This window comes from Mytilus californianus, unplaced genomic scaffold (genome assembly GCF_021869535.1).
Source record: "Mytilus californianus isolate M0D057914Y unplaced genomic scaffold, xbMytCali1.0.p SCAF_2, whole genome shotgun sequence".
In the NCBI taxonomy this organism is placed as follows: Eukaryota; Metazoa; Mollusca; class Bivalvia; order Mytilida; family Mytilidae; genus Mytilus; species Mytilus californianus.
This window is the reverse complement of record NW_026262668.1, coordinates 1,199,530-1,271,618: the sequence shown is the minus strand read 5'-3', so window position 1 is coordinate 1,271,618 and position 72,089 is coordinate 1,199,530. Positions and strand designations below refer to the sequence as shown.

The following is a 72,089-nucleotide window of genomic DNA, read 5'->3' as shown; positions in this document are numbered from 1 at the left end:
TTACTTTTATAAATTTTGACTTGGATGGAGAGTTGCCTCATTGGCACTCATACCACATCTTCTTATATCTATATAATAGGTAAAAATGTCAAAAATAGGGGTACAGCAGTCAACATTGAGTTATTATCTTAATCACTATAAAAACAAACAAATATGTAAACAAACATTTACCATGGCACAATAACACAATGACGGGATGTATAAGTACAGAGCCACGTCATATGTAACAAAGAAACACAAAAAGTCATATAGACAAAGCATATTAGCAAAATTAAAAGACAAGAATACAAAATTTATCATAGAACTATAGCACAATGACGGGATGTATAAGTACAGAGCCACGTCAAATGGATACCACCAAAAACAGACTAAACAGGAAAAGTAATATTCATATAAAGACAAATAAAAGAATACACGTTATTGAGATGATAAACAACGTCAGTTCCCAGAATCTATACTTCAAGACAATCGTGTATTATTTGTAAAGTTGATACGGAATATTTATCAACAAGGTATTGGTATCTTCCGATGAACTTTTTTCGAAAAAGGACGAGACGTTCTTTGACATACCTCTGGTTCATCAACTGTCTGCGCAGACACTTGTGACGTTTTACAAAGTCTGAGTAGTTGCTGCATGCTCTTGAATACCGAATAAGTTGGGAAATGTATATCCCATATGCAGGTGAAGTTGGTATATTGCTACTAAGTTGGGGGAAATTGATAATTTCAAAATTAAAATTGTCTCGTTTGTCAATGATTCTGGTACTGAGATGACCGTGTATGTCAAATTCGAGGTATAAGTCTAAAAATGAGGCGGAGGAAGCCGTGTCTGATGTTTCTTCAATTTCTAGTTCTGGTGGATATATTACTGGAACTCAATCAGAAAAGTTATGGAAAGAACATCATCAATATATCTGAATGTGAAATTAAATGACCTGGCTTTTTTTTTTTATCTTTTTGTTTTTGACAAGTGTCTAAAGGAACTCCGATTCATATGAAATTAAGACGAGGTCGGCAAGGAGAGGCGCACAGTTTGTTCCTATATGAATGCCGACAATTTGTTGAAAAAGTCTACCTTCAAATTCAACAAATATGTTGTCAATAAGTAACTCCAGCATAATGATCACTTGTTCCTCTGTGTAGCATGTTTTACCTTTCTGTTCACTATTAACAAAATATGCCACATGGTATCCAATTGCAATAAATTTATAGCGTATGCTACCATTTTTATGTTGAAAAGCATTGTGGATTATTTCTTTTATTCAATTTCACATGGGGAATGGTGGTATACAGGGTTGAAAAATCTAAAGTTTTGATAGAACTAATTCAAGTATCATCTTCGCTAGCCAAGAGTTACGACTCAGTCCCCTCCTCCCCACCCTTGGCGGATTAAGATAGAATTTCGGATCCACGAGATAATGATTTCCATTGGTCGCAGTTGTAACTGGCTGCATCCAATCAAAAAGTGCCTTTAAGATGATCACGTGTAAATGTAGAAAATGCAAATAAACAATTGCCACGTGCTGATTGTGCAACAAGTCTTTACTCCAAAACATATGCAAATATTTATTGTCAATTTTAGAGTTCATAAACAATAATGTATACAGGTTTAACGAAATAGACGCCAAACCAAAATCCGAAACGTACAAATCAACATAAATTAAAAATCGCACAAGACATACAAAGGCTAGAGGTTCCTGACTTGGGAAAGGCGCAAAAATGTGGCTGGTTAAACATGTTAAACAGATCCTGTTCCACTAGTGACCAGATGACTAACAAGATATTTTACCCGTGTCTATCAACACATACAACTTTAATTGAAACGACATATCTGAACTTGTGAGATTTATTCATATCATAATTCGACAATCTAATAATCATACTCTATCATTATAAAAATATAGCACCAAAGTATAAAGAAAATGCCGAACTCCAATCCAAATTTGAAAAGGGAAAGTCCATAAAAACTGATAAAATCAAACGTTATCAACAAACGCAACGAGTGGAAAATAACTGTAATAGCAGGGTATCGTTTTTTGCTTCAATTTTTTAATATATGCAATACTGTTGTCTATCTTGAATAAAACAAATAATTCTATCTTCTAATTACATGCATCGCAAGTGATCGTTTTTGCTTAAATCTTTTGATATATGCAATACTGTTGTCTATCTTGAAGTAAAGAAATATCTTAATTACATGCATATAGAAATTTCTACATAAGAAAATGCCAAGTCAGGAAAATGACAGTTGTTTTCCATTCGTTTGATGAGTTTGAGCGTTTGATTTTGCCATTTGATAAAGGACTTTCCGTTCTGAATTTTCCTTTGAGTTTGGTATTATTGTTATTTAACATTGTAGTAGTTTTTGAAGCTGCAGCGGATGAAAAGGTCTATAAGAAATAAATAAAGGTCTAAGCATACATGTCCATTCACATGCAAATAACAATTTTCCTTTCATATCATGACATAACAATGGTATCTTCATTTAAATGCACAATGAACGGAGACACTCAGGTAGGGGTGTACAAGTCTCTATCCTGATAACCTTTGTTTGTCAGTGCAATAATCAATACTAACGTGGAAATATCTCTGATTATCTGTCTAAAGAAAACGGAAAGAAATTATTAGAATAAGTACACAATGCTAGTTTGGTAGCGCAAAGAATATTTATTAGAATCAAATAAACAATGCTCTATTGCATAACAGTATAACAGAGATCCTGTTTTCATTTTCATCTAAATTTTTATTATTGCACCAAAACGCAAAATCCACTATAGGTCTGACAATACATTCGCAATCAAATCTCCCTCTCCTAATATCCCCCCCCCCCCCCACCGCACACACTAAAAAAACAACAAACAAAAAACAAAACAAAACAAGACAAATCAACAACAACAAAAACAATAACAAAAACAAAAACAAAACAAAAAACAACAAGTTCAAGCACAGCAATAATAAACACTACCATGTCAAAGTCAACATTTGATGTATTTAGTAGACTGAAATTCCACCATATTGTCGGTATTCTAAAAAATACTTAGAGACAGAAAACATCTACAAAAATCAATTAGGCCTGCTGACGATACCTCACTGTAGCTTAAGCTTTGAAACCCCATGGCTTCCCAATTTCAGTTGTAGAAAAGTTGAACAGAATCAGCCTAATATAAATAGTCTATTTATCAGCAGATAATAAAAACCAGATTAGACAATTAAAATAACTGACGAGATAACTGACTTTACAGCAAGATGTTACGGACTTAATCTAGCTTTGCTAATTCTAAACACCCATTCCATACAACACACAAACACATGTGTATGCCAGATAAACAACACAATTATGGTTTGAAAAACCGAATAGAAAAAAGAGTACTTATTCAATAGCGACATAATTACAGCATAAACAATATTATAAAAGAAATAATTAAATTAAACTCGTCACAGGATGCATGTCGGGACTTTTGAATGGTTTTACACTAGTCATTTTTAGGGCCCTTTATAGCTTTCTGTTTTTGTGTTAGCCAAGACTCCATGTTGAAGGCCGTACTTTGACCTATAATGGTTTACTTTTACAAATTGTGACTTGGATGGAGAGTTGTCTCATTGGCACTCATTCCATATCTTCTTATATCTATTAACTTAGAAAACAACAAAAAATAGGATCCATGGCAAACACTTAACATTTATTTAGGAATAAAACCGATACCTACATTAACGTCTTTCCGTGTCTTAGTAGATATATCGTGTCGACCGCAATCTGTTGGATGACATTTAAAAAACAAGTTAGTCTCATTGCTCAAAAACAACTACAGTTAAATGTGTTATGAAATAGAACCACATAATCAGCTCTCCACGGTTGTAACAATGAACTGGTTGATCGATAAGATGTTTATGTTTCTTGACAAATATTAATTTCTGTTTTTTTCTTGCATGTTATATTTGGTTATCGGAGTTCATTATAGATATTTCAGGTCGTTACTATTAGTACTTGGGTCAATATTGGCATCACATGATTAGCACATGGTTAACACACCCCTTATAGAAGAACAGGCCCAATAAAAGTATATATCAGAAAAAAGAAGTTGATCTCATTTAGATTCTTATTAATTTGATACTATTAACAGCTATTCTTTGCAACAGTGACCTTGTTTTTTGACCAACTAACCCTAATCCCAATAGGATTTTTTCCTTTTCTGATTTTAACCACGTGTTTAAGTTTGATAAGAGTCCGATAAGTGTACATCAAGAAATAACCATGAAACAACAACTGCAAATAATACTTTTATATTTCTAGTCTATTTCAGTTGGGATGACCTGGACGTCTGATCTTTTGACCTGAAATTCGATAGGATTCTTCCACTTCTCCATATCTTTCGTTTATACAAGTTTAATTCAAATCAACAAAGAAAAGTTAATATCCTCAAACCATTTTTTTCCAATACGTATTAATTTTAATCACAGTGACAATTAACTTTGTCCATTGAATCCAAAATCCAAAGCCAAAGTCCCCTTCCCTATATCTTCAATCTATATAAGTTTAGTTCCTTTAAAACAAGGGAAACTTAAGTAACATTCCGGAAAGCAATTTTCCAAAAATAATATAATACAGTGACTTTGAACTTTGGCCTCGTGACTCGTGATCAACGGGTTTTTTTTTTTTTTTGCCTTCTCTATGTAATCCATCTGTATAAGTTTCATTCCAATTAAGCAATGTAAATTTAAGATAGCTTGCGGTAATTTTTTGTTTCAGACACATAGACAGACAGGTGGACAAACAAAGCGACCACTATATTCTTCCGTTTTTTTCTAGATTATAATGATGATGGCAAATATTGAAATTCTTCTATTTTTTTTTGGCTATGTCTGTCTTGGATCATAATGTGATAAATGCACTATTGCACATCTTATCGTCGACGTCATTCATTTATGTTCTTTAGTCAAATGCGCATTACAATTATACCTTTCTTTTTTAAGCGCCAAAAATTCAAGAGGTCTTTAGTTGTGAAACAATATTTAATGGTTATAAAAATTGCTGTTGTTAAAATAACGAGAGCGGTTTTGATAACCATTTAATATATTTTTATGGTCCCGGTCAGACATAGCTTAATCAAATAGATTATTTTTTTTGTATTCTTGATTCTTCATTTTGTACTTGCGCTTGCGCTTGCCTTTACTTGTTTGGTTTAAAAAAATCGAATTCTGTACATGCACTTTGTAAACGCCTTTAGTTTATCCATTCATGCATCGTCATTTATCTATCTACGATGTTGTAAATATACCAAATATTAACTAAGGGGCGTGAACAAGGGAATAATGGTCAGATATTCCATTTGGGAGAGGTACATGTCGACTCGTACAATGGAAATAACTAAATGAGTAAGTTAAGTATTTATTTAGCTACTGTTACATTTTGATAATTGGAAAAAAGATATTTATCATTTTTTTTCAACATGAGAAGTACATGACTTGAATAAAACACGATGATCTGAGGTCATCACCTTAGCAGAGCATGTAAAGGATGAGTTTAATTTAATGACCTGAGGTCATTGCTGTTTGAAAATTATAAGTATAACAAGTCTAACATGCGATCATCCTCCTTTGTTTGGCATATATAGAACGAGTTATAAAAAACCAAGCTTCAGTCATTTCCCTTCGGTGTATAGACTGAGTATAACACAATAATCCGAGTTCATCCCTTTGCAAAACATTCATAGGAGTCTAATATGATGACGTGAAGACATTCCCATTTGTAATATAGGATGAGTAAAAAACAATGACCTGAGGTCTTCCTCCTTTGTCTATGATAATAACATGTATAAAACAAGATGACCTGATGGCACCCATCTTGTATATTAATATCCAAAATAATCACCTGAGGTGATCCCCTTTATAGGGCATTTACAGGATGAATACAAAATCTATCCTCGACAAAAGTAAATGACATAGGGGTATTGGGTTATACTTTAATATATAAAGGCGTTTATACATGTAATGTATCATGAACAAAAGAGGTTGACCAAGTGTCATTGGGTAATAGTAATCCTATTCAAAGGGGAATGACCTCAGATCATTTTGATATATTCATCCAATACAAAGGAGATGACCTCAGATCATTTCGTTATACGTTAATATAGTTTGATGCCCTCAGACAGTTGTGCATAAGTCATTTTATATAAAAGCGATTGACCTAAGTGCTTTTTGTTATAATCATCCTATATAAGAGGAACGACCTCATTACATTTGGATATACTAATCCCATACAAAGATACAAAGGGGTGTCTAAAGTCATTGTGTTGATGTACAAAGGTGGTTTATCCATGAACGTATTAGAGGCAAATAAGATGACCTCAGATCATTTTGTTATTTTCATTACATACAAAAGAGGGAAATGACAGTTCATGCTATTTTGTTACACTCATTCTATATATTGAAAGAAGGATTACTTTGAGCCATTGTATTCAACATTAACCAACAAATGGGACTGACATCAAGTTATTATGATTATCACGTTATTATGATACACTCATCCTAAACTACAAAGGGGAATGACCTTAAGTTATTCTGTCAAACTCGTCCTGCACATGCTAAACAATGCGGGCAACATTTGGTCAGGTTGTTATTCATTAATATACAAAAGGAGATGCCCTCATGTCATTGTGTTTTATACATGTACTTATGCCAGACCAAGCTCTACATTACCATTAGTAATCCTATCATGTTGGATACAGTAATTTATCATACAAATACCCTGCACGACTTGAATAGTAATTTTATTGGGTTCAGGTCAACTTGTAAATTTACCAAATGGTATGTTAATGGCAACAACAGCTTACTGATGCTCCACTCTCATAAAACGTTTAACATTAAGATGATACAAATCAAAGTAAAAAAAAACCGGAGGGATTCACATGGACTCCAAACCGGGCGCGTCGACAGGGTAAGCGTCTTATGCTATACATGCATTACCTACTATGGTAACCCACACAGTCAAAATGTCACAATCGGTAAATTTGTAGATCAGATGACTATAGAGGTATCTCAAGATCTTAAATATGCAAGTTTTTAATACTTATATCAATAGAAAAAAAAGAAAGAAGATTTGTAAAGAATCTTAAACATTTTCTGTTTGCAATGGTCTGTGATAACCTCTGGTCGATTATTATTGGACTTTAAGGGTATGCGTAAATGAATATAAGAATACAATTGCATTGGGATGATTTGCATAGATCTATAATGCCTATTAACATTAACATCATTTCTTTAATGAAAAAAAAAATGGACGATGAAAAACGTTGGATGTTTGGCTTAATACAATTTGATACCGATATGTTGTAACTTAGAAGGGAAAAATATAAGATTTGATTATATACAGACCGTATAACTGTTAGCTAGGTTACAATTCAGTGCATATTTTTTTCATTCACTGAAGATAAAACGTTTTAAAAAATAAATTATTCATTAATTAGAATCCATTGATTTCAATTCATTAAATTTTTGAAACAACATAGCATCTTTCAACCTGTTTTCACTTCATGACAGCGAAAATTTACACTGTTATTATAGTGTCAGTTTTTCAGTTGATAGGAAAGGTTAGGACCCTGTTTCATGTTTGAATTTATCTTTTATACAATATAAATTTATTTATAATGGTCTTGTTTAAAATATTTAAATGACTGGAAGCTACATCAAAAGAGATCCTTACCGAACAGGGTCCAGGTACAAGACTTAAGTCTATATAGGGAGGACAAATAAAGGGATAATATTTTTGATAAAAACCACACTGAAAAAAGAACATTTATTTGGTAATTGTTGAATAACATGTTTTAAGTGATAATGTAATTTTACGATTAGACACATCGTTCTCATTACAGACGATTAAAATTCCGGCGGACACTCCTTGCAAAAATTAAAAGGTTACAGTGCACTAAAAATAAATAATAAAGTAAAAAACCTGCACCAAAAATCGGAGTAAACTCGATTGTTTCAAAATGGTAACTATAGTTTCCTGCTTCACTAATGATACATACTGTGTTACACAAATATCAAGTAAAAATCCGGTGATCCCGCGTTGTCGTGCATATAATTTTATATTTATATGAGATTCTTATTAATCCCACTGAACAACAAAAAATGATACCACTATCAAAACAAAAACGTCTTACTTTGTTTTGATCAATCGGTAGTAACGGATAGTTGCACACATTCGACAAATGTGGTGATTTCAATTTCGATGAAACGTTTTTCTCAATACAAAGTTTTAAATTGCATACCTTCTAGCGTCACATTGAAAACATGTTACAAATTTGCAATACATTGACCTATTTCAAGTAGAGTAAAGTCTTGGAGAGAGAGAAGTCTCACTCCGTAAGAAGTTTATGCGATTTCGTTCTTTTTCAATTCTAAGCGTTTATAAATTGATAAATTATTCAGAAACTAAGGTTCTAACTCCCTAAGGCAAAGTTGATCTAAGATGGATTTGGCTATTATTTTTAGGTCCTTTTTTTGGTCATAAAGCTCTTCAACTGTTTCGGTTCGTATACATTCTTGGCTTTCAACATATTTTGCTTAGGCATTACTGATGAAGGTAAATCTAGAATAGCGCTTCGGACGCATCAAATTTATAGTGTTATTTTCATTTTTAGTTAGTTTCATACCTAGATCGACTAATGCGACATTGAACATCTGTACACTATTTCTATGAATAGCCGAAACTGTTTTTATCAGACTACGTTAGTATAATTATTTAAAGTTTTACGATCGACTGACAGAGTTTTTGTTTAATTAACGAAAGGTTTGCCTCATATCAAGTTTAAGGGTTAGAGAATGTCCATGTCCTATGGCTTCTGGTGATATCTAGTTAGACGAAACTTTTCACATTCCGCATTATTGTATAATACTAATCACTATATAAGATTCATCAACATATGATTAACACGGCGTATGTTACTATTTGGGCAGGAACTGATGGCACTTCCGGAGCTCACGAATTTACCCCCGGTTTGTGATGACGTTGGTTCTGCTTAATATGTAAATAGTGTTATGTTTTTTACTGTTTTAATCGGTTTTCTTTTAGCCATGGTGTTGTCAGTTTTATTTGGTATAAACAGTTTTAACTATCTCCTCGGCGTCTTCTCATTTCTTTCAGACACCGTTAGGATGATTAGAAATAAATCCGATTCAATATTCCACAAGTGAATTCTATTATGAATAATTGTTTTTAAAGTCTTCTGACTAAACAAGATAGACTGGCCTTTTGGTCATGCAAGCACAAAATAATCATACAGTTAGTTCACCATGACCTATGAAAAATTATTTCTATTTTTTTTACTCACTCAAGATAAAACGTTATAAATTATTCATCAAGTAGAATCCATTGATTTTAATTCATTAAATTATTGAAAGAAAAAGCTTCTTTTATCTTTGTTTCACTCCAGAACAGCGAAATTGTATACTGTTATTTTGAGTGTCAGTGTATGGTTGACAAGAAAGGTTTAAATCCTGTTTAACGTTTTTAATTGATCATTGATGCAAATGCTATATAGATTTATTTATCGTGGTCTTGTTGAAAATATTTTAATAGACTAGAAGCTATATCAAAAGAGATCCTTACCGAAAAGTGGGTTCAGGTATGACACTTAGGTCTATATAGGGTTTGCGCAAATGATGGGACAATATTTTTGATAAAAAAATATTGAAAAATGAACACTTATTTGGTAATTTTTAGAATAACCAGTTTTAACTGATAATGTAATTTTATGATTAGACACATCATTCTCATTACACATGTTGCAGATGTTTAAAATTCCGGCGGACACCCGTTGCAGAAAACACAATAATCAAAGTCAAAATACGAAAAAATTACAGTGCACTAAAAATAAATCTTAAACAACAAGAACTAAACCACAAATAGGAGGGAACTCGATTGTTTCTAGATGAAATGTAGTTTCTTGCTTCACTAAGGACACAAATTGTGTTACATAAATATCAAGTAAAAATCCGTTGATCCATCGTTGTTCGTGCATATAATTTTATATTATGAGATTCTTATTGATCCCACTGAACATAATACCACTATCAAACCAAAAACTTCATACTTTGTTTTGGTCAATTGGTAGCAGGGGACACGATTACTGGCAAATGTAATCGATTATTAATCGATTAATATTCGATTATTTGAAGATTTTTTGGTGTTATCGATTAATAATCGATTAAGACCACCCGTTGAGTCCTTCCAGATAGATAATCACAAAACCAATTTAGTATAATTTCCAGAAATTCCATATTGTTTAAGTTCTTTATGCCATATCCGGTCAAAAGCTTTGCTGATGTCACAAAAAACCTCTCTTATTTATTTTCCTTTATCTTAAGCCTTACCGAAATATAGCTCTAGATAAAGATAAATTAAATAGTTTACAAAGTGGGAATTTTCACTGTGATGAAGCCTCCTTTAATAATATTGGGTTTATTAAGTCTGGACCTGGGGCCTTATTAGGATTTGAAATGTGTCTGCATCGCAAAAAAATGTTAAATTCGTTTGCATTATCAATATCATTAAATATCAAATTATCATCCTTAAAAAGGGGAGGTATACCCAAGTGAACAGGTTTAATACCAGAAATTTGGTTACAGGTTTTCTGCCAAGTTCTCGTTGATAGGTTACTATTTGACAATTTTTGTCTAAGATTATTTTGATACTGTTTGCGAGCTTGTTTTATTGAATTGTTCACTTAATTTCTGTTTTGTCTAATATAAATGTGTTCCAATCTTAAATGGGAGCAATTCAACAAGGAGACAGATAAATGCAGATGTCCCGCAGGGCTCAATTTTAGGTCCTATCTTTTTCTTATCTTTATCAACCACATAGTAAATGATATTTGAGCAACTATAAATGTATTTCCAGACTACACTAGTATTTATTCAACAGTAGACACCCCTGAAAATGCTGCTGAAATTCTTAATAGAGATCTAAACAAAATTCACATGTGGTCCTCTAAGTGGCTTGTTAACTATAATTCACAAAAACAGAAACCATGATTATTTCAAGAAAATCATTAATACCTAGTCATCCGATCTTAAAAATGAACGACAATTATCTTCAAGAGGTTGCTACTCATAAACACTTAGGTAATATTTTTTCAAATAATGGGTTATGGAATAATCACATTGAATATATAGTTAAGGTGGTACCCAACACCTTGACTAATATTAATTTGGCTCGTTTAATTTTCATAAAATTTTGACAAAATGTTTACTTTGACCCTTTGACAAAAATATAAAAATTTCAAAAAATTTGAACCAACCACTTTATCAGAAAAATTTCGTTGGTTATATAGCAGTTTGACAAACACTAATGTTGATCATTGAGAAGCTTAATATTTCCTTAACAAAACGACGTGATTAAAACGTTTAGCTGATTTTTACAGAGTTATCTCCCTGTAGTGTTAGGTACCACCTTAAACGAGCATACAATAGAATAAACATCCTTAGGAAGATGCCTTTTATATTCAATAGGTTCACTTTAGAAAAAATGTATTTTTCATATATTCGACCAATTCTAGAGTACGGGGATGTCATTTGGGATAACCAAGCACATTATTTGATCAATAAAGTGGAAATGTGCATATTGAAGCAATGAGAATTTTAACGGGTGGGAATAAATTAACTTGGATACAGATGCTTTATGAGGAAAAAGGTTGGGAAACGCTTTCAAAAAGAAGGGGAAAAACACAAACTCACTATGTTTTAAAAAGGATGAATAAGGAAACTTCAGATTATTTACAATACTTGGTACCAAATCAAGTAGTAAATTTACATAAAACAAGGACAAGGATAATTTTGAAAAAGTACAAAAATTCTTACTAAAGTGCAAGAGATTAACAAGTTAAACTGTTATTCACTATTTTGACAAAGTTGCAATTCATCTGGACATTTGTGCAGTATTTAAGTGATTTTTTTTTAGTTTTTATTTGATTTTTCTTCTTTTGTTGAAATTTGTTTCTTTTCATTACTTATTCATTCGTGTTCCGTATCATTGTAACATTGCATGCTATGTTAATGAAATAGTTAATTGTAGTTGGTATTTCCAGGAAACGGATTTATATAAGCTATGTACAGCCTGTTTCCGAATCCTATTATTATAGTGTATGTTTGTATGATGATATATTTGTATTGATGCTGAATAAATATATTTTAACCAATAATCGATTACTCTAATTTTTGTATGTAATCGATTGCAATCGATTACTTTATCAAAAGTAATTACATTACTTTTCGATTACTGTCAATTACATGCTATAAAATAATGTTAAAAAATAATAAGGAAAGTTAAACACAATTATGTTGTTTAACGTAATTATAGTGGACATTTAGAATTTAACAGCTTTCCAAATGTTATGTTGACAATTGTTTTCTAGATGGAAGCTCTTACCGACGATCCGAAATATCTAAAAATTCTTAGGTGAGTGTAATAAACATGAGAACATTCTTGAAATGGCATCTTGAAATCTATATATTTGAATATAATTCATTACAATGTTGGAGGTTTCCTCTGAAAATATATATATATATAAAAGAAAAATCACTAGTATATGTAAGAGAATGATAATCCCTTTCTTCATGATTAAGTACGAGCGTTAGCGAGAACTTATCGTGAAGTAAGGGATTATCATTCTCTTGCAAACTTTGAATATTGTAAAGTGCTCAAGGCTCAAATGATCTCTTGATAGGTTGTATCCAAGAATTAGTTATCTTGTCAGTGTAAATTAAATGTTTATAATTGATGCATGACTTCATTTTTCAGTATTTCATTTATGGGTTAGTTTTAGTGATGTTAGGACTTTCTTATAGTTTGGGAAATATTTTTAACAATACGTTATAGACATTAGGTGACACAACAGAACAAAGAAAAGGTAGGAATTGTATATGTTTCTTGATTGTGAGTATGACTGTAAATCATGTAATATTTTAGTGAGGAATTGTCCTTTTTTATTTACAGTTAAAATCAATGAATACATTTGAGTTACAACTTATTTTATTTCACAGCCAATATTTTGGTCCGGCTTTTTAAATCAAATACTGTTTCATTATGTCAGAGAAATGTGTTAATAAAATGCCTTTAAAATTTTTTTAAATATTCAAAACTTAAATCAAATTCCTGGTTTTTTTTTACTTTATTTTATCGGAATATTGGAAATAACTATTCTTCCCAACCGCTGGTTCAAAAATCAGAATTTTGGAAAGCTAAAGATCTAGTTTATTTTTTATTTCAATCTGATAATGTGCCTCGGGGCAGTTGTAACTCATTTATAGAAACTCTTTGTTTTGAACTGTAAATAGACCCAAATAATAGGATAATCCCTTACTACGGACATGATTTACATTCGTTCTTCACAATTAAGAGACACCAAACCCTACAATTGCATTGGTCGAGAGCACTTTGCTATATTCTAAGTTCATATAATTTTAAAGATTGAAATTTATAATTTATAATTACATGAATGAATTTATTCCTTTGTTTGGATAACCTACCTAATCACAGGTTATAAAACAATTTATGACTTAAGGCAATATAATGTAAATCTCTCACTTAATTAGACATAACTGAAATCCAAACAAAGCTGCATTTCATTGATTGGAAGTCTATGATCATCTGATTAGTAAAAACAAGAAGGTTGTTGAGAATTCTTTATTCTCCATTCAAAATCATAAACAATAGATATTTTTAGTGTCAAAATGGGATAAAATTGAGAATGGAAATGGGGAATGTGTCAAAGAGACAACAACCCGACCATAGAGCAGACAACAGCCGAAGGCCACCAATGGGTCCTCAATGCAGCGAGAAACTCCCGCACCCGAAGGCGTCCTTCAGCTGGCCTCTAAACAAATATGTATACTAGTTCAGTGATAATGGACGTCATACTAAACTCCAAATTATACACAGGAAACTAAAATTAAAAATGATACAAGACTAACAAAGGTCAGAGACTCCTGACTTGGGACAGGCGCAAAAATGCGGCGGGGTTAAACATGTTTTTTGAGATCTCAACCCTCCCTCTATACCTCTAGCCAATGTAGAAAAAACAAACGCACAACAGTACGTACAGTAAAACTCAGTATAAGAGAAGTCTATGTATCTATTACCGAACAAGAATTTCAATACATTGGTTCATTGTGAAAAGGATTTTGTAAACTTTCTTCATTTTTATATCATCACATTATGACGAATCAACAGTGAAAAGTTTATCTATTCTAAGCTAAAATTCTACCTTTATTGAAAATTATGCTTAAAGGAATATTATTACAAATAAGCTTACTACTGCAATGTAGTACAGAACTTAACTTAGGATTATTTTCTTATTTTTATTCCATTTTCTTATTTTTAATATAAAAGGTCTTAATTTATTGACAAGCAATGAAAGTCATGAGTTTCAAAAGCTGGAAATACAGTTAAATTTGTTATATCTGTTAATCATAATGCAGCTTTGGACAACAGATCTGAATAAGATATTTGATAAACTCTCAAGTAATATTAATACAGTTTCTATTTTATCTGTACTATAAACTGATAAATGCATGCAGTTGTCTATTTTCATTTAAACTAGGTTACATTTCGGCAAACTATTTTTATAAAATAATTGAAATGTAATCGAAAAGTAATCGATGATTACATCATATTTTTTGCTGTAATCGATTAAATTACTATTACAAGTAATCGAAAATTATGTCGATTACAGATAACTGTCGATAACTTGAAAAAATGTAATCAATTACAATGGATTACGATAAAGATTACGATTACCCCATCCCTGATTTGTAGTAACGGACGATTGCACACATACGACAAATGAGGTGATTTCAATTTAAAATGATAAAATGTTTTTCTCTATACTTAGTTTTAAATTGCCTTTTTTTCTATCGTCTCATTAAAAACATGTTACAAATTTGCAATTCATGGACCTATTTCATATAGAGAGAATTCTTTGACAGATAAGTCTCACTCTGTAAGAAGCTTATGTGGTTCATTTCTTTTCAATTCACATAAGTATTAGGTAAACATGAAGTTAATGAGCCATGAATGTGAAAACGCATCACACAATATAGCATGCTAAAATGAAGCCTGATACCAAATTTCAAGAAGCTCCGATTTATAGTTCCACGGAATAGTGCAACAGAAATTTCAAGGGACGGACGGACATACTTGGGATTAAACAGTACTCACTCCACTTTGAAACTGTGGTATTTAAACTCTTCATATATTCCAGGATTAAACTTTTGTACGCCAGACGCGTATTTCGTCTACAAGAGACTCATCAGATAAAGCACTCATATCATATTTTACATTTCCATCATTTTTGACATAGATTCAAAAATATGTTAGCATAACAAAAAAAAGTTACATTATCAAAAAGTAACTACATATTTCCACATATAGATATGTCAGTTTGCTATGCACCAGAACGAAAAGAAAATATATCTGAATTGCTTAGATCATATCACTGGTGTTTAATATGAAAGATATGTACTTTTAACAATTATGAAGAGTTCAGTCACTTCATGCGTTCATTAAAAAACAAGTATGTTAACATAATATTAATGGTGTATCATAAATGTATTAACTACATTTAAGTGAATATTTATAAACACGTATACGTAAAAACTTCACATCAGAATAGAATAAAAGTAATTCAGGTCAATAGCATGAATAAAGAATTGGAACCACATACACTGTTTTGAACTCAAATATGAAATTATGTTAATTGAGCTGTTGAAATATCTATGGTCTAGTACTCATAAAATTTGGAACCATAAGTCGAATAATAACAGACAATAACATGGCCATATCGGCATTAGGAAAAACGACAAATAGACAAAAACAGTCAACAAAACACTGCACAGAAAACTAGACAGGGGCGGATCCAGCCATTTATAAAAGGGGGTTCCTAACCCAGGATAAAAGGGGGGGGGGTCCAACTATATGTCCCCATTCAAATGCATTGACCCCCGGAACCCCCCACCCCTGGATTCGCAACAGAAAGATTGAGTAACACGAAAATATTTGAATAAAAAGTACTAGTCAATGAAGCACATTAAGATCACATACCTAATTAAATGGGCATTTCAAAGTCTGAATGTGAATATAAATGTTCAAACTCTTTTATATAATTTTTTAGTAGCAACAAACACAAGGAATATGTCAATTGGACCTGATTTGATATGATAACTGCACTTGCATTTTTACGTGTTCGCTATAGAGATTCCGTATATTTGAATTTCAATCGGGACTTACTGTGCACCACTTATTGCGGACCTGTTTCTATATTGTTACGAATCACAATGTATGCCTAAAATCAGCGAAGACCCATGGAAACAACATCTGATACAGAAATGTAATAGCACTTTTATATATTTGGATGATATTTTAGCTCTCAATAATGACGACTTCAGAATGTGCACTAAAGACAATTATCCTTTTGAACTAAATTTAAATAAAGCTAATACTACAAAAGAACTGCACTTTCCTGAATCTTGATATCTGTATCTCTAACGGGAAAATTAATACTAAAAATAACAATAAAAGAGATGATTTTTCATTTACTATTGTTAATTATGTTTTTTGATGGTGACGTTCCCTTAGTACAACCGTATGTTTATACACCTCAACTTGTTCGATTCCCTCGTGTATGTAACAACGTATTTGATTTTAACTCAAGAAATCTTTGGATTGCTGAAAAATTATTACACAAGGTTTTCGATATCACAAACTTGTCAAAACTTTTACTAAGTTTATCATTCAACAAATGACCCAATACTGAGCACACCATATCGGTTACAAAGACAAGACTTTTGGATTAGAGAGTTGGGAACAGCCATTCTCTATGGATGCAATGACAAAATTGATGGTGTAGGTATATTGTCTAGTCTCAAGTGCAGTACTGTCAATACATTACAATTATTTAACACTTCTTCTCGGCGAAATAGAAGTCATGGTCACAGAAATTATACACCACCTGCTGTTCACACCGTGACAATTAATAGTCTGTTATCGTCTGTTCAAAAACCTTTAAGGAATTCACCATTGATATCAGAACTAAATTATACTCTATTCCATTATCTAAACTTTATTTACTATTTCAAGAGGCCCAAAATACTTCCGTTATTGATTCTTATTCTATTTTGTATAGATTACTTGCAATAATCGTTGGACATTGCTAACCATAGTCTATTCAAACCCGTATCCACTATTTCCAAAGATGAGGAAGAAAGTAGAATTCGCCAATAAAGGTTTAGATGCTATCAATAATAGCAATATTTTCCATCAGAAATCTATACAAAAAACTATACCTGATTACTTCAAAAATAAAGCTACACCTGTAATTTCATATACTTACACAAGGCTATTGCATCCAAGATTTTCAACCACAAGAGGGTTTTAGAGGCCTTTAACCTCAAAGATGTGAAATTCAAACCTCCGGATTGCTCATGAGCATCGTCAAAATACATTTAGAGTCCAACTGGTCATGTTATTACTGGCGAGCTTGGCACCGTAACAAATGAACAACTATGAGAGTTGTTAATTAGCCAAGGAAACAAAATATAGAATTCCCAAGCCCATCAACTGGAAAAAGAACTTCAGGTTACAGATGGATGCAGTTGAAGAATATGCCAGATATACTGTTGTCAAGTCATTAAAGATGGCGTTTTTGGAAATAATATTGATTTTCATATGACGAAGACATAATCTTTCAAGCAGTTTAATTGAAGTCTGAAGGTGTCGTGTCAGTTTTCTTAATTTATGTCATTTTGCTTAGTTTCTACTGTTACCTATTTTTACATCGGATTCGGACTTCTTTTAAACTGAGTTTTACTATGCGTTTTGGTGTGTGTTTGTTTATTCCACATTGGCTAGAGGTATAGAAGAGGGTTGAGATCTCACAAAATATGTTAAACCCCGCCGCATTTTTGCGCCTGTCCCAAGTCAGGAACCTTTAGCCTTTGTTAGTCTTGTGTTGTTTTTTTTTTCATTTTTGGTTCATTTGTATGTTTTGGAGTTTAGTGTGGCGTACATTTGGCTAATCTACTATACATAATTGTTTAAGGGCCAGCTAAAGCCCGCCTTCGGGTGCAGGATTTTCTCAATGCGTTGAAAACCCGTTGGTGGCCTTAGGCTGTTTTCTGTTCTTTGGTGGGGTTGTCTTCTTTGACACATTCCCTTTTTCCGTTCTCTTTCCTATTACAGAGGATTTGAAAAATAAAATGCTTCGCTGAGCGCAGCCTGATACGACCGCAGAGGTCGCACCCTGAACAGTTGGGACAAATTTGGACACAATATTCAAGCTTGATACTGTCTGAATTTGGATTGTGATCAATTTTTGGATAATTTAGGTTTCTGACAAAAAATTAATGTGGTCAAAGATCTTATAAATCCATTGCGCAATACTGTGCAATTGAAGATTTCTTCTTGAAACTTTTCAAAAATTTGAAATTTTAAAAATTTTGAAAAAAAAATATGAATCCCTTAAAAAAATTCCCACCCCCCCACCACAACTTTTTGAAACTCCCCTTGGAGCAATAACCCCAAAACTCAATCCCAGCCTTCCCTTTGAAGTATGAAACCTTGTAGTACAATTTCAGAGAGCTCCATACACTTACACACAAGTTATAGTCTGGAAACTAAAAAAATGCTTGTTTTTGGTCCCTTTTTGGCCCCATAACCCCTAAAATGAATCCCAACCTTCTACATTGTGGTACAATTTCAGAGCAATGGAAATACTTATACACAAGTTATTATCCTGAAACTAGAAAGATGCTTGTTTTTGGCCCCTTTTTGGGCCCCTTTTTGGGCCCTTAATTGCTAAACAGTTGGGACCATCATCCCCAAAATCAATCCCAACCTTCCTTTTGTGGTATTGAACCTTCTTAAAAAATTTCATAGAGATCCATTCACTTAAACTAAAGTAATTGTCCGGAAACCAATGTGTCTTCGGACGACGACGACGATGCAGACGACGACGACATCATACCATTATACGATCCCAAAAATTTTTTTGCGGTCGTATAAAAAACTGTGCAAAAGGTATCTCAAAAGAGTTGAAAGGCTTTGTTTCTAAATGACCTGAACAAGTATGAAAACTTTATTCAATTTAAGACATGAATCAAACAAAGTATGAAATAACAATAATATCTAGAGGTCTGTCAAGAACATTTTCTGCTGATTTTAGTACATTTAGTACAAATTATGATATAACAAAGGTAGTATTGGATGTTGATAAATGAAACTAAGATAACAGCAGATCAAAAAGTAAAATCACAAAAATACTGAACTCCGAGGAATATTCAAAACGGAAAGTCCCTAATCAAATGGCAAAATCAAATGATAAAACACATCAAACGAATGGACAACAACTGTCATATTCCTGACTTGGTACAGGCATTTTCAAAAGTAGAAAATGGTGGATTGAACCTGGTTTTATAGCTCTAAACTCTCACTTGTATGACATTCGCATCGAATTCCATTATATTTACAATGATGCGTGAACAAAACAGACATAATAGGAAACATTGTCAAAATATGGGTACAGCAGTCATCACTGTGTCACAATCTCAAAACAAACAAACATTTAACAAAGAAGCACAAAAAGCATCTATCAAATTTAACAACCACATTCATTGCTTACTTATATATGTATTATAAATCAACTTGTATAATCAAACAATTGTATAAAACAAACAACAAAATGTGTATCATATCATGTGCCATCAAATTGAGAACAATGATAGTTTAATACGTATGAAGATTGTGCTTACTTAATAATAAATTCAGAGTAAACTTTGAGATACAAGACGAATATTGAATAATTTTTCTAATAAATGACTGAGCACACAATTAGTATATCATACATATTACATGTAATAAGGATTTAACTTCAATAAATTTGCTTGCAACTGTAAAAAAAATAATTACTTCAGGTTGTTTTTTTCATTTTTCATCTTCCTTGTGAAAAATAGTGTAAAATGGAAGGTGCAATTAAGGGCCAAATTGGCACCTAAAATCAAGTATGTTTTAAATTATTGCTTACTTTCAGAATCCAATGTTAAATCTATAAGTACTTTGATAAAAAAAAAAAGGCAGTTTTGGTTTAAACTGTACATTCTAATGGCATTAAAGGTCAAGTTACAGTAAAAGGGCTATGTCACAGATTTTGATAATAATTTTCATACAACTTTGGCTCGTTGAACTACAACTGAAAATGAAAGATAATGCATTTATCTTTTTTATTGTCTGAAATATTACTGATTGAAATCTTTCAAAATAGGTGAACATGTGTATAGAAAGCACATAAAATCAACGAAAAACGTTCTTAAATTTGTCTTAAAATCATCAAATCTCCAATTTCGAATCCATAGATTTTTCTTAAAAAACTATATGTTGTTGATACATAAATGTCCGTTTTAATGATAGAAAATAAATGATCTTTGATCTTAAATCAGTGAAATGACGAAATAATGCAAATTCCTGACTATTTGACTTAAAGATCATAATAATTAATATTTAAAGAACACAACTGTTGTACTGCACGATATTGAAACAATATGCATAGATTATGTATCTATTCACTACAAACAAATTATTTTGGGTGATGCTTGGGCTCTTTGAAGTCAAATTATTTACTAAATCATATGTTGAATATAGGTACTTTGTTAGAAAATTGTAGTTTTGGTTAATAATATATACCGTATATCGTTTTTTTTCGCAATTTCATGACAAAATGGGCAGGGTAAATTTTCACTGTGTATAATTTTCGCTGAATGGGAAAACACACGCGAAAATATAACTATATCGCAATGTTAAAGATGAATGTAACACAAAATTGATTGACTGATAGGTAATCATCACAAATATATACGAGTAAACCAAACGAAAGTACACAATTCAGAGAAATTTTAAGGTACGTAAATTATGCACATTGAGACATGCTAAAAATTGAAGGTTTCGATTAATACAGATATACAAATATCCGTGTAAAAGTGATTAATTTTTTTATATTTTTACATTAAATGGCAATTGCTTGGGTTACGACACCAATCTATACAAAAGCTCGCCACTAATAAGCATCTGATTGCTGTGTTGTCAAAAGGTTTGAAACGTATGTTAAGCCAATTTAATTATGAAAACAAAGATTTTAATTAAGTATGCTCATTCTTGTGATCTGTTGAACAACACAAGACTCCATAATTAACAGTATTATGTCTAAAACTTTTAAATTTTAATACATCTTGGAATAAGCAGGGAAATTCACTTGGGTCAAATTTTCGCGTTTCTTTAGCTACCGCGAACAAAGCAAAAATTGAATACAAGCGAAAAAAACCAGATATACAGTATATCATCATGGGTTACTCAGCAATCAAAATAAAAACGACAGAAAATTCAGTAAAATTATGCAAAATATTGGTTTTTTTTACATTAAAATCTGAAAAATAGCATGAGTGAAAATGAAAATGTTGTCCTGATTGAGACACATGTGATTTTCATTGTCAATCAAATTCAAATTTTATGAGTTATGAGCAGTTAAGGCACCTGTCAACTAAAGTTCATTCGACACACTATACAATCATGGCTATGTTAATTAATTAAAAAAAAGGACATTTTTATATACTTACAAAACTAAATAAATCAGAATAGCTAAAAATGCTTAGGGGATAACTCTACCTCTAAATTATTCACCAGTACCAAAAAAAAGTTGGACTGTAATATCTGACTGTATTAGAGAATGGCTCACAATGGTTACCTTTATAAATGTATGTTTAAGGAACATCTTTATTGAATGAATTTTTATACTTGCTAATGTCAATACTTGATTGGACTCTCACTTTCAGCTGTCAAATGGAGGAAAATCTTATTAATGACTGTAAAAACAAGGACTGACAAGGCAAATATTTAAAACATTATTAGTATGGTTAATCAAATTCTAAAGCAAATGAAAAATTAAGCCTGTTAAAATAGTTTTCAGATAAAAGGGAGCTTCAATCGGAGATTGTACAGAATATTTTAGCAGGTACATATGAAATGTTAAAATATGTATTTTTTCAATGAAAATCCCCATTACAAATAAATTACCTAAGACATGTTAGACTTCTATATGGCAGACACATAAATATACAAATGTATAATAAGAAAATGTTACATAACAAACAGAATATATACATCTTCATCATCGTTATCCATGTTAGCAACTGTCATGTCCACTGATTTGATATTTTTTGGTAGATATACAACAGTATTGTGTACTTCTTGATCAGGTTTGGGTAAATTTATTTTTGCTTGAAATGGTGGAACAAGTTTTTTCGGAACATTAATAATCTGATGTATTTTTACTAAATTCTTCTCATCTTTATCTTGATGATCATTTTCATTGTTGTCTAATGAGTCTTCTTCTTTAAAGTAAGTTGAGTTTTTATATGATATCTCCACATCATTTTGTGTAGCATTTGTCGATTCTGGGGCTGCGGTAATTATGGATTTATTACCTTGGCCATCTGTTTTAACAGACAATGTACATTTTTTATCAGTCTGAATAACTACATGTTTTTTCATTATTACCACATCTTTACCAGAATTAATTTGTCCAGTGACTTTCCTATTTTCAAATGTATTAGTTTCGTCAAACCTTTTAAGAATATCTTCTCTTGTCATTTTCACTATTTTATCATTGGTAGTACTCTCTGCTTTAATAACCACTTCTTTTGCTACTAAAGAGGCATTGATAGTGTTGATTAGTTTTGAGTCTTCTTCTGCCAACTCTTCTACCTGATATAAAAGGTCCTCCCCAGGTAAATTAGCCTCCTTTAAAAGTTCTGATGAGACTTCTGAATCTTTCAAAGGGCTCTGGTCTGAATCTTTTTCAAAATTTCTGTTTACACTTCCAAAATGGTGGAGTAACAAAGCATCTTGTTCAGTAACACCTGCACTATGCAATAATTCAATTTTTCCTTTTTCTTCATTTTCCTTCAAAAGAGCTTCTTCATGAAGCTTTGCATTTTCTTTTTTAATCACTTTATCCATATCTTGCTTTAATTTCCCTTTACTTAATATAGAAAATAGTTTAGTATGAGTAGGATTCATCTTTTTTTCCTCTGACGGTTCTCCTGCTACAACTTTTTTCACTGGTGAAAGATATTTCCTTGCTATAAGTACCGTGTCATCTTGCTTGTCACACTCCAAAAATTTGTCCAATTTATCATCTCCAAAATTAATCATTTTAAAATTTCCATTCTGATTTTTCAGTTCATCAGGTGAGCGAACTGCCACGGCTACAACTTTTGGAGGAGTAGATTCTCTAGTATCTACTTCCAAAGCTTCAACTGATTTACATTTATCCTGGTTTTCATTTATCTCTCCTTGAAATGGTATATTGGCAGTGGAACTTGTCATGTTAGGTTTAGTTGTTACCTCTGTGAAACAAAATGCGTTCCGACCCATGGTTGGGTGAAACTGCTTCCTATGGAAAATTGCTTTCTGTCTTGAATAGAAGAGAATACCACAGAAGTTGCAGTTTAAAGCTGGAAACTGATGTGCCTCTTTAACATGTTTCTCTGATGCTTTGCATTTTGTAGCCCCACAGTGTTCACGAATATAAAAACCACCTGAATTTCCTGAAGGATCATTAATTTTTTGTATTCTTTGTCTTTTTCCACTTTTCTGGCTGCTAGATGGTTTCATTTCAGTTTCATTAACACTTTGTTTTTGATGTCTTTTTCTACTTTTTGGTCTACTAGATGGTTTTACTTCAATTTCGCTGCTGATTTGCCAACTCTCCTTTTCTTCTTTGTTTCTGAAGGAACTCTCCTTTATGGGTGAATTTCCCAAATTCTCTTCAATAAATGTGATAGCTTCTTCTGGCTTTATTTCCTGAGCTAAAAAATTCTTCTTCACTTCAAGGCTCTTAATTTCAAATGAAACAAATTCATCTGCATGCATGGTTTCTTCAATTCCATGCATTCTTTCCATATGTTTTCTCAAGCCCCGTGAAGTGGCCAAATTTTGGCCACAAAAATAACAATCATTTTTTGCAGTGTGGCACACATTTATGTGATCCTGAAGTTCCTTTGTATATCCAAACCTTTTTTCACATAAATAGCACTGATATCGCATCGCAAAAATTGAAGAATCCTTGTGATATCTTTCCATGTGATCTCTTAAACCACGTTTTGTTATAATTTTTTTGCAGCAAATGCTGCATTGTTGAGGATTTTGTGAATGACAAATCTGAGTGTGACTTTTTAAGTCTTTTGATAATGTAAATCCTTTGTTACAGTCCTGACAAAAAAATTTCTTCTCATTTATATGTTTCCTGTAGGCATGATAGTTTAAATTTAACACTGATGAGAAAACCATACCACATTTTTTACAAATACACTTGTCTCCACTTTTGATAACATAGTCTGCTGGAATTGAGCTATAAAATGATTTTGATTCTGACCTATCTATTGATAGATATTTCTTCTCTTGTAAATCTTTTTCTGTATCCTCCCCCATTATGTAGTCATGATCATATGTTTTCTTAAGTTCAGCATCATTTTGATGTTTAGACACTTTGATTTTATGAACTCGCTCCATATGTCTTCTAAGATCACCATCCAATCCAAACATGATGCCACAAGTTTTACATTTCATTGATTTTTCATAGTGAATTCGCTGAACATGACGTTTCAGAAGTGTAGAATTTCGAAATATTCTTCCACATTCTTCACACACAGATGCATGATGATAAATAAAAGATCGCCCATGTTCGCACATATAGTTCCCGAACTTAAATGATTTCTTACAAACACAGCATTTTATTTTCTCAACATCCTTTCCTTTGCTGTTAGCTTTAAGTACTGTCTGTCTAGCTACTTTGAATTTACGCTGCAGAGCAAGGAATTTGTTTCTTTTTTCATTCATGATCATGTTGAGCTTTTCAAGAATTGTTTTCTTATTTTCAGCAACATCTTTTTCAAGTGTGGTAAAAGATAGTTTTTGACTAACACTTTCTGTGCTTAATTCATCATAATCACAATCATTTTGACTTGCACATTCGGTGCTTAATTCATCATTATCACTCTTATTTTTGAGTTTGTCTTGTGTAAAAGTGTCAGCTGGACTTCCTTGTTGTTTTGGGTTAGAATCGACAGATTTGCATTCTTCATTTTTTGGGCTTATATAACCAGATGTACTTTTCACAGGTTTTTGAGCAGTGTAATCAGTTATACTTTCTTGCTGTTTGGATGTATCCTCTATTTTTTTTCTCCTAGTTGAAAGTTGTCGTTTTGGTACAGTACATTCAGTTGTATTTCCTACTTTATTTGGCATGGTATGAGCAGATGTAGTTTCTTGTTGTTTATGTTTAGTATCATTTGTTGAACTTCCCGGTTTTTCATTGCTTGTAGGATCAATTGTGTTTTCCTGTTGTTTTTGTCTAGCAGAGCGAGTTGCTCTTTTTTGTTGTTTCTTTTTAGAATTTTCTACCACTTCCATATCACAAGTTTTCTCAATTAAATTACCACTTTCTGGCTCTGTATCACGTTTTTGAAGGAAACGTTTCATTTGCAAATCTGTTCCTTCAGAGCTTATTGCCATTTTCATTTTTGCCGAACAAACTTTCTTCCTGCCACTTGTACGTATAGGTGTTGTTTCAGGCTGTTTTGTTACCTCTGTTTTACTAACTTGAAGCTTAATTCTTTTTGCAGTAGACCCTGAATTTTCCTCTTTTTCAACATTTTTAGTTTTACCGGTCAAAATTGTCTTCTCTTTTTCATTTGTATGTGATGGTGTTGTTACCTTCTTCTGTTTTCCTTTTCCTTTGCCATCATTTATAGGGCTTGAGTGCTTTTTATCATTATTACTAATGTGTTTTGTTGTTCCAATTAGTTTTTCTGGAGGAACAAGATCATGTGTCAAATTATCAGTACAGGTCTGTTTCTGTCCTTTCTGTGTAGCCATCTTACGTGATTCTTTTTCACTGCTTTCATTTTTATCCAGAGATTTTGCCATTTTTCCAGACTGCCCAGATGCCTCTAAAACTTTTGCAGAAGGAACTATTTTTCTTCCACTCCTTCTTGTTTGACATGATTCTAATGGATTTTTGCTTTCTGCTTGTGTTCTCACTGAATAGAGTTTTGGTGCGATATCTTGTATGTTATCATCAGATTCTGACTTTATTGTGTTAGGGAACGGATCAAGTTTTTTAGTCTGATTTTGCATTTCAATAATACTCTTGTGTACATCTACAGTTTCTCCATCAGAATAGCGTTTCCCTTGGGTATGCTTTACAATTTCATTTGAAGTTAATTTTCGAACATTAATTTTAGCGTCTAAAAAATCCTTGTAGACATCATGGAATTCCTTCTTTTGACCTATTGACTTCTGCTGGTTTTCCTCCATAAATATTTCTTATTCTGAAAAAGAACCCAAGTTGAGTTATTAATATATATATCACTACTGATTACATCTTAAATTCTATATTCAATCCTGAGATATTATTTCATAAATAAACATATACAATATAGGCAAAAATCTGTGAAACAACAAATGTGGTTTTCTTACAAAATGACACAAAAAACAAACTAAAATCTTATCACCATTATAACAACAGGCAGTCAAATGGCCTGGTTGCAATAGTTATACAAGAGGCTGTCAGAGCGACAGCAAACCGGATTTTTTAACATTTATTTGTGTCCTGGCATTTATCAATATCACAAGGACCATAACTCCTGAACGGTAAAAGTGACAATCATTAATATTGTTCTTGACCTCCATTTTGCCATCAGTGACAACATATTAAAATTTGATAAGCTTTGCTTGAATGGTTCATGAGTAAAAGCACGGACACAAATGGAAGGACCATTTTTCAATCTTTCAAGAACCATAACTCCTCAACGGGGAAAGTGAAAATCGACTGTATGGAACTTGACCTCCATTTTTTCATCAGTAACAACATATTAAAATTTGAAAAGCTTTGGTTGAACGGTTCATGAGTTAAAGCACAGACACGACTGGAAAGGCCAAAATTCAATCTTTCAAGATCCATAACTCCTGAACAGTGAAATTGAAAATCTTCAATATTGAACTTGACAACTATTTTCTCATCAGTAACAACATATTAAAATTTGAAAAGCTTTGGTACAACGGTTCATGAGTTCAGTTAAACTAATTACTGACACCATAACTCCTAAATGATGAAAGTGAAAATCGTCAATATCGAACTTGACCTCCATTTTGTCATCAGTAACAACATATTAAAATTTGAAAAGCTTTGGTTGAACGGTTCATGAGTAAATGCACAGACACTGTTTGGCAGTGCCGGCCTGCCCGTCCGCCTGGATGCCTGCCCCCACACCGTACACCCCAAACCAATAACCGATTTTACCTTCAGAAATCTAGTTAATAAATGGATTAATCAAATTTGAAAAATCTTATGCATGAAACAAGGTAAGGTAACAGAGTCCAAGCTTGAATCTCAGCCAGGGCAAAAGGGTTTTTTGTTAATGAAAGGGCACTTAAGGTTGATAATCCTGCTGTTGTACAATGTTAAAGGCATGTATATGCCTTAGTTACATATATACATGTACATGTATGCAAAAATGAACCTACAGAAATTTAAGCCTTTAAGCATGTTAAGAAATAAACAAAAGCATTGGTGATATTTTTTAAAATTCATGGTTTTTGTCTGATCAACTAAAATTTTCAATAGGCAAAAATGCTTAATTAGTCAAGAATCTTCATTAACATTAAATAACTCCAATTAGTAGTCATTCATCGTGATTGGTTCAGTCACATTTGACATTTTGATAGATCTTGTTTTGCTGTCTAAACTTGATTATCATTTTCAAAACTGGTGAGTCCAAATATGCATCAAGATTGTGAAATGTTGTATCAACTGAGCACAGATAACATCATCTTATAACAAAAGTTTTAAAATAATATAAATTTGAATTAATTTCCTTGGTCCATTTTGTCAAAGGGAATGTACATGATGTAGGGATTAAATTCAAAATAGTCAATTGTATAATAATAAAATGTCGTCTTCTCACAGTTGGACTCGCATTGGGATATTGGCCAAAACTGCTGAGTCCATCAACTCACCTTCAAAAATCCTGAGTGAAAACCCTGTTTTTACAGCAGTAACTCCTATACATGCTATATAGGGAGTCAAATTTGCATTCTTTAAGACCTTAATCATATTTATTGCCAATAATTTGCATTGGGATCTTTTACAATTGTAGGTACAATGTATTGCATTGCTGATATGTATGGCTGTTTCAAGCTTCTCACTACAAGTTAATGGGTTCTCAAGATAAATACATAGTGAAAGCAACTAGAGGCTCTAAAGAGCCTGTGTCGCTCACCTTGGTCTATGTGCATATTAAACAAAGGACACAGATGGATTCATGACAAAATTGTGTTTTGGTGATGATGTGTTTGTAGATCTTACTTTACTGAACATTCTTGCTGCTTACAATTATCTCTATCTATAATGAACTTGGCCCAGTAGTTACAGTGGAAAATATTTTGTAAAAATTCACAAAAATTAACAAAATTTATGAAAATTGTAAAAAATTGACTATAAAGGGCAATAACTCCTTAAGGGGTCAATTGACAATTTTGGTCATGTTGTCTTATTTGTAGATCTTACTTTGCTGTACATTATTGCTGTTTACAGTTTATCTCTATCTATTATCATATTCAAGATAATAACCAAAAACGGCGAAATTTCCTTAAAATTACCAATTCAGGGGCAGCAACCCAACAACGGGTTGTCCGATTCATCTGAAAATTTCAGGGCAGATAGATCTTGACCTGATAAACAATTTTAACCCATGTCAGATTTGCTCTAAATGCTTTGGTTTCAGAGATATAAGCCAAAATCTACATTTTACCCCTATGTTCTATTTTTAGCCATGGCGGCCATCTTGGTTGGTTGGCCAGGTCACCGGACACATTTTTTTAACAAGATACCCTAATGATGATTGTGGCCAAGTTTGGTTTAATTTGGCCAAGTAGTTTCAGAGGAAAAGTTTTTTTGTAAAAGTTGACGACGACGGACGACGACGGACGCCAAGTGATGAGAAAAGCTCACTTGGCCCTTTGGGCCAGGTGAGCTAAAAAAGGTAAAAATTCATCATTTATGGACAAAACTCCAATAAGAAGTTCATCAACAATTTTGGTTACCTAGTACATGTATGTACTTGTAAGTTTTATCTTGGTGACCATATGTTCTCTGTTCAGTCTTTACCTATCAAAATTTTCAAGATAGTAACAAACAAGGAATGAGCTGTCAAATTGACAGCAAACTGAGTTTTCTGTATTTTGAAATGTGATTTCAGGCTTTTATGACCTGCAACATTCTATGCCTATTTTCCAATCTATCAAAAACCACAACTCCTGAAATACAAAAAAGAAAGTTGCCAATTTCAAACTTGACCACCATTTCGTCATCAGTAACAGCATATTAAAATTTTGATAGCATTGGTTAAATGGTACATAAGTAATTGCACGGAAAAGATATAAAATGCCATTTTTCAATCTATCAATTATGTATTCATAACTAACTGACTGCAAAGGTAAAAAAACATCAATATCAAACTGAGTTCCATTTTTTCATCAGTAATAACATATATACTAAAGGATTGGTCGAGTGGTTCGCAAGTAATTGCACGAGAACGACATAATGTAACATTTTCCAAAAGATCAAGGACCATAACTCCTGAACAGTAAAAGTGAAAATAGTCAATATTAAACTTGACCTCCCTTTTGTCAACAGTACCAGCATATTATAATTTGAAAACCACTGGATGAAGAATTCCTTAGTTATTGAACCTAAACGACATAAAGTGCTATTTTCCAGTATATCAAGGACCATAACTCCTGAACAGTAAAAATGAAAATTGTCAATATCAAACATGACCACCAATTTGTCATTTCTATCAAAATATTAAATTTGAAAAGCATTGGTTGAATGGTTCAAAACTTATTACACGGAAACTGTTGGAAGCCACCCACCTGCTGGCTGTACTTCATCAATTTAATAACTGTTTTTTTCATCGGAAAATCCAGCTAAAAATGCAAAAATCTGAATAAACTACCATTCATTTTAAGGGCAATAAATCAGGTGAGGAATAGATTGAAGATTTCAGTAAGGTCTTGTTATTAGTAGATCTTCTCTTGCTGTCGATTGATCAATTTCGTTGTCTACAGCTTCTCTTTTTCTATAAAACATTTCAAAATCATATATGCAAAAATGTAAAAATTGGGTAAAAATATTCATTATAGGATATAATCCTTTAACAAGTCTTCTGGTGGTTTTAGATCACTTGAAAGAATGGTAGAACATGAACCACTTATCATTTTGCAGTTTTATATTTTTTTTAACTGTTTAATTTTGAAATTTATATTGGCAGGAACATGATTTGACCAGGCCCTATGGTCTATTTTTAACAACAACAGCCAATGTTTTAGCTCACATATGAGACATGACTTCAACTAGACAGTCTTTAAAAGAATTTACGTTGACAATTTTGTCTAGATTGCCCTGCTGCTTTTTAGAGGAAAAGGTTTTTTGAAAAAGTCTAGGACAACAGAAAAATACAGAGACAAATGATGGCATATGCTCTTTGACCTTCAATCCAATTTGACCCCCCAAAAAATATGACATCGACGTATATACGTATGTATGTGGGTCAGGTAACAATTACCATGTATTTTGTTTTGGCTTTTTTGAACATATTTTTGCTTACCTGAATTCTCTGCTGACTTGTATATCCTTTGTCCTTCACCTTTAAGATTTTTTTCTAAATGGATAATTCTGTAAATAAAAATATATATCAAATGTAGAAAAATTTCATGTACAAAAAATCTATACTTTCACTTGCTATGCTTGTGTGATACTGTCAAGTCTGTCATGTCTGTGTTCTTTTACTTTTCATACTTGTGTGATACTGTTAAGTCTGTGTACTTTTACCTACTTTACTTGTGAGATACTGTCTTCATCTACTTTTAGTTGTGGCTTGTTGTACCTGTTCTACATATCTTTTAAAAGTTTGTTTTAATGTACTTCTGTAAAAACTAAATTTTCAGAAATTGATAATGCCTATCTTACTAAAAAAATAAAAGGAGCCTAAATCTCTCACCAGGCAAAAGTTTTGCCATTTTGATATTTATTTTTATTGTGTCAAAAAATTCATCTCAAAAGGTTGTTTTGGGGGGTTTTTAATTTGAAACATAGGTAAACTATTTTTCTCCTCTGATAATTGCTTATTGATTTTGAAAACAATTATCATGATTATATGACACTGAAGATTAAAAGTTGTAGAGTGTATTTAAATCAAGTATTATAATTTAAATATTTTCCAGAAAAGGGCATTGGAAATGTACTTTTTCAACATAAACAAATAAAAAAACTGATGTTATTGAAATGGTGACTCATTCTTAATTGCAAAAATATATATACACTTCTTATATTCAAATTACTAAAATTGTTAACAGACATTTGATGGGGAATAAACTAAAAAAATATTGGTTTGGTCTGATTAAGAGTTTAAAAATTTTACAAACTGTTTCAAGCCAATCACTGATAAGTGTACTACATATAACCTAAATTATTGAATAGTTATAGATGATTATTGCAGATTTATCAAGTAAATTATAGGCCTTACTTGAATACATTTTGTATATTCAATTATGAGGTCAAATATTTGTGTATTGAGAGTGTATTAAGATGTATAATGAAAGGTCTGTTTAATTATGTAAGAGTGAGGTTGATTAGTAATGTGGTCAATATGATTGGCATTTAAGGAGGTGGGGAATTGTAATTAAGGCCCCACCTTGTCTCTGATTGTTTGGTGATCATGACAGTTGTCAATCATACAGGTATTGAATCATTACTCTAATTACCTAATCAAAATGACAAAAATAGTCTGCACATCAACACACCTTAAAGACATACATTACTTGAATGAACTGCTCCAAAAATATACCAAATTTTGTTCACAGTTTATATGTGCATGTGTACACAGACATGAGAATTATAGGGAACTATACCGGTATTTCAATGTGTATACATTTTGTAGATTTAGTAGCTAACCTGTGCTACTTGTTGTTGGGGAGTTCCAATCTTTCCAAAAAAATCATCATTTAAGGGCAATATTAACTCGAACAAACAGTCAATTGACTTGTGATAGAGAACAAAGTATTCATGACCTCATTAATGTATAAAATCTTAACTCGTAACACTTGTGAAGCACTTTTGAAAAAAGTTAAATGATTTTCAAAGCAATGGTAATTAATTATAATGCATGTACTACTCACATATAATGTATGATACCCCGCTTTAAAAATTTGGTAACAGGAAGTTGAGGAGCGATGAAAATATATCACATGGTAAAGCATATTTACATGAAGCCTGACAACAAATTTCATGAAGCTCTTATTTGTAGGTCCAAAGAAAAATGCAAAAGAAAACTTCATACATGGCCATTATGTGCTAAAATATATAAGTATTCAAGAATCCATGAATCTGAAACAGCAGCACACTGTATAGCGTGAGCGTGCGGTGTGAGCCAAGGTTCCGTGTTGAAGGCCATACTTTAACCTATAATTGTTTACTTTTTCCACATTGTAACATGAATGGAGAGTTGTCTCATTGGCACTCATACCACATCTTCTTATTTCTATGTTCACATGAAGACTGATATCAAATTTCAGGAAGCTCTGATTTGTAGTTCCTGAGAAAAAAATGTGGCAGAATTTCATGGGACCGAGGGCCCAGGGACCATGGGGACAGACAGAGGTTCAAAAGTACACCACCTCACTGAAATTCAATGCTTATAATAAAGTTTAATTTCTATTATGGTTGGCCGAAAAGTGGTAGTCAAAATAGTACTGGGTCCTAAGAAGGCATTGGTTACATTGTACCAAGTCAGGAATATGACTATCCATTCGTTTGATATGTTTGAGCCTTTGATTTTGCCATTTGATTAGGGACTTTCCTTTTTGAATTTCCCTCAGAGTTCAGTATTTTTGTGATTTTACATTTTAATGGTCTGCCTAATTTGTTTTCTTTTTTTCTTTTTTTATAAATCAGCTGTAGGTTGTCTCTTAAATTATTTCACATTTTGTCATGACAGGAGTCCTTTTACAGTATTGGTTTTGCTCATTGTTGTAGGCTGTACAGTGCCAAGAAAACAGTGACAAAAGGGATATATGCACATGGACATTTATTTCTAAATATATGTACTTTTATAACTGATTATAAATTTTTATTTGAATTGTGATTAAACACTGTGAAAATATGGCAAAGGTCATTTGAAAGAGGTCTTCCTGGATAGTTTCAAAATTATCACATGTAAACAATATAGGCTGTTCATGATATTCAAACTAAAAATCTGGACTTATGCAATTTGATTTGATTTTTGATTTTTGGTGTTTTAACGCCACTTTTAAGCACCGCTTTTGGGCTATTTTGTGGCAGCCAGTTTTTATTGGTGGAGGAAGCCGAGTGCCCAGGGAAAACCACCGACCTTCCATAGGAAAACTGACAATCCTAGTCAATTAAGATTGGAGTTGAGTGCACCCGCACGAGTGGGGTTCGAACTCACAACCTCAGTGTTGACTGGCTAGTGATTACAGTAGTAACCACTTAGACCACTTGGCCACCGAGGCCCCCTCTTATGCAATTGGAACACTTAACCTTAACTTGAACTAAAAGTCAATATATCTTTTAGGATGCTACAGCTTTTAAAATACCCTTGAGAATTTTCCTGTAATTAAATATTCATTAACTACATTTTGTACTCTAACACTAAGACAGAGGTCAACGGTTTTTATGTTACCTGATTTGACTACTTTTCTATTAAAATTACCAACTTCAAGGTAATGTCCTGATTTATAAATTATTGCAGTTTATGCTTACTTCATCCTGTAAAAAATGACAGGCAAATTGAAATAAATGGGGAATGTGTCCATGGGACACAGATGATGCCCCCGCTTGCACATTATATAAAGTTATAAATGGACATAACTAAAGAACAGTAAAAGTGACGCTACCCAAATTTGTACTTGATCTGAGTTTTGTGGTAATAAGTATTGTGTATAAGTCTCATAACATTTGGTTGAAGCTAAATTAAGTTAGAGAACAGAAACGAAAAATTCAGTAATTTTTCCATTTGTAAACGAGCATAACTCTAGAACAGTAAAAGTGACACTACCAAAATTCAAACTTGACCTGTATTTTGTGGTAATAAGCATTGTGTATAAGTTTCATAACATTTGGTTGAGGCAAACTAAAGTTAGAGAACGGAAATGAAAAAATTCAGCAATTTATATGTTTATAAAGGGCATAACCCAAGAACGGAAAAAGTGACGCCACCCGATTTTTAACTTGATCTGTATTATGTGATAATAAGCATTGTGTATAAGTGTCATAACATTTGGTTGAGGCAAACTAAAGTGAGAGAATGGAAACGAAAAATTCAGCAATTTATATGTTTATAAAGGGGCATAACTCAAGAATGGTAAAAGTGACACCACCCAATTTTGAACTTGATCTGTATTATGTGATAATAAGCATTGTGTATAAGTTTCGTAACATTTGGTTGAGGCAAACTAAAGTAAGAGAACGGAAACAAAAAATTCAGCAATTTTTCCATTTGTAAAGGGGCATAACTCTAGAACGGTTATAGTGACGCCACCAAAATTCAAACATGATCTGTGTTTTGTGGTAATAAGCATTGTGTATAAGTTTCATAAAATTTGGTTGAGGCAAACTAAAGTTAGAGAACAGAAACGAAAGATTCAGAACTTGTCATGATAAAACAATGTACCAATTATTAAATCAATATCTTCAAGCATGACAAAAAAAAGTGCGGAAAACTGAATATTTTAGTGAATTTTCTAAGTCCAAGGACCATAACTCTGCACAAAATCATCAGACCGGAACAAAATTCGAACTTGGTCTGTAACTTGTCATGATAAAACTATATACAAATTATCAAATCAATATCTTCAAGCATGACGAAAAAAAGTGTGGAAAACTGAATATTTTAGTGAATTTTCTAAGTCCAAGGACCATAACTCTGCACAAAATCATCAGACCGGAACAAAATTCGAATTTGGTCTGTAACTTGTCATGATAAAACTATATACCAATTATCAAATCAATATCTTCAAGCATGACGAAAAAAAGTGTGGAAAACTGATTATTTGAGTGAATTTTCTAAAGTCCAAGGACCATAACTCAGAGTCTCTGCACAAAATCATCAGACCGGAACAAAATTCAAACTTGATCAGTTACTTGTCATGATAAAACAATGTACCAATTATTAAATCAATATCTTCAAGCATGATGAAAAAAAGTGCGGAAAACTGAATATTTGAGTGAATTTTTTAAGTCCAAGGACCATAACTCTGCACAAAATCATCAGACCAGAACAAAATTCGAACTTGATCAGTTACTTGTCATGATAAAACAATATACCAAATATCAAATCAATATCTTCAAGCACGATGAAAAAAAGTGTGGAAAACTGATTTGCCAGACTGACAGATGGACAGACGGACGGAGTGCAAACCTAAAGTCTCCTTCGACTTCATCGGTAGGGGACCAATAAATGTTGGCACTTGAATGAGCATATTTTATTGCATTTGGGTAGGTTAAAAGACTGATAAGTTCATAATATATGTAGGTGATCATTCAAATCAAGCAACACTAAATTGCATAAATATCAGTCTTTTCAACAAAATTGAGGTCTATTGTAGGATAAATTGCATAGGCACTAGTCTCTGAATTTTTTTTACCTATATACTCTAATATAACACAAAGTACTTTAAAACTCACATATTTGAAAAATGTCACCCACTCCTACTTCTGTTATATTTAGATTCTGCGGTTGTCTATCCCACTGAAACTTGTTATCATGTTATATTGTAAATCTACATTTAATTATCTACAAAATGGTGTATAACATGCCTATTTCTATTGTCAGAATCATTTGTAACATGCTTTCAAAGTATGTTGTCCGTAATAATTTTGACAATAGAAATAGGCATGTTTATACACCATTTTGTAGATAATTTAATATATAATGTTAATTTACGACATGACAAGTTTCAGTGAGATAGACAACGGCAGAATAAAAATTAACGTTAGTTTGCGAGCGGGTGACATTTTTCAAATATGTGAGTTAAGTACATTGTGTTATATTAGAGTAGGTAATTTTTTTTTCAGAGAGAAGTGCCTGTGATAAATTGTGTGAAAAGTCACACCCTGAGGATCATGAATGTTGTTACCAAGTTCAAACCATACATGCAACTGTTATATCATTCAGAGCTCCAGATAAGAATTCGCACATTGGGGTTTTTACCCACAATTTTTTATGTAATTGAGTGAAATATTTTTTTCGATTGCATTATTAATTCTAATTCACCCCTTAAGCAAATAGCATATTGGGTTTTCACCACCTATCTTCTTAATGTATTTGGTTTTTTCATCTTCAAGAAATTGAATTTAGGCATGTTATAATGAAATCATATCAACCTGAGATGTTCATCCATCTTAAATATGTTTCTTTCATTATATGCGATGGCTGTTTTAAATGGTCACTTAGTATTAATATAGCAAAAACGAAAATTGTTGTTGTTAGAAAGGGTGGAAAAATACATTCATGACAATGAAAAATGGTATTATAATAACCAGGAAATAGAAGTTGTAGATAAGTTTAGTTATCTTGGTATTTTGTTAAATTTTAATGGTAAATATAATCTGTTACAGCAGAAACTATCAGAACAGGGTAGAAAAGCTGTTTTTGCCTTAAGGAGAAATATAAAAGATATTTATTTGAATTTTGATTTGAACTTTACTTTCACTTTTTGATACTTATATTAACAGTGTACTATATCATGGTTGTGAAATTTGGGGTGTTCATAAGGCACCAGCTAAAGAGAGGATACATCTGGGCTATTGTAAAAATATTATGAAAGTGAAAAGCTCTTTCAGTAATGTCATGGTGTAATATGAGCTAGGTAGATTGCCATTATTGCACACTAGAAAATGTAGAATTTTTAAATACTGGTTTAAGCTGTTATGTACCACAAACTGTATTTTGAAAAACTGTTACTGTTTTTTATATATATATATGATGATTTACAAAAATTTCCAAATAATAAGACAAATTGGTTGTATTTTATTAAAAATGAGTTGCGTAGTATAGGTTTAGGTGATATTTGGTATAATCAAGGTTTATTCTTTTGATAGTAAGCTCTCCGGTACTTTTTACTATAGGTTTAGGTGATATTTGGTATATCAAGGTTAATTTTTTTGATAGTAAGCTCTCCAGTACTTTTTACTTGATAATTAAACAATGCCTGTTTGATTGTCTGAAGCAAGATTTTGACAGCCAATTGAATAATTTAGTTAAATGTTATAGACATATGGTTCAAAATTTTTGTTTACAATATTACTTATGTAAACCAATACCAGTTATTTATAAGACAAGCATTACCAAAATAAGACTTAGTAGTCATGATTTAGCTATAGAATGTGGACGTTACTCTGCAATTCCAAGAAGAAATAGACTCTGTAGTTTTTGTAAAAATGTCATTGAAGATGAGATGCATTTCATTTTAAAATGTCCGACTTATCAGGGTCTTAGATCTTATTTTATCAAACCTTATTATTGGAGAAAACCTTCTATGTATAAATATATACAATTAATGAGTTCTAATAATCTTAGAGAATTATGTAATTTGGGTAAATTTATATATTTCGTGCACAAAAATTAAGATCTAACATGTTGTAATATGTTTCACACTACCTTCTGCTATGTATACTTTGTGTAGTTTATATGTTGTATGTCTCTAGTTGTTATGGCTTTGGTAAAAATAAAGATTAATATTTGGTTTATACCCTGATAAGCAATTGTTCTTTAATGTGGGTTTGGTTTGTTTCAACCTTTCTGACTGTTTTGTATTTTTCTCAACTTATATAAACTGGTGTCACTAGTGGGCAGTAACTAATTACCTTTCTTGATCACGCAAATACGCAGCTTATCGGGAGCTCTGAATTCATTTTTATTTACCAGCCTATATTAACCTCATTGTTGTCTCTGTTCTACACAAGATGATCAACTATGTTAACCTAAATGGCTGAAATAACCGTTCTTTCCCCCTTAAATATGTCTCCCCTTTTCAGCATCGTAGAAACCAATAAGAACTGAAATAGCATATGTTACAACATTTGATTAATGGCATGTGTTATACTATCTTTCCGAGGTACTTATTACTCATAATGTCAATGAAAATATGCGTTACCCTCCCTACGATAAAATGCTCTGTTGAGTTTTGATATTGTTATATGGACACATGGTCTTACCAGTGAAGGTTTGTTTTATCTGTGTTTAACATGTTATATTCAAAACACTACAGCATGGTCTTGACTTAAAATGTTCACAAATAAAGGAAGATTGAGTAAATTTAATGTCCTTTTCCACGCTTGCAAATGGCTGTAAAAGCGTTTCCACCTTACTTCCGGTATGCGGATATCACCAAATACCAACACAAGTTTGATCTTTCTAAAAAGCTGTGGACTGCTTCGTTCTATCCTTATTTAAGGTAATATGTGTGCATGTGAATGTTGATTTAGTATTGGAAATGTGTTATTTTAAGATATTGATTGATATAAAATGGATGTCTTAGACTTTTAAAATATCAATTTTTGTATATATATTATTATTAAAAGATGAACTTTTCTGAAATTTTAAACTGGCTGTTCAGTGTTTAGTTTTCAATGTGTGTTTGTGGAGTGTGGTTTTCTAGTTCTTTCTGCTGGTCATTGACTTGCCAGTTGCGATTTTGATTGCTAGTTCTGTTTATGATTTATTTAGATATATATAAATGTTTAGATATGTTAATAACATATAATTGTAAACAGAAATAAATATTTAGTTTCATTGAAAATGATGTTGTTCTACTTTAAGAGTGTGCGTTATACACCCACGCTTTTAAAATTTTGTTCACTTTACTTATTGAAAATTAAAACATTTACAAATAGACACGACTCTGGAGGTGTGCCTAGATTGGCAGAAGTTATAAAATACAGAAAATGCATTTTTGTAAACATTGTATAGGAACATTGTTTAGCAAAACAAATCGTGCATATTGCAGATTAACAAAGCAAATAAACACGTATTAATAATTGATATTTCAATATTGAATTTCAGTGTGCAATATATGCATAATAAAACGAACATGAATTAATGACAGTTGATCGGAACTGAAATACACATAGTTAATTTTCCGGCATTTGATGTCTTATCCTGAGACGAGAAAAGTCTGTAATTCAAATCTCATTTAAACCAATAGCTGTTGCTGTATCTCAGCCGCATCATAAAGCAACCAATCAGAATCTATATGTGATAAGTAATTATTTCAAGATGGCGTGTATATCGACTGAAACTAATAGCTCCGCACCGTGATGCGAAGCAATAAAGGCAATTGTAGTATACCGCTGTTCAATTTCAATAGTCATAAATCGATTTAATTGAAACAAATCCGAGTCAGTCACAAACCAAAACCGAAGGAAACACATTAACTATAAGAGGAAAACAACGGAACAACAGAAACACTGATCGAGCTGCTACAAAAACAAAAAAAAACAACAAAAAAAAATAGTCAGACGAGACACGTCACATTGGAATAAATCTGTTAAGGGATTCTCATTGGTAAATATTAGCTAATTCCGTATGAAATAAAGGCTTTCATATCGTCCGATTGGTTAATATTGGGGTGCATCTGTTATATGTGAGAGTATCCGTAAGTGAGGGCGGAGAAAAATAATGATAGTAGGTCAAGAAAATTACTGTGAAGTGTTTAATCAAGTTAATAGTGAAGTGTTGAATCAATATTTTAATGACGCAAGGTCAAACACAAAAAAAGATTCAAATTAATTGAGACTTTTTCTGTGTGTATTATCTAATTATGCCTTTGTCATGTTTGCATAAGATAGCAATATAATGTTAACTTTCGTATTTATACTTTGTTAGTGTATTTTAGATCAGTTCTTGAGTGACAAATCACCAATAAAGTTACTGTTACCACTCATGCGTATCGTTATACAGGATAATATATATATATAATATGTGACCTTCAATTTAACCCCTTAGCTAGAGTCTAAGAGATGGCGGGTTACGCATGAATTAGGCGTGTTCAGTTATTAAAAGGAAAAATAATGATATATAATAATAATAAGTGTGTATTATTATTATTATATAACTTATCTATAAATAGCCGAAACAGCGATTTTGTTTTAAGGTGTTTTAAATGCACACGTAGTGATTTAACTAATTTACACCATTTTAAGTAACACACTATCGTGATTGTGCAGAGCCTTTTACAATATTACGTTCATAAAAATATGTAAGTATAAGAAGGATCGCGTATGCTTCTTTCTGTAGTTAACACTTATTAAAGGGACACTAGCTACGAGATATAACAAAAAATAAAATATGACTTTTTTTCAATCATTAATGAAAGTGAAATAGTGAAATAATTATTCACTTTTAGCAGCCAGTTTGGTTCAATTTTGTCAAAATAAACTAAAAAACACCACTGATGAATTATTCACTTGCAAGTGAATAATTCGACATCATTCAATCCGTATTCATGTGACCTACAATTTAACCCCTTAGCTAGAGTCTAAGAGATGGCGGGTTACGCATGAATTAGGCGTGTTCAGTTATTAAAAGGAAAAAGAATGTCAACATTGAAAGTTAAACAAAGGTAAACCATTCGATTGACTGATTCGATCCACAAAAACTAATTCTTATACAGGTAAAAACGATGATTAATATATATTTCTAACCTATAAAATGAAATCAAACAGACCTAGAAAAATCCAATTGCACTAGTTCGCTTTCTATTTATATCTCTATTTATGTTAATATCGGGTTATATGACCATCGAAAGTCTTCGGAGGTCACCTCGATGGTTAATTAGATGGCGTATTGACTAAAATACAAACGAAATGTTGACACATATTATCGAGCCCATGCATTCTAAATTGCTTATTTTAGACATTTTATAATTTGGATATACGTTTTAGCATGTTATAAATCAAATATGAGAATTTGAGTCAAATCGGTGAATATGGATTTGACAGCTAATGCCCTTTTAAAGATAAGTATCTTTTAACTGATAAAATTTAAAAGCATAAAAAAATGCTGAAAACAGGTATCTACAAATAACTTATTTTCAATTAATTTTAGTGTTCTTTTTTATCTCGGGTCTATAGGATAGTATAGACAGGCAATCAACACAAAATCCATTAAATAACAAATTTAAAATACACTAATTTGAGAGATCTTAAGGCAATGAACAGGAACGAACTCCTTTTGCTTACATCTAAGAAAACAATGATGATACAGCTTCATGTAATTGTTTGCATTATACCGTTCTGACAAAAAATGGTATATAGTTGAACTTTGAACAATGCATGTGAATAGTGCTGGCAAATGCTCAAAACCAAAGTTTTAGTTTAAATATGTTTTGCCATGGTCCAGAAAATTAGCCAGTCAGATATTTATAACATAAAAATCAAAAGATGTGGTAGAGACAAAATGACGTAGATGTTAGCAAATATACGTCACCGTACGGCATTTAACAATGAGAAAAACTCATACCGCATTGCAAGCTATAAAAGGATCCGACATGACAAATGTAAAAAATAACCAAACGACAAAACCAAAGGCATGTCATTGATTATGTACATAAAAATTATAAACGAAAACCAAGGCTCGTGAATTTGGAACAGCCACACATAGAACTTGGCGGGATTAACCATGTTTGCGGGCGCCCATTCCACCCCTAACCTGGGACATCTTACCTGAGACAGTGATGTTAAAGCGCAACATACATCAATAAAAGCGCTGTTTCTTTGCTTTTTGTGTTTTTGTTATGCATGAACTGATGGATGGATGGATACCCGATCGCGCCCTATACTTTCTATTCTATTATGTAAGAACTAACTGTATAAACCAGTTGAAAAGGGGTTGACTCATCCGACTGATACAAATCTAAAACAAAAAATAAAATAACAAGAAGACCTATATATGTATAAAGACAGAACGTAATGATCAAAGAGTCTCACACATATTCACTTCACTTCATAACATGCCATTTCGTCGACTATTTTTAGAACCAACTTTAAACCGATTTACTCTTTAATTTTTTTTCGCAGGATCTATGCAACGCTACCCTTATAAACTACTGTTACCTGTTCAAGTAGGATATAGGGACAATTAGTTCCGGTATTATAAAGACTTAGTGGGATCTAAAACGTTTGCGAGTTGGTTTATCGGGACCATTAATATAGAAAGATATTGATCACACTTTTCTCCAACACAAACAAACTACCAGAGAGTAAATATATAGCATGTCTGCTGATAAATTTATTCATTAAAAAGGTTACCGAAGTAGTAAAGGCAACAAAGCAAGTGATTTAGAAATTAAGCTCTTTCCAGGGGTAAAAAAATCACCACGGACAAAAAGAAAAAAGTAACCCTACAAATAATACATTAATTAATAATTGGCCTTTCCAATGTTCCACTTTTTTTTTTATCCCAATACAATGTATATGCAGAGAAATATTGATAATGAATGGATGACACTACGAATAAAAAAAACATTCAAAATGATAAGGTATAAAAACGGCAAGCTTTTTAGAAAAGCTATTACTTGTATGTAAAACAATATTCTAGAGAGATAACTCCAGATACATCATCACGGTACATAGAAAATGGAATTTATTACAAAGGATTCTAATAAGATATACTGGATAGGTCCTGGTCCCGACTGTCTTTAATATATAATTGTGAAAATAAATAATCAGTCCCTTGTTTTACTGAAAATGAAAAATCATACTTCGACCGGGTCCGACGACTTACAGAATAGAGTGACGATTTATAGAAAAGAACATCTCAGTCGCTAGCAAAGGGTTACGATCAAGGGATACGATCCAGTCCCCTCGATCGTAAATCTTGGCTAGCGAAGATGAGAAAAGAACAGAAAAGGACCGAAAAGAACAAAACAGAACAAAACTTGAAGAACAGAAAAGAAAAGAACCGTAAAGGAAATCGATTTTTTTGTAATCGAAGGCCTAGGATACTAGCAAATTGCAAAATCATTAAAGTCCATAAATGAGAAGATAGTTTCCAAAAAACTTTCTTATTATGTTTGAAATCTTATATTACGACAGGACTAACTTACATGTGAAAAATTACTCTCTGATAATTACAGGTACCGTAGGGTCGGATGCCTATCTTAAATATGCTACAAGTAGTGCTATTCAAATGAATATTGAAAAAGCTCAGACATTAATTTATGTGTTATATTTATTTAAGTATTTAACAATATCAACTGCATCTTTCATCCGCTTTCTCTTCCCTTTCCCAATCTGGTAGTTTTTTGCCTCTCCAATCTGTAGATTTAATCAATTTTCAATATCCGTGTGCATTTCCTCACTTTTTTCATTCTCCTAAGATCTCTTGTTTAATTTCTCTTTCAACTTCATGCGTCTTACTCTCTCTCTCTGACATCCTTTCTCATTCAACTTATTAATATATAGACGAACTATTTATATATATAAGAGCCTCTGGCCTTTGTTAGTCTAGTATATTTTTTAATTTTAGTTCATTTATATGTTTTGGAGTTTAGTGTGACGTCCATTTTCACTGAACTAGCACACAATTTTAGTTGGGGGCCAGCTGAGGACTACCTCCGGGTGCGGGATTTTCTCGCTGCATTGAAGACCCATTGGTGGCCTTAGGCTGTTGTCTGCTCTTTGGTCGGGTTGTTGTCTCTTTGACATATTCCCCATTTCCATTCTCAATTTTATACATAACCCGTGTCATGCCAACAACTGGTTTTAGAATAAATATGTTTAATTCCGATACATATAATTACATTAAATTACGCACAGATTTTTTTTTGTTAATAATGAGCTTCAAAAGAAATTCTATGACGACATTATGGCAAAAAACTTAAGTTTTAATGCCAGAACAGGCAAATACTTGTAAAATTTTAAAACAATATGATTTAGGATACAGTCAAATCTTATTGAATCACTTATTTATAATTTCGTAATCACTTATTCATAATTTCGTAATCACTTATTTATAATTTCTTATTTGGAGACAAGTTTATATGGCCTCGCATTGATTTCTTTAACAATATAAAGTATTCTTTGTTGTTGTTTTACCTTACGCGTTGCCGTTTTGTTGTATTTGTCCTATCAACATGCTTACTTTTCCTCTGACCTTTCTTCTTTCCTATGGCCCTAGCTTCGTTGGCCACTCATATGCCATATGTTGACTGAATCAATTTGGTCTTAATGCGGTATAGGCGAAACCTGGCATAATATGTATATCGTTCCATCAAAGTCTTGTTTGTCCATACATGTCTGGCAATCTTAAAATGATCGTGTGTCCTCGCAAGCGTATAAGGTCTTCATCTTGTCATTGCACTACGCAGATCTTTAATAATTATTGTTGGCATCAACCAATTCTGTCATCTTCAGTTTTGGGAAAGTGTATATTCCATTAATCAGTTAATATAAATATATTCAAACTTATACGTATTTATACAGTAACACCTACAAAAGTTTTCCATCACGTTTTTTATACGATAATTTGTTTTGTTTGTTTGCTTTTGCATGTTTTGTTTGTGTTTTTCGTGTGCGTGTGAATCACATGTTTAAAAATAAATACAAATTAATTATCACTTCGACACGTTCAACTTGTCAAAGATTTGAATTCGTCAAGGAAAAGTCCCGTTATCTCCATGCACAATAGCAGAGACATACAATAGGTAGCGCAGGCCAACATTTCTGACATCGTTTCGCTAATCTTCATTGGTGTGTAAAGTTGTTTATTAGATAAAATTAATAAAAATCAACAGACCACTAGTTTTCACACCCTTTTATCTATACGCTAATTTTAGAGTAAACAATTACGGTTGCGTTTTTCATTTTTTTCCTGAAAGACGAAATAACTGTGTTGTGCACAAAATTTATAATATATAAGTAGTAATGTGATTTTGTTTATTAATCAATCTTCTATACATATTTATCCCCTTGGTTTATAAGAATTAAGAAATTGAAACTAATTAAGAACATCATAAAATGTAGCAAGGTTTTGAAGCGATTGAAATTTTCGTCCAATATTTTCTATAATTTTACTGTCTCAAAATTCTGTTATCCGAAGATACGGGCATTTCTAAAATCAGTGATCTACCTTTCTTAGGAACGCCGATTTCCGTGGTAAGGCGGTGAAAACACATACAGGCACTTAATTGTTTTCTATCCATGGCAAGATCTACTATCCCTATATATTACGTAATATATGTATAGAAAACAAGTGCCTGTTAGCTTATGGTGTTTAAGAGAATATGTCTTTTTACTATCTTTTGATAAAATTTCTAAATTAACTATCAAATCATCCATATAACGTCATGTTTCACGTTATAAAAATGCTTTACACGTTCCTTTATTAGTGGAAATTAGGTAACTTACACAAAGTCCTCTTTCCAGTTTAAACAATATGCCAATGGGTCAATTCTTATCTGCTAAAAACAGACAGTCAATAAAATAATACCATTCAAATAAATGTTTTATACAGATTGTAAAATGTAAAGTAGATAAGTGTTATATAAATGCCTGTAGTCATTGTACACCTTCAGATGAATCCTGTCGTCCTAGGCACACGTGTATGGTAGTTATCGAAAATTTCTATTATGAGACTGAAACCGTTAATACATGTTACAGTTAAAACATTGATAAATAGAAATATTTAATATAAAAATCTATATTCCAATGAATCCATAATCTGTCAATTTAATTTTCTTACTTTCGCTTTGAACAGATTAAGCTGTTCCGGTTTTTTCGTTTTTAACTGCATATTTTTATTAAACATCATATAAAAAATACGATTTCCGCAATTTTCTGATTACAATTTAAAGGAGCTTACAATTTATAAAATCATATAAGCAAAAAGTGCTGAGAGTTTTGTATAACAGAAACAATAAATCAAACAATAAAAGAAAGCAAATATTACAAACGTCTTAAAATGTTTCCCATGTTTTTTTAGAGCGACCCCTTTTCCATTAAAGTTGAATATTACATCTTAGATGTTACATATTTAATTGACACATAATTCGTATCTATATATTAAAATAGCAAGTGTTGATTTTTATGATTAATGTTTTGATCTACATTTCCCACTTTTTAAGCTATCTAAAAAAGAATGAAAACAACACGTTATAAATGTCATGCGTCCGAAGCGCTTTTCCTGATTTACCTTTATCAGGAACTCTCAAAGCCGAATATTTGCAAGCTAGTGATGTATAAGAACCGAAACAGTTGAAGAGCTATATGAACAAAACGAACCTTAAAAATATAGCCCAATCCATCTGAGGTCAACTTTGCCTGAGGGAGTTGGAACCTTCGTTTCCTTACAATTTCAAAATTTATAAACGGACAATTTTAGTAAGGATTGTTATAAATCATGTCAGTACCGAAGTACTGACTACTGGGCTGATGATACTCTCAGGGACTGAAAACCATTCTAGCATCACGAGTAACTGATGGAAAAATCGTGAATTATGCAGTCAGAACATTGTTTTCCATATTGTTCCCAAATTGAGTGTATCAACGTGATGATAATATTTATACAAACCATCTAAGATCTTCATTGTTATTTCATTTCAGATAAAATTCAATTGATTTTGATTTTGATGAATTTAAATTGAGATTTTATCCTTGTGTACCGTCTGTACAGTAGAAACATACATGCATTGCTAAATTAAATAATCGTACTAACAAAAACATTGCAACGCATTCAGCCAAAAATTGATCTTATAAAGAATAAGGAGATTTAGTAAGATTGCCAATGAGACAACTATCCGACGAAGTTCAAATGAATTGGATGGAAGCAATTATAGGCAACTGTACGACCTTCAACAATGAGAAAAACCCATACTGTATGGTCGGCTATTATATAAGGCTCCGACAGAAAAATGTGAAACAATTCAACTGAGAAAAATAACGGCCTAAACAAATATAACAGACATGAACCAACCAAAACCACTGAACTATAGGCTCCTGACTTGGGACCGGCACATGAAGAATGTGGCGGGGTTAAACAAGTTTGAAGGCGCCAACACTTCCCTAACATTTGAAAGTGGTGTATAAGTACAACATAAGAACAAACTGTAAAATCAGTTAAAAATGGCTTAATTCATCAGATCGATACAAAGCAGAACAACATCTAACATAAACACAGACCGGACGTGGCAGGGTATTTATACATCCTTCACAACAAAAAAGAAACAAAGTACAGATCTATGAGTTCTCGCAGATACTGACAGCTATTTAACAACTAATAAAAACAATCATGTATCTAAGATTAAAATATCAATCAGTACACATCCAACATCCAATGGATTTAGTGTAAATACTTCGTTAACAGAGAAAAACATAAACGTGTATGCCCGTTTTTAGCAGCACCTTTAAAAAATGCATAAAAAGTATTGTGTTTGTTACATTTCTGTACGCGTACAAACTCTCATTTTATTCCTGTGTCATTGTCCTAGTGTGTAGCAACTATTTTCACACATTGTGTATAATACTGTTCAAGCGATTAAAATCTTGACCGACAATCCATTCAAAAATAAGGAGATGTGGCATGGTAATTGTGTAACAGTAGACATCATCCAAAAAAATTTACAGTAATTTGTTATCTTTGTAACTGTAAATATGCCTTTTGTTCATAATCACTGTATCTCAAAAAAAGTTTAAGCAGGTTATATGTTGATAAAAAAAGTTCAAACATGTTATTCTAATTTAGAAAAAAGGTTATCTGTTGATAAACAAGTTCACACATGTTATTCTAACTTAGACAAAATATATTTCTAATATATTCATGCGATTTATATGAATTGAATAGCTAAATTAGATACTAGAGATTAAAAAAATCCATAGCAGTATTTTCAGTGATGCTAAGAAATTCCTTACAATTACAGGGATGTGACTAACTTCCTATAACTACAATTGACTTTACAAAATCTCTGATTTTACAAGTAAATACATGTAGTATTATCAATTGGCGTATAGACAGACGATGACAGCCCACACATTTATTGGACTCATAGCACCATAACTATAGCTCCGCTTTTGTGCTTAAAGATTTAGAATTTTCAAAAGTCACATACATTCAACGCCTAAATACCTTCCGTGGTCTAAAAGTAACTGTCAAGTGTGTTATAAGGTTAACAAAGCTTTCTATCTTCTCAATGCAAAATTTGTTATAGCTTATTAAATCTTCATACGTTTTCTTCAAGAAATGCTTGAAAGTTATTGGTAATATTACATAATTCAAAGCTATTTTATACAGATTACAGAACATCATCAATATCAAAACTTGAAAAAATATTTTCAAATGTAATCAGTATCAAGTTGATATTTCTCTATGCATATTACTGTACATAAACTGTTGTACTTACTGATGTGAGATTTATATTATCAACCTCTATTAATAGAGCATATACCAATGGCTTCAATATTTATGTTTTCATACTAAAATTTCTGTTACAGCATGTTAAAATACAATATTCCTTGATGAAATTGGGAAACGGATCTTTTTTAAGAAAACGATTTTTACGTCTTTTTGGCAATGTCTGTACAGTGTCTAGAAATGTTGATCTCGGATGCCTCCACAAGGTACCCATTTCGTTATAGTATTTATAATTCACCAATTTGATGTTCAACATGATTTTGCAATCAGTGACAAAACGAATGAGTTTTCGGCTTTTTTGGCTTAAAATTATTTTCCGGTTTAAGGTTGATCTAGTGTGTCGTAAATTGTGTCACCAAAGTGAGGCTATTTTGATGTATGTCATCTCCGAGGAGAACACAGTCTTATGCGAAATATAGCAGACAATCTCAACCAATGTGTTTCATCAACACGAAATGTTGGACGACATTAACGTTCAACCAGTTCATGATGATAAACACAGAACTTACAACGGGATTACATAAATAGTGGGACAATAAACCCCTGTTTGGGTCAGTAGTTGGCGCTGTATTAACAGACTCTGTAATGTCAAAAAGCTCACTAGGAAGGTACGAGTCTGAGATATGAACGCCATACTCAAGGCTGCCGGAATAAAGCTACACAGGAACGGAAAGTTTATTCCAAATTGTTACCAAAATCCAATAAGGAATTATCTCAACTTTAACAAGGGTATAATGCAGCAGAAAATACTGTCGGAACAAAACAAAAGCGATGTAACTTTTTGTCCTTGAAAATTAATAAGCTTCCAGCTCTCCCTTTATTTTGTCCTTCGAACTGGACACTTTGTCAGAATGGGCAATACCAATCAGGTCTCTAATAAAACGTGTGAATTATCGACTAAAGTCCATATTCAAAGACAAAGAAGTTGTGAAATGTCTATCATCTCTTCACAATAAATATATGTTGTTGTTCCTGCGGAAAAAGCTTCAAATAATATTGTTTTTTGTATGTAAATCGTACTATTACGAGTGTCTTGTAAAATAATTAGGAATAAATGAGAACTTGGGTAATCCCACATACAAAAACATATAATTTGACAAGGATGAGATTTTAGCGAATCATAAGTCCTTTAAAATGAAAATTACATTAAACAGCAAATCTGAGGACTTCCCTTGTTTGTATTGGATACCTAAGCTTCACACAATTCTGTACAAACGACGGTACATTGAAGGCTCATCTACATGTTCTACAAATGAATTGTCCATTAGATTGACAAAAACTATGTCCGCAGTGAAAGAAGGTCTTCAGAAATACTGTGAAACTGTTTACTCACGTAGTGGTATTAACCATATTCGTATTATAAAAAACTCTAAAGAACTTCTCCGTGGATATTTTGAAATATCGATCTTTCTCTGAAATCAATTCTATCAAAACCCTTTATAACACTATTCCCAATGTGAAATTGAAAAATCGTCTAAAAGAAATAATCAACAATGCCTTTCAATATAAAAATGGTAGCATACGCTATAAATGTATTGCTTTGGAATATACGGAATATTTTGTTTAATGTTTAAAATGGTGAAAAAAAGGTAGCACATGCTACACCGAGTACACCGAGGAACATGAGGTCAGTATGCTGGACTTTCTTATTTACAATATATTTGTTGAATTTAGAGGTAGACTTTTTCAGCAAATTGTCGGCATTCCTATGGGACCATAATTGTGCGCCTCTCCTTGCCGACCCAGTCTTATTTCTTATGAGTCGGAGATCAATCAGACACTTGTCAAAAACAAAAAGATCAAAGAAGCCAGATCATTAAATTTCATATTAAATATATATTGATGATGTTCTTTCCATTAACAATCCGAACTTTTATGATTGGGATCCATTAATATGTCCTCCAGAACTAGAAATTAGAGAAACAACAGACACGGCTTCCTCCGCCTCATTTTTAGACTTATACCTCGAATTTTACATAAGTGGTCATCTCAAATACCAGAATCTATGAAAAACATGATTTTCATTTAGAAATTATAAATTTCCCCCACCTTAGCAGCAATTATATACCAACTTCACCTGCATATGGGATATACATTCCCCAACTCATTCGGTATTCAAGAACTTGCAGCTGCTACCCAAACTTTATAAAACGTGTTTTGAGCAGAAAGTTGAAGAACCAAGGTTATGTCAAAGAACATCTAATCTTTTTCAAAAAAAGTTCATCGGAAGATAACAAGATATTGTTGATAAATATTCTGTATCAACTTCAAAAGTAATGCATGATGGTCTTGAAGTATTGATTCAAGGTACTGACGTTGTTTATCATCTTAATTACGTGTAAAAGTGTTCTTTTTGTCTTTGTATTTTTTTAACCTTTGCTGTTTAGTTCATTTTTGGTTATATCCTTTTTGCGTGGCTCGGTATTTATACATCCCGCCATTGTATTATTGTGCTATATAGAAATAAGAAGATGTGGTATGAGTGCCAATGAGACAACTTTCCATCCAAGTCACAATGTGTGAAAAGAAAACCATTATAGGTCAAAGTACGGCCTTCAAAACGGAGCCTTGGCTCACACCGAACAGCAAGCTATAAATGGCCCCGAAATGACTAGTGTAAAACAATTCAAACAGGAAAACCAACGGTATAATCTATAAAAAATACATAGAAAAGTGTACCTAACTCAAAATATGGACAATTTTATGTTAAGGGGTCAGTTTGTACTAATTTTTGACCTTTTCACACTGGACCAAATCACTACTTACCTAAAAATTCATGCTCTAAATTTTTTACAAGTAATTTTATCCCCCTACTTACTATTTTATGCATAAAATATTAAGAAATATATTTGGAAGGTGTCAGAAGAAAATTGCAAGTTATACACTGTTCACACTAGGGACTCTATTTGTAAGACAACGAAAATCAAAGGACGATAACTGTGTGCCGGACCATATGACAGTTGTTTTCTATTTGTTTGGTGTGTTTGAGCTTTTGATTTTGCCATTTGATAAGGGACTTTCCGTTTTGAATTTTCTTGGTGTTCGTTAATTTTGTTATTTTACTTTTTATTGAATGTGTACATTAAGTGTGGTGAAGATCGTTTGAGATACGAGCTTATACAGTTTCATCTAGTGTGTAACGGACTGACCGACAGTCACGTTACAATACCCCCTTCGCTATTTTGTTGCGAGGAGAAAAATAAATATATAGAAGGAATTCCAAAAAGATCTAAATAAGTAAATATTCATAATCCTATAATTAAAGATAAAGATGAAAACGGATTCTGATGTGAGGTGGTTGCAGTTTTTTGTACTTGGATTACAAATTTCTACACGAAATATTATATTATTTGAGATTGAGAGAGAGAGAGAGAGAGAGAGAAAAACAAGAAAAAATCGCAAAAAGCCGTTTTTTTTCTCAAAATAATCTAACACTGTTGAATCGAATATGTATTATAATCAGGAATGTATGTTACCCCGGAATAAATTTCATGTTTCACCCAAGACCTTTATTTATCTGTAAACTGCAGGTGTCATATGTGTCGGTGTCATGAATTATTGAAAAGGTCTAATCGTAGATGCGTATCAATTTCTGCAAATGCGTAATAGACATCACCAACGATTCTTGTTTAAATCATGACGCTATTTTTATTGTGGTAATTTATTTTCAAAAAAAATCAAGTATGAAGTGCTCACTTTTTAAAAAAATATTTCAACAACCAGCCATCTCAACAACGGTGATGTGGTTCTCTGCTTTATTAATACATACCTATTTAAAGTTTGTTCATACCCACACACTGAATACGGGTTGTATACTTTCTGGTAAGTATTAACATGAATCCAGTTTAAAAGAAATTAAAAAAAAACAAAAATAAGAACCCTGGCCTTAATTCAAGTTCCACTACGATGTATAACAAGAAAGACAAAGGAAGACGTATCTGTAAATATATATATGATTGTCTGCTCTTTGGTCGGGTTGTTGTCTCTTTGACATATTCCCCATTTCCATTCTCAATTTTATGATTGGTATCAGTTTACGGCTATTTCAGGACTATTGTGCTATTTCGTGGCGTGCAGTTTTTATTAGCGGAGGAAGCAGGAGTGCCCTGAGAGAACCACCGACATTCGGTAGGAAAACTGACAATATTCTTAAAATATATATATATGATGGTTGAAAATATGTTTCAGGTCATTTGTATTAATTTTCGGAATGACATTAAAAGGGCTTTCTTCAATTTCATCACAAAAAAAAAAGAAAACAATACGCCAGACATGTTTCATACTTTTTCATATACATAATAATATGACTGAATGATGTTAAAGTTGTTAATATTTTACTAATTGTATCAAAGAGAAAGTTTCGCTTCATCAGTTTTTTGTACATTGATCCAAGCGACATGATGGAAAATCAAAATTCTTTCTTTTACGAGCTTTGATGACTCTTTAATTTATTCTGTTTTACATTTATTTGGAGCATTCAAGGCAAACAAACATGGTTATTGGCTGAATTTGTTTGAGCTTCACTCTCAGTCTGTTTTGTAATAGCCAGATTTATATCTAAAGCCTGTTATTTTTATAACAATATACTCGGAACCTCAATTATAACCTACTGAATCCTTATGAATGCTTGTTTCGATTGCAATAATGTCTATGCAGGTGACGGAGAGCTTCTCCAATCCAAGACACTGAAGATTCCAGCGACAAGCATAATAACCGAAGCTATAATCACCAAAAAAAATGCGAATCCATAGCTACTTGTAGGACCTTCGTTACAATATATGATCACACCTAAAACGATTAGACCAACTGAAATAAAGAATTAGATAAATTATTTATTTATAAAGCCAAAGCTCTTATTATAAATCTATGGAAAAAAAGAATACAACATATTATTTCGTCTTTTCAGAATCTAAAGGACTATGGTTAATATTCTAATGCAATTATTTTGTATCAATGGTTCTGATTGGATGACAGTAAGCGTACAATTCTCTATCTCCTTGTCTGTAACTAAGGAAGTCGACGTTTACCTGTCTCCGCTACGCTATTGTTCGTACACCGAAATGAAAATAACGCTACGTCACTGGTTGAATTTCCATTGTTTATTACATGTACGTTTTAAACCAATCACAACGTTTTAGTGTACGTTTTTCAAAATATAACGCAGAATGCTTCAGATTCTAAAAACGGCGTGACCTTATGATGTAGTTTAGCCTGGGATCCTGTCTCACTGCTCGACAGACGAAGTATTAGATTGGGTCAGGATGCCAGGCTAGATGTAGTTTGGTTCATTGTGTTGTTGTGTTATGGTCACACTGACGTATACGCAATATTTTCGGTTTGTATGTAAAAATGTACCATTTGTGTGCATCTGTCCTAAGTCTGGAACCTTTTGTTCAGTTGTTGTCGTTTGTTGATGTTGTTCATAAGTGTTTCTCGTTTCTCGTTTTTAATATAGATTAGACCGTTGGTTTTCCTGTTTGAATGGTTTTACATTACTCATTTTTGGGGGCGCTTTATAGCTTGCTGTTCAGTGTGAGCCAAGGCTCCGTGTTGAAGGCCGTACTTTGACCTATAATGGTTTACTTTTACAAATTGTGACTTCTATGGAGAGTTGTCTCATTGGCACTCTTCTTATATCTATATAGTATTACATAAAAATTATTGTATTGTAATATATGAGGGTCTGGATCTGGTTTATAAAATGTGGAATAGGTTGTCAAAAATGCCAAATAAAAAGGGGGTGGAAGAATAAAGAAAATAGGTCAATACAATTAAGAATGGAGAGTAATGGGGTGCTAAAATATATAAGAATTGAGAATAATGGTCACAACCAATTAATAAAAAAGAAGACAAAATGTCATGATATCAAGGAATACAGAAATGAAGAACCCCTATTTAGACCCTCGTTTATAAATTGGTCGGTAAATAGATTTCCTAGTTGACTAATGCACATTTATAGTAAATTTGAACTATGCGCACAAAGGATTTACCTAAGAAGTGAACTTAAATGGTTTGCGATCTAAATGACCTAAATTTATAAAACAAAAACAAAATGTGGAAGGCAGTTCGGTGATCGCTAGCTCGGTTCACTTAAGCGCTTTGCATGACAATTCCATTGAAATAGTCCGAATTAGACACAGGCAATTTTTAATATATACTTATATTTCCTGTATACTTATATGAGGAATGAATGGAAAAGATCAGACAAATGCCTGTGTTTCTGTTGCTTTAAATACATTAATGAGACATTTCAAATTGATGCAATTATAGACATCATGGACATACATGATTTGTCAATTCTAGCAAAAAATTTGGTTTATTATTGTAAAATTGGTTCTAAATACAAGAAAGTATACCAAAAAGTCTTTGTTATTTTCTCCCTACTCAATTTACCCATAACTAACTACCCTTATTTGATATGAACTGGTCTTTGACATTGAATCTTACACAATTCGATTGGACAAAGATAATATTATGTCTACCTGTTAACATTTCTCGAGTTTACCATGTCAGAAAATGGAATTTATTTTAAATGAAATAACAATTGCTTAAAAGGGCAGTGGTGGACACTCTAAGAAAAAGAATAAAAATTACTATTGTCTGTTGTTTTTTTTTTGTTTTTTTTTTACAATTAATGGTAATGATTTAATATTTTCAGTCTAAGTCTAACAAAAAATACTCATTGATTACTATATGAATATGATTGAACACAATAATCTTATATCAAGTATGCCATATTTCAACTGTGGAAAGTTCCGTGCAGATTATTTTTATCATTGAAACAAAAGGATTTGTCAGTTCTTACTTTTCACAAAATTTTCGTAATATTGAGACTATTCTAACAATTTTAAAATGGCACATTCTTTATAAATTCGAGAAACAATTCATATCATGTGTTTCCATCCTTTGAAAAGGTAGTTCTGTCGAAGATATAATTGAGCACAAAATGAGACAACATTTGCTACAGTGTCCTAATTCCAACATCTCCTTCTTAAATATCGTTTAAATCAAAATTTAATAAATTGCTTCTCCGAGCACAGCTGGATACGACCGCAGAGGTCCAACCCTGAACAGTTAGGGCAAAGGATACTTTTAAATTACGCACGTCTACGAAAGGTAAACCGCTTGTGTGTTTAAACAGAAAATATAGTTTTTCAGTCTTATTATACTGTTATTACTGAGCTGGAACTGTAAATTGATATGTGGTGTATATGGTTCCTTATTACAAATGTTTCCACTGAAGAGTCTTATTAGGTGGAAATACACAAACTCATAAAGGTCGATTTTAAGAAAAAAAAATTTTTAGATATCAGTGTTCGGTCAACTGCATCTCCGCCATACCATGGACCCGTAAGCAATTTACTATCTATCTTAAAACTATAACATAAACAACCTGAAGCAAACTGAAGTATAAAGATGGCAATTGGCAATATCTTCTTCTCTTTCATCACTGTAAGTTTTAGTCCAATAACGATGAGTGCACCAAGTATTGCTAGAAAGGCAAGTGTCTCGAAAGCTTCGACTGCTTCTATAAACCATGCTAAAAGCAAAAAATATACGTGTAGATGTTTCGCTTTTAATTAAGACTTGTACACATCTTAATAGTGACGTTTATTACTTTAAAAAAAAATCAAAATAATTTACTTACTTTAATTGGTATTGAAGATCTGAAGCAATTATGTTATAAACCTTGAGAGTTAAGAATGGGTTAAGGCTTCAAACAGGTAATTTGAAGCAAGTAAGACGAACAGAAATTGTATTTCTTTAAGATACAGTTATTGGCAAACGTTTGGTTTCTAGACAACACATTTCTTTAAAAAAAAATGTAGTGTTGATAAAGGAATACAAACCTTGATTAGATCCACTGCCAACAAAGTCCACACATATGCTGCCAGAACATGTCTTCCAAATTCCAGAATGATAAATTCCACTCTTAAACCAGTACGGTGCGCCATAACCGATCAAATGTACAAGAAATCCAACAGCAGTCAGAATTGCTGATACAAGAGCAAATTTCGAAATTCCTTCAAATAACCCCATTGTCAGATATTGATGGCGTCCACACAAAATAATTTAATACCTGAACGACCTTCAACGGTTCAGTAGATATAATAGCCTATAGCATAATACTTCCATTGGGTAGATCGTAATATTATTTTAGTGAAGAATAGTCACCGAAGAAGCGCGAAAATAATAGCTTCATGACCGAGTTTTCCAGTGCGTAAATTTGATAATAATCGAAGAGTTGACCTAAGTTTAGAAAAAAATTATGTGTTTAGATCACACGGATTGCAATAACAAATGAATGTAGGACAGAAAGTCACAGGACAAAAAGTCACAGACAAAAAGTCACAGGACAAAAAGTCACAATTCAGTTTTGAGATTATTTTTCTTTAAACAAGGAAATACTAATTTAAAAAATAAAATTTTTGTTTTTTCTATTATATATCAAGCAACTTTGTAATTAAAATTTATTCAATAAATATCAATAATGATCAAATAATTGTTATGAACACAAAATGTCAAAGTGGCTTGGTACTTAAATGGTTTCATTGTGCCAAGAAATATATCTTTGCATGATTAAAATTTAATAAATTTTCATTTATCAAGGCTTATGAACAATTTCCTAAACTTAAAAATGAATATATGTAATAAAAAGAAAATATTTCAAGATCTTTCTCTTATATATTCAAACAATTGTCAACAAATTATTTGTGACTTTTTGTCCTGTGACTTTTTGTCCTATCAAATTTGTGACTTTATGTCCTGTGACTTTTTGTCCTGTGACTTTCTGTCCGTTGACCTAACAAATACCCCCCCCCCCCCACACACACACAATATCAAAATATTGGACTGTTCGATCTTCAAAATCTGTTACAATTAACCTGGAACATATGATTGTTGTCGATTTTATCGTCGTGCCATAGTTAATAAAGATACGATACAGAAACGGACATGTGTTAAAAACGGACTCGCTATTATCCTAATAATTTCTGATATTATCAATAAAATGTCATTCAAACTAGTTTTATAGTGATGCTAGTGTATCAAACTTGTATTCTGTCACTTCAAATTTGTTAAAATCGCAAGCATTTCATCACAGAATTGTGCAGAATGCAAACCAGGTAATAAAAAATGGCGGCCATTGCCGCGATGATTTACAAATTCCCAAACTATTATAAAACACTTCACATCAAATAAATCAAACTTATTTTGGTAATTTTATATGACAAAATATATCTACTAAATGATAAAACTTGTATTTATTTACAATTAGAGTTATTGGTGGTTTATTTGTTGAGCAGTTCTGATAGTTTTCAGTCAGACGCTACCAATATCCGTAAATCTCGGGAAGTCTCGGGGAGTCCGAGATTTTATCAATTTCATACTGAAAAGCGTATCAGATTCATTTCCCGTTAGATATACTGTTCCCAGAATTAACTTACATAATTTTATGACATCTGTCCTGTTTGTAGCCTGTAGACATAACTTAGGAAAATAGTAATTATTCGGCCTTTATCTATTCAAACATATTTTCTCTCGTCTATAAAATGTGGATAATTTATTATGGAAGTTTATGGTTATATATTCTGAATTTTCAAAACGTCAAAAACTCTTTTTCCGCTAAAATATTAAAATATTCTTCAAAACAAAAACATGAAAAAACAGTAAATGAATGCACAGTAAACAAAATTTTGTTTCCCTTCGGAAGTTTAAAACAGAGAATGCAAAATTAAAAATTATCCATAGATATATAATCTTGCCTAAAACCACATTACGTTTCATGTCAAATCAGAAAATCGTCAGAATAAGTGTTCAAACGCTCCTTCATTTTCGCTAGTAAAGGGTTCCGTTCCGCTCTTTTCTCTTCAGGAAGATCGTAACCCATGCATTTTTCTTCAATATACATTTCTATTTAGATCATAATTTAGTTGCTTAACTCGGTCTTAAATCGAGATGTTGAAGATCACTTCCATTACCATCTTTCGGAGCAGCATTTAGATCTTTAAAAAAATCAAACAATTTCTCTGTTGGAATGGTCGGTGCTCGAGGGTCGGTGCTTTTCGCGCCCAAATTTGTTTTATTGACTGATGCACATGTTCGACTTTTTAAAATTTTTTCATCTTTTACGATAATTTTGTCTGGCAAAACGCTCTCGATTGCCAGGGTTTATTTTATGAAGGATTTCAGCAAAGATACCAGGCGTATAATTTAAAACGCTAGACGCTCGTTTCGTCTACTCAAAGACTCATCAGATGAGCTCGAATCAAAACATTTGTAAGGACACAAAGCGGAAATAAGTAATTGTATATAGTGATAGTTACAGTGTTTTTCGGTAGAATGTTGTGATATGTGTTCCATTATTAGATAGTTTTACTTGAAACTACTAGTTTACACATCTGTTGATATGTAGCTCACCTGACCTATGCCTGACCTAAGGGCCAAGTGAGCTAATGTCACCACTTGGACATGTAACACCGACCTCTCAGCGGTGTACCGCAGCGCCTTCAAAATATTTTCGTTGATCCCGCAGCGCCTTCAAAATATTTTCGTTGGTCCCGCAGCGCTTTCAAAATATTTTCGTTGATCCCGCAGCGCCTTAATTGGCTACTGTCCCTTAACACTTGATCCCGCAGCGTGTTAATTTTCACATTTCCATTATAAATGTTGGTTAAAATTGTCAAGTTGCTGATCACCGCTGAGAGGTCGGTCAGTCTTAGGGGACGACCATTTGATATTCTGGGGGGGGGGGGGGGGGCAGAAGGATTTGTTTTGGATCGGTTATTTATTTTTGTGGACTAAAAGGACAGATTATTTATTTTCTGCACTGTTGAAGCATGATTTTTCATTTTCATTAAAACAAGGGACTGATTATTTATTTTCACAATTATATTAATAATATATGAAAACACACAATTTTCAAATTCATTTTTTTATTCTTACATGTAAATAAATAATACATGTATAGTCAAGTCATTATGATATGTCCTTTGATTGACTTAAGCTATTTCAGTTGATATTTTATATAGTGTGTCTTTCTATGTTGTGATGTTACACTATTGTTTCAGAAAAAGGGTGAAGGTTTGGTACCATTAAAACGTTTAAACCCGCTGCATTTGTTTGCACCTGTCCTAAGTCAGGAATATGATGTTCCGTAGTTGTCGTTTGTTGATGTGGTTCATAAGTGTTTCTCGTTTCTCGTTTTTTATATAGATTAGACCGTTGGTTTTCCCGTTTGAATGGTTTTACACTAGTAATTTTTTGGGCCCTTTATAGCTTACTGTTCGGTGTGAGCCAAGGCTCCGTGTTGAAGACCGTACTGTGACCTATAATGGTTTACTTTTATAAATTTTGACTTAGATGGAGAGTTGTCTCATTGGCACGCATACCACATCTTCTTATATCTAATCAATGAACAAAAGACAAACCCGGGAACAGATAAAACACAAAACAACAAACAATAGACAAATAACATTGAAAACTATAAATAAATGAGAAACATGGATCCTGAAAAACGGGGGCTACTTCAGAGCGTGAACAGAACTTGCTTCTTGTAAGACACTCGCCGTGAAAAAAATTTGATATGAAGACAAGCTTTTGTTTTTGAAATTTCCTACATGAGGCGTTTGCCATTTTCAGACATTTCAAGTACATTAATATTTATACATTGTATTATTGAAAGATTTGTGAAGTCTTTTCCGAAAAAATATGAAAAAAGACGAGTTTTGGAAGAATCTGGTGCCATCTCATACTTAAGAATAGCATTTATTAAAAAATGGCTTAAAAATCCTGCCAAGTTATTTATTTTCAATACATCGTAAGTCAGGTTATTTATTTTCAAACTACCCCAGAACAAACTATTATTTTTGTTATTATCAAGCCCCCCCCCCCCCCCCCCCACCCCCAGAATATCAAATGGTCGTCCCCTTGCGCAATAACTGGTAATTAGCTTTACCTGTGCCAGCCTTATCAGACCATGTAATCAGGTTATAGCGCAAATGATCATCAAGAAGATAGATATTTAAAAATTAGAAGAAAATAAAAGTTTTTAAAAACTTCAGCGCAAAAATTGAAGAAATAGATCGCAAATGCATTGTATTTACGTATCGTCTTTGTGCGATCACTTGACCATTTAAATAACGATTTTTTCATTGGTCGAGAAGAAGAATCTATTTAAACACGACCAATGAACATGTAGAATACGCGTGATAAATTTGAATACATTTTACTAAAGTAAAGATATTTACGATGAAATTTATGAATGAGAGTATTTGTACGTGAAAAAAAATTAAAATAAACTATGATCAAAGATAACGAGGATAGGTTTATTTTATTAGAAAGTGAAAAAATATTGCTTGCAAGCAGAGACATATAATAGACATATAATACAATTGTATTATATGTCTCTGACTGTTGCAAGTAAAATTCGTCTCTCAACTGTCATGTTTTAGAAATAAAATGATTATTGAACATCGATCGTTAATCCATGCACCGGGAAATATGTGACAATCAACACGGGTACGGAATCGCTGCAGCATCTGTATAATGTCACTAGTAAATAATTGCAATGGTCTTAACTTTGACGAATGTGTCAAGTTTAGTTTATATCTACCTGCCAAAGAAAGGTTTTGACAATAATACACACGGAAGCGTAATGTCAAACTACGGAATCTGGTCAGCTGTTCATTACAATCTTTTTGTTTTAAAAAAGTTGTATACCAAATATCTTAAACATATTCAATTTTAATTCTGAATCAACATGTTCTCTGCTAATAAGAAAGGGGTTAAGCGATGGAATGAGAAGTTTTTTTCAGACCAATGACTTCTTTTGAAAAAGAGAATACACCTCCGTCGGAAAAAAGACAGAAAGTCACAGGACAAAAAGTCACAGGACATAAAGTCACAAATTTGATAGGACAAAAAGTCACAGGACAAAAAGTCACAAATAATTTGTTTATAAATGTTTGAATATATTTATAAGAGAAAGTTCTTGAAATAATTTATTTTTATTACATATATTCATTTTACCGTTTATGAAATTGTTCATAAGCCTTTATAAATGAAGATTTATCATACTTTTATCATGCAAATAATATATTTCGTAGCACCATGAAGCCATTTAAGTACCAAACCACCTTGACAAATTGTTTTCTTCACAATCATTTGATCATTATTGATTTTAATTAGAAAAAAAATTGTTTACAAAGATGCTGTACATATAATAGTTCAAGAAAAGTACAAAAACGTTTTTTTAAAATATGAGTTTTCTTATTCACAGAAAAATTGTCTCAAAACTGAATTGTGAATTTTTGTCCTGTGAATTTTTGTCCGTGATTTTTTGTCTGTGACTTTTTGTCCTATGACTTTCTGTCCTACATTCTGATTAAAAAATTATTTGACAATGAATCTCGTTCGTGTATTTTCAGGAGTTGCAGAATAAAAAAAAGTATATTTTAATTTTTTTAAATACTTTTTTGCTTAGGGTGCATACGAAATGAAATTAATTTACATAGAATTTGATCACGTATAATAATGAAATTAAACAACCTGAATCAAAATTTTGTATTAATTCTTTTTCAAAAGGAATGAAATGTAACTTGTGTAAAAAACATTAAAGGAGATCCAAAAAGAGTGTACCAGTGAAAGCTGCATGGGTTAATTTGCCTTGCTCATGGATGGTACGTGAACGTATTCTGAGACATGGGCGCAGTGAGACACATAAAAAGGATGTTGCTTTTGAAGGAGCAATAGTTCTTGCTAACACCAGTCTTGCCACAGCAGTTGAGAAGGAAGTCACATTAAATGAGATGGCAATGGAATCAGCAATGAAGTGCTTGTATTGGAACTTCCACATACAACCAACTATGTTCCTTTGATGAACCTTTGTAAGTTTGATTTTCAATACTTATAACAATGCTTCTTTCCAATATTATTTCAAGATTTGTATTTTAAGAAAAATAGTTTTGATTGAATTACTGTGCTGTGCTTGGCCTAAACATCTTAAATTAAAAAAAAATCTTTTGACAGGCAAAGACCTTGGTGTTGATGTTATGAATGCCTTGATGGTTGGAGAGAATGCAAAGTACACTTCTGAAAGATTTATCCAGGAAACTTTGATGTCGTTCAAATATATAGTACAGACTCCACTTGTCTGTGACCTGAAAAATTAGGGTGCGTCTAAACTCTGCTAAGGAAGTGTGGTATTCGTTGGTACTAAGCCAGACCCTGCCGGAAGTTGCCCGATCCCATGATGCCTTCTCTCGCTTTCCGGTACACCAAAAAATCAAGACGACAGTAACCAATTTTACCAGAAAGCCATCCAAGTGATCGACGCCAAGAAACGTCTTGGGTAAGTTCATATATTTACTCGGGATCACAACATTGGCGCTGCGAGCACTAATTTGCGTGGTGATTTGTAATTTAGGGCTCATTTTGTGAGTTGAGGCGAGGTTCGCTTCAACAGAATTTCCCGCGGTAAAGGATTCGGGGGAAACCTTTGCCGATCGTTTTTTGTTGTGTAATACTCTGGGAGAGCATATTACATAACATCACAGGGGTTTTGCAGCGCGGTAGAACCCCTGTTTTTTGCGTAGTATTGAGTATTTGTTGTTTTTTTGTATTTTCAAGACGACTTGGATCACGTGACCTGGGAGGAACGGGGAACCAGTCGTGTTGTTATTGTTCTGTTTACCTCTGATAACTGCAGACCAGAAGGACGGGTTACCAGTCGTATTATTGTTCTGTTCGCTACCGCTACTAACCGCAGACCAGAAGGACGGGTTACCCATAGCGGAAGTATTTGTTATTCAATAAAATAAAATAAAATAAAAACATCTGTTTTATTAAAAGTGTTGGTTGTTGTTGTTTATTGATAAATAAATAAACTTTGTTGAAAATCAGTGTTAATTGTTTACAGTTACAATGTCCATTATAAACATAAACACTTGTAGCTTTCAAGAGTTACTTCAGCTCCCAGGTATAGGAATTAAAACTGGGGAGCAAATTATGGACATAAGGGAGGGCAAGGGCTTTGTGACTGAGTCAGACCTAGCCACAATTTCCCATCTACGAGTGACAATGGCCCTCTTGTCCAGACTTGACTTCAATCAAAATGGGGGTGGCCAAAATAGTGGGCCACCACCTGAGGCCCAAGGCAGGCATAATGAAATGTTGAACAGGGTTAACACACTAATAGATGGGGGACACGTTGCCTCACAAAGCACCCCATCACGGGTACATGTCCCATCAGCATTTAAGCAAGAGGCATGGCATAAGGGGCAAAGTCCTGGGCCCTGGGATGGGCCCAGTCAGATGGACTCTGCCTTTCTTGAGTGTAGCCCATATCCCGGGGATGCTGGAGCTAGACCTAAGACCCCCGAAAATTGGGATGGGGGATACAGGGAACAAATTACAAAAAATGAGTGGAGTCAACCCATTATGGATGACCCAAACCAAGGTAATCCCCAACATCAAGGGAGTAGTATTAAGACCAAACAGCACTGGCCAGGGGAAGCCAGTGCATGGGACAAAACCGTCCCAACCAAAAGGGGCGCACCTTCATACCCCATGGGTCACACGAGCAACTATGCAGGTCAGGGGTCAGCACCCTGTACCCAACCAGCTCACACTGGTGGGGGACAGTATGAAACACCCCGCAGTAGGTATGGCAAGTGGCAAGACAACAGGGGTGAGGACCAAAGGCGGACCCCTGCCTGTGCCTATGGGGATAGGCAATCCCATAATCCGTACAACCAAGGGTATACACCGGTGCCCCCACAAGGGGTCACCACCGGGGGGAGCTACGGGCAACATGCTTACCCAATGCCACACAATGAGGATAGGCCCAGGGAAAACATAAGGGGACCTGACAGCAGAGGTGGGGCACGAGCAACTTTAGGTGCAGTCTCTAAAGTTAGCAATGCCCCAAAAAATATTAAGTATGATGGGAAGGGCAACTGGCAGGCCTTTTTCACAAAATTTGCAAGGTACGCAGAGGTTTGTGAATGGGGTCCGCAGGAATGTAAAGACCAACTTTGCTGGTGCCTTGAGGGGAAGGCCAGCGAGTATTATGCCCTCATAACGGAAAGAGACAGGGAGGTGAGTTATAAGGAGCTTGTGGAGAAGCTCCACAAGCGCTTTGGTTTCAAGGCACTCCCTGAGACCGCCCGGGTCCAGTTCAACAATGCCCGGCAAGCCCCTGAGGAGTCTCTCGAGGACTGGGCTGATCGGGTGTTGTCCTTGGCCACCAGGGCCTTTAGAAACCTCCCTGATGACTATATGTATGAGCAGGCCGTAATGCGGCTGTGCCAGGGTATTGAAAACAAAGAGTTGGGGTGCAAGTCTCAAATCTCCAGCCCCAAAGCATAGAGGAGGCCGTAGATAAAATACGGCTATTCCAGCACAATACCCAGGCAATATATGGGAAGCCAACTAGGCGTGAGGTTAGGCAGGTAATGGGTGGCCGGTATGACGACCACCCAGAGGTGTTCCACGAGTACCAGGTACCGCAGGTAAGGGCTACTATGGCCCCTGAGAGGGCCCCAGCGAGTACTTGGAAAAGTGAATTGGAAAAGACCAATAAAAAATTTGAAAATAAGTTGGGTCAAGTGCATGAAAAATTGGATGACATGATGGACCAATTTAGGAAACTCCTCACTCGCCCTCTGGCAAGAAGCCCCTCACCGGGCGGACGGCCAGCAACAGGAGAATGTTTCCACTGTGGGGAGAGAGGACATTTCAAACGGGACTGCCCAAAATTTAGGGGAAGGTCACAATCAAGAAGCCCATCCCCATATCGAGGGTCTGGGCGGGAAAGTATATGTTATCACTGCTATAAGCCTGGGCATATTCGAAATGAGTGCCCAGATCTGCGGTCTAAAGAGAGAACTGTCACTTTTGCTGACCAAACTCGTACAACACCAAATTCGTTAAACTCCAACGGGGCAGCTCCACAGGTCAGAGCAAGCCCCCAAAAATAGAGTTTGGCCTGTCAACAGATGTGCAGTTTAGGGATCAAAATGTGGGGGAAGTGACCTTGGGATATCATGGTCCAGAATCAGTTTGTCAGGGGAAAGAGGTAATGCCCATAAAAATACAAGAGGCAGAGGGAGTGTTATCATTAGAGTCTGGAGGGGAGGGCACCCTGGACACAGAGTCGGAAGTGGAGGGCACCCAGGACCCAGAGTCTGTAAATAACCTAGCGTCTGAGTGCCCATTAGAGGATAAGGAGAATGCTTCCTCCGATTCAGAGGAGGAAGTCATTCAAGACCATGGAGTTGACCGTCACTTGTCAAAAACACTGATATATGTGTTGCGGCATGGTGCCAGTAAATGGGGACTCAAGGTTCTCCCTGGGGGATTTGTGTATGTTGATGAGCTCCTGTCTAGGCACCCAGGGTTGTCGGGGTACACCATTAAGGAGCTCACCCGTTTGGTTGGGGTAGACGTGGACAAACGTTTCACTTTAGAGAGGGACCAAGATCATGGTTGGTGGAAAATAAAGGCAAACCAGGGGCATTCCATTGAAGTGGGATCTTTCGGTATGCCCTCAGTAGAGGAAAACACTGTTGCCCATGCCTACCACTACACAACCATGCTTGCCTGGGGGGATATAGAAGAGGAAGGATTGAGACGGATGAATAGGCAGCACATTCATCTATTGAGTGAGGTACCCCCTACCTTCAAGCCTCATTGGGAAGTACAGATAATGATAGATGTACCAAGGGCTCAGGCCGAGGGTTACGAGTTCTTTTGGGCACCCAGTAGGGCTATATTATGCCCGGGTAACCAGGCAGGAGTCCTGCCCGGCAAGTTCTTTATGGGGGTTGTTCATCTAGACTCTGGAGAACAAATCAAATTTGGACGCCCTATTGTTCAGTCAGTGCTTACCAAAGATCAGGGGGACCCTGGGGGTGAGGAGAGGGGAGAAATACCAGGGAGCTTATGGTTTGAACGCGAAGATACAAGCCCGGTAGCAGTAACTATGGCCAGTTATGGAGAACCCCAGGGTAACTGGGACTCCACTGAAGGCCATAGTCCTCTCAGGGCGGTAAGAACCATTGATAATGACCTAGAAAATAATGAGGAAGCCCATAACAGAGGGGCCTCCTCTTCAGAGGGGGAAGCAGACACCACATTAGTGGATGAGGAGAACGATTGTGAGATAGTCACTGTCTGTCAGCTCCGTTCCGGAACGGTATTTAGGGTACCCATTAAAGTTCAGGGGCAGAGTTTGTTTGCCGTAGTGGACACTGCGGCAGAAGTGACCCTTATATCAGAAGAGGTATACAGGTCCCTAAAATCTGTCCCACCCATCCTCAGGGAAGTCATCATGAATACAGCAGGAAAGGGGATGCAAATGAACGGGTATGTTGTCGGGCCCGTGAATTTGGAACTGGGTTCCAAGCTTATACAGACAAATCTGTACGTGGCCCCTATAGAGGACGACATGCTGTTGGGTTTTGACTTATTAAGGGCACATTGTATCGACTTACAAATGTCCGATGGACAGCTGCGGGTAGGGGACGAGGTCATACCCATGACTATGGGTAAGGTTGGGCAGGCACCCAGGGTAGCTAATGTGACAATACGTAATAAAATTACGGTGCCGCCCAATTCAGTGATGAAGCTCAGCTGTCAGGTCAACTGCGAAATGCCAAGTTACATTGTCGAGGCAGGCAGTCACTCTGGTCTTTTGGTTCCCCGCACTTTACATGCAGGGGGGAGCCAACCAGTAGTGTGTCTGATAAATACTTCAGATAAGCATGTACATGTGCATCAGGGGGAATTAATTGCCCAGGCAGTAGAGGTGGAGCCCATAGAGGTCCCCACAAAGGTACGAGTGGTAGGTACAGGGGTGGGTACTGGCTCAACAGAGTCGGACCAGGGAGTCCCAGAGCATCTCAGGGACCTCTTTGATCGCTCCAAGGCACTACTGGGAAGCCAACTGCAAGAAGCTCTGGCATCTCTGTTAAGGGAGTACGGGGATGTCTTTGCAGCAAGTGAGTTTGATTTAGGGAACTTTTCAGCAATTGAGCATCAAATTGACACCGCGGGACACCCTCCGATAAAGCAACGAATGAGAAGAACCCCTATCGGGTTTGCTCAGGAAGAGGAGGCCCACTTAAAGAAAATGTTGGAGGCAGGGGTCATTCAGCCCTCAGTTTCTGAATGGTGCTCTGCCCCGGTACTGGTAAGAAAGAGGGATGGGGGGGGTCAGGTGGTGCATTGACTATAGATCCCTGAACTCGACCTGTGTAAAAGATGTGTTCCCGTTAGCTTTAGTAGAAGAGTGCCTGGATACCCTTGCAGGGAATCGATGGTACTCTAAGCTGGACGCTAACTCAGCGTATTGGCAAGTGAAAATCAAGAAGGAGGATAGGTCTAAAACCGCATTTATTTCAAAATACGGCCTTTTTGAGTTTGCCAGGATGGCATTTGGGCTCTGTAATGCCCCAGCTACTTATGCCAGGGTCATAAGCTTGGTTCTAAGGGGGTTAACCTGGGATATAGTGTTGGCCTTTCTGGATGACATTTTGGTTCTGGGAAAAGATATAGCTTCTCATCTGGCCAACCTGAGGGCAGTCTTACAGCGCTTTAGGGAATACGGCCTCAAGCTCAAGCCAAAGAAATGTGAACTGTTTCAAGAACAGGTAGAATTCCTTGGCAGAGTAGTGAGCAGGCAGGGTATGAATATTGGCCCCGGCTATATAGAGGATGTGAAGAAATGGCCAACCCCTCACAATACTAAATCGGTAGAACGTTTTCTGGGGTTCGCCAACTATCACCGGGCTTTCATTGAGGGGTATTCTAAAATCGCAGGCCCCCTTCAAGATGTTACAGGCAAAAGGTCTTTCACATGGGGGGAAACACAGCAGGAGGCATTTGATAAATTGCGGGAGGCTCTCACCTCTGCACCCCTACTGGCCCTACCAAATACCTCTGATCCATTTATCCTAGACACAGATGCCTCAGACTATGCACTAGGGGCAGTTTTGTCCCAAATACAAAACGGCGAGGAAAGGGTAGTTTGCTATGCCAGTTTTACTCTAACTCCAGAGCAAAGGCGGTACTGCACTACCCGGAAGGAGCTCCTGGCAGTAGTACGCTTCACCAGACAGTTCCGGCACTACTTGCTGGGAAGGAATTTTGTAGTCCGCACAGACCACAGTAGTCTCACCTGGCTGCTTCGCTTTAAGCAGCCTCAAGGGCAGCTGGCCAGGTGGCTCGAGGAGTTGAGCCAATATCACATGGAGGTGCGACATAGGGCGGGCTCCAAGCACATAAACGCGGATGCCCTGTCCAGAATGCCTATTGACTCTCCATGTCAGGACTTTAAAATCGATGTCAACCTGGCAACCCTGCCATGTGGGGGTTGTCCATACTGTGCAAGGGCTCAAACACAGTGGTCTAAATTTATGACCGATGTGGATGATGTGATCCCATTGGCATCCAAAGGAACAGGTGTGGGGGGACGATCTGTAAATGAAATACTGGTAACTGGCCAAGATTCTGCCGAGGTTGGGTTTTTAGATGAAATACCCGTTGTGGATCCAAAAACAGCTGATGAGGGTATTTGCATATCACGGGTGACAGTGGCCACTGTAGGTAGAGATGTGGTGATAGTCCCAGACGACCCAGAATGTTCCATCCGGGTTGTCCAGGATGGGCTTGGGGTGGTGTTAGGGAAATATTCTGTTGAACAAATTTGTGACGCACAGAGCAAAGACCCTGAATTTAAGTGGCTCACTGAGTGGCTTGACGATAACAGTTGTCAACCTGCTCAGGGGGACCTGTTCCGGAGTAGCCAACCAGCAAAATTTTACTGGACAATCAAGGAACGGTTCAGTAGGGATGGACGGGGAATGATAATGTATCATGCAAAAGATGGAGAGGGAAACAGGTTGCTGGTGCCCCGAGAATGGAGGAGGGACATTATGGAATTATGCCATGACATCCCCTCAGCTGGGCACCAGGGCATGACTAGAACCCAAGAAAGAGTAAAACAGTTTTACTACTGGCATGGGCTTAAAAAGGACTTGGAGGGCTATGTAGCAAGTTGTTCGGCATGTAACCAGAGCAAGAAACCGAATAAGACTGCAAGGTGCCCAATGACAATGTTTCATGCTGGGGCTCCTATGGAGAGAGTGCACCTCGATTTTGTAGGGCCCTTACCAAAGTCAGATAGAGCAAATGAACACCTGCTCATGATTGTAGATCAATTCAGCAAGTGGGTGGAGTGTATCCCCCTCCCCTCTCAGACGGCTGAAGTCACGGCAAGGGCGGCTGTTAACGATTTTTTCTGTAGGTTTGGGTATCCATACGAAATATTTACAGACCAGGGACGAAATTTTGAGAGTTTACTCTTCCAATCAGTTTGTGAGCTGCTCCACATCCACAAGGCTCGGACCACCCCATATCGCCCTTCTGCTAATGGTCAGGTGGAGAGATTTAATCGCACCCTCCTGGCCTCCATCAGGTGTTTTGTGGGGACCAATCAGAAAACTTGGGACTTACACATTCCTCAATTAGCGGGGGCAATTAGGGCATCAGTGAATCGATCCACCGGGTTTACCCCCAATCGCCTCATGTTGGGCAGAGAGGTAAACCTCCCTGCTGAGTTAATGTTCAGGCCACCAAAAACAGGGCCACCTCCAGACCTGGCAGGTTATGTGGGTGACTTGGAAGAGGCCATACAGTCTGCCCATGAGGTTGCGAGGGCAAACCTCAAGACCTCCCAACTTAGAGCTAAGCAAGCTTACGATCTCAGGGTAGTTGCCCGTCAGTACAAGGTAGGGGACGTTATCTATAAGCTGGACACAGCTTCACTGCCAGGTAAGTGCAAGAAGCTAAGCCCTATGTGGAGGGGACCAGGGGTCATCCTTGAAAGGATATCCCCTTACCTGTATAAGGTAAAAATGAAGAAAGCTCTCACCACGGTAAACCACGACCGTTTAAAGCTGTGTAGGGATAGGGAGCTACCAGCATGGGTAAATCGGGCAATAGTAGAGCTTCAAAAGGGAGGGGTGGCACAAGCAATGCAACTTAATAACCCAGCAACCCCTTCACAAGATAGCGTTCAAGGTGCTGTCGGGGTGGACCTGGTGCCCCCCACCCTACAATCAACTGAGGGCAGAAAAACAAATGCCTCCACGGGAAGAACTGGGGCACTGTACTGCATTTGTCGAGGACCTTATACGGGAGAGTTTATGATCTCCTGTGACAGGTGCAATGAGTGGTACCATGGTAGGTGCGTGGGAATCTCCACGGGAAGCTGAAGAGTGGGAAAACCAGGACTATGTATGCTCTGGTTGTAAGACAAAAATAAATAGACCAGATCCACCGCAAGCTAGTCTGAACCCTACTGGACCGCGAAGGTCAGCCCGTAGGAAGGGTTCAGAATAGATTGCTGTAATAATGCTGTTGTACATAAGAAGTTTTTTAGTCATTGTAAATAGTTTTAAGAGATTGTACATATGAAGGCAACTATTTACACACCTGAGTACCTAGTTAAATAGCTGCTATATTGAATGAAGAGGCCAGATGTAAGTAAGTTGGGCCTCACAATGTTGTATTTTTTTGTATTTGCAGAAAAGACAGATGTCCAGTGATGATGATAGCACTGGGGGCAGCCCGAAGAGGAGTTGGGCTGCCGAGGAAAAGAAAGAAGAGAGAGAGGTAAGCCCCAGGGGACGACACCAAAATAGGGTCCCCTCAGTTGAAAGGGGTATCCCAAACCAGGGAGAGCCCAAGGCCCAAGGGGGGGAAGCTGAGGTTCCAGGAAAAGCCATCTCTGGGGACCACCGGGACTCCTCCCCAAAGGCTGGAGACACAAGTCTAGAGTGGGGTTCTGGGGCAGTCAGGAACACCAGGGATGGGAGCCGCAGTTCCCGGGGAAGGGCTCGGTCAGGCAGTAGGGAGGGTACAGTTAGGGACCCCAGTGGAGGAAGGAGCCGCTGTTCCGTTTCCAGGAGCACTCCAGGGGCCGCTGTCCCGATGGCTAGGGGCACCCCTGTGGGCATTCCAGCCGACCGGAATGCTCACAGCGCGCCTCCACTGGGTAGGGGTTTTCAGGGTAGTAAGGAAACTACACAGGAGAGGAAGAGGAGGAGGAATAAGCAGAAAGAACGCCAGGCAGGAGAAATGGCCAGACTGCAGAGAGCCCTCAGAGAGGCCCAAGAGAGGCGGGCACCCCAGTCCGGAGCCAGGGATGGAGCAGGGATGTCCGCACAGAGCTCATTCCGGGGAGGAGGAAGAAGGGGGACAGGGGTGTCGTGGCAAGGGACACCCCAACGTGGCTATACGTCCAAGGTGACAGGGGTGTCAGGACAGAGGACACCCCTGAACTACTACACAGGGAGAAAGATTGGGGTGTCAGGCTATGAGACACCTCAAGAAAAACATCAAGCACGGGAGACTGGGGTGTCAAGTCAAAGGACACCCCAATCAGACTACCAGCGGAGGGAGACTGGGGTGTCAGGCCAGAGGACACCCCAAGGAAACCA

The 72,089-nt window shown here is 34.6% G+C and overlaps 1 protein-coding gene and 1 long non-coding RNA gene across 2 annotated transcripts; both read right to left on the bottom strand.

Annotated features, from left to right (window-relative positions):
* Positions 1–19,112: 19,112 nt before the first annotated feature.
* On the bottom strand, positions 19,113–38,536 carry LOC127729046 (uncharacterized). Its single transcript, XM_052236670.1, has 3 exons — positions 38,397–38,536; positions 30,769–30,836; positions 19,113–26,430 (listed from the first exon to the last, which is right to left on the bottom strand). Exon 3 carries the CDS (start codon positions 26,414–26,416, stop codon positions 22,175–22,177), a length of 4,242 nt encoding a protein of 1,413 aa, XP_052092630.1. The 5' UTR covers positions 26,417–26,430; positions 30,769–30,836; positions 38,397–38,536; the 3' UTR covers positions 19,113–22,174.
* A 14,366-nt stretch (positions 38,537–52,902) lies between these two features.
* LOC127729055 (uncharacterized) lies at positions 52,903–56,642 on the bottom strand. The gene is made up of 3 exons (XR_007994479.1): positions 56,436–56,642; positions 55,979–56,125; positions 52,903–53,391 (listed from the first exon to the last, which is right to left on the bottom strand). It is a non-coding gene; the product is annotated as an uncharacterized LOC127729055 (long non-coding RNA).
* Between the last annotated feature and the right edge of the window lie 15,447 nt (positions 56,643–72,089).

Bases quoted from the DNA above. Each gene is read 5' to 3' on its own strand.
- LOC127729046 (XM_052236670.1), bottom strand. From the start codon at position 26,416: ATGGAGGAAAACCAGCAGAAGTCAATAGGTCAAAAGAAGGAATTCCAT.